Below are 72,089 nucleotides of genomic sequence, written 5' to 3'. Positions count from 1 at the left end.
ATCTAGAAATACAGAAATAAAAGAGACACAAATAATTAGAATGCACATTACTTTCAAAAATGATCATTTACAATAGTTTATAATACTTAAAAACTTCAAAACACAAATAAAAACTAGGTTATCAAAAAACTCTACTGAAATAGCACTCAAACGGACTTCAACCTTATCAACTTCTACTCAACTTGATCGAACATTTTCTTTTTCTTGAAATAACATGTCATTGATAGTGTGAGCAACTATTCGCTCGGCAGGCCTTCTACCCTTTATTAAAAAATTCAATAACCCTTACTAAGGTGACATTTAAGAGAATCAAATAAAGTAAGTTTTACATCTTACTTAAAATAACATGATAAGTGTGAAATGTTTCATCTATAACATGTTTTTAGTATCTACTTAATCTTTAATAGGGTTACCACATAACATGTTAGCATTATTCTTTCTTTAACTTGTAAAATTAATACATGAACTTGCACATGATGTTAAATTGATCAGTACTTGAACTTTAAGGTATCAACAACATCAACTTATACTCACTTGTACTTAGTTTTAGAGTTGAATTTAAAACTTACATTTAATTTAAGAGTAGAACACATAATTTAATGCGACTTATAAAAATATGATTTATGCATATATCTCGATGTCTACTTATAGCTCTACATTCACTTATGTTGTCATGACACTACAGGAAAATGCGTCATTACCGTCGGACTTATCGGCAGATATTTTTCCGTCAATACTACCGGCACAATTATGAGCGAATGTTTTGCCGGTAAATTAATAATGCAATAACAGGCAGAATAACCGCCATAATATTACTGGCGCATAATCCGCCGGTAAGTATCTGTGGACTTACGAGCGTATCATGCTCCGGCTTATTTAAACTCCACAAACTATTTTAAACCGTGGATAATAGGCAGAAAATTCCACTGGTTAAACCCTATTTCGGGAATAGGCCTCCGAACAATTTCTATCATTGGTTTACTCGGACGACTGTTGCGCGTCCGAGAGCTGTGCCGACGCCGTGATTTCTTCCCTCTCCTTGCTCAAGCCCCCAGCATCCTAAAATCGGCCTCCCTCCGCTCAAGTTCGCGAGTTGCCCCGACATCCAACCGGTGAGCCGAGCCTTCGTCGCGTCCGAGAGCTCCCCAGACCGAACCTCGCCGACTTTCGCCGAAAGCTGCCCCGAACGCCACCGCTAAGGGAAGGTATTATCTCATCACCTTGAGTTTGAATGTTCTTACTATACATTTGCAAGAGAAGATATATTGGAGTGTAATTTTTTGAAAAAAAAAAAATTTAGTAGAATTCAAGTTAGATGGTTGAAGTAGAGGAATGCATTGGCCTTGTTGTGTGATATAAAAGCTCCCTTAAACTTAAGGGGAAATTATATATGGTGGTGGTTAGACCTACAATGCTTTTTGATGCAAATTAATAGATAAAGTAAATTGCCTCATTTGGTAAATAATATTGTTATTGTACTCAATGTTTCCAAGGATGAGAAAACACTTGTCTAGCAATAAAAGCCTGTGAGCTCTGAAAATTCGGCCCCGGCCTCCGCCCGACTATTTGCCTTTTCTTTTTTTCGGGGGAGTTTTAACGGAACAAGTTCCGGGTAAATTTTGGGAAGGCATATGAGGTTGTAGATAAGACACTACCCAGAGATTTCACCCTCATTTTGCGAGGACTTTATGATCTGAGTTCTGGTTTCTTATAGGTGCAAGCCCCTATAGTTAATTACCCCTCCCACTAACAAGAGAGAACTTTCGATTAAGGCTAGTCATCAATCAGATACGTTGTATTCGTAGAGATACACGTTATGTGGCATATAGTAGCAGCATGGGCTTGAATTTGGGAATATGGAAAAAGTTTAATATTTAAAATAGAAATTTTCACCATCTTGCACTTAAAGCGAATGATGGGGGAATGGATGATGGACCCGATCAAGATCCCATGGTTCCGTCGTCCCGGGCCATCACGGTCCTTGGTTTTACTTAGTCAGATGAGGTAGTCGACCCAACCTGACAGAAGGATCTTTGTTGGCAGCGATGAGTTGTTTCGTCCAAGGAGACCTTGTAGACCTGGGGACCTGGGGTGAATGTTTGTCTAAGTGGACAAATTTGACTCCACCTTAGCTAACAGAGGGCTTTATACCCTATCGATCATATCCTATTGATTTATATCTCAAGGATTTGAAACCACTAAAAAGCGTATTGGCTTTAGCCATAATCGGTATTTTGTGGTGCCATTTGGCGGCAAAACCACTCGGTTCAGAGGGCTCCGGATCATAACCGTTATCCTGCGGTGCCATTTGGCGGTAAAATCGCCGATTAGAGGACACATACTACATCCTTACTGGCAGAAGATAATTTGAGAATGGAACTTAGTGATATTTTTGACTAGGCATTAGCTCTATGTGAGCTAAAATAAATTTTCAATTTATCCACCCCGACAAACTGTTGCGTAGGGTGAATGTATTTTGCGTAAAGTGGTTTGGATTTATTTCAATTTTAAATATAACTTGCATTGCATAAATCAAACAAAGATAGTATTAATTTTTGAAGTCATTAGTTGGGTAAACTGGTTTTCCGAATCTAGGAGGGTTATATGTACAAATAGTCAAGCGACTTAATTCATATTAGTTGAGTTATATAAAGCCCATCGCATGGCATATTCATTGATAGGTTGAAAAATAGCCAATATCCCCAAGTAAGCCACTGCATTAGACTAAGGACATCTCCTTCAAGGATGCTATAGGACCCTATTAAGGCAAATCTCTCAAAATGTTGTATAGTTGTATGCTCTCGCCCTAGTTTAGGATTAGAGCATTATCGACACTGTGATGATAATCCCACTTCAAGCATGTCTCTCATTTTCCCTTTCGGATTTTTGTAGAACTCTAAGACCCACATTCTAAAATGAACTATAACATTAACACTCAAACTAATCCAAATTGATCATCTAACATTTACTCTAGTGACGTTCAAGCATAATTGCTCTTCCACCTCATACGTGCTTCCCAAATCTCATCGAGACCTGTGGGCTTCATTTAACATACACTGCATCATATTGAACAATACCGATACACCTCTTTTTGCTATTTAGAAAATATACATAAATGAAATATTGGAAATATGCTTAATAGAGACTTTAATTGAGAGTATTATTTGTGATTTATTTTGAGATGTAATAAATATGGGGGATTTCATCTATGGTAAACCTTCAATCTTATAATCCAAATAAACCTTGGATGGAAACACCTAGGAAAATTGGATTATACTATCTATTTTCCATTGAGACTTACGGATATAAGATGTGTTAGCTCAACCAAATCCTAACAAAGCCTTTCTAACACAAGCCACACAATATCATTATCTTTGAAGGCAAAAAAAAAAAAAAAGAGTATTTGCGTGCATCCCTTCCTTGATCTAGCCTTTCAACGGAGAGTTTCACCAAATATTAAGCATTTGTGAGCTTAAAAGGTGGAAATCTGCTAGACTTGTCATCCATTAAACTACAACATTTATTCTTATAAATAGGAATTAACACACTCATTCTCCACTTATCTGGCATCTTCTTAGTCTTCAAAATAGTATTAAAAAGTTTAGTAAGCCATGAAATTCCTTCATCTCCTAAGCATTTCCACACCTCTACTTGTCATCCATTAAACTAACATAAATAAATATTCAATGTATCTCAATATATTTTACGAACTTTAACATTGGTTATGTGAATAAATTTTAGCAAAAAATTTATGATTGATGTCAAATAATGAATGCATTTACATCATTTTGCAGTTTCCTATTTAACAACATTCATGGCATCTTTTTTGAGATGGTTCAATAGCGTATTTGCATTTAACTCACCATTGCATCATTGTTTGAGATGTATTGTTAATTTACATTTTATCCAACATGATACTTGCCGCACTTAAAGATAAACAATAGAATTTGGTATTGTCTATTGAGCAACTGGTCCAAAGGGTGACAAATCTAGAAAATCATAAGACGACTTCCAACAAATGTGTACAGACCCTTGATAAAAACTATAATCAGATTATGGATCAACTCCTCGTGGCATTTTTTTTTATTAGCCTGATGAGATTAAACAGTCAATTTACCTACTGCCCATGTGATGCTCCCAGATATTCAAAAAGCATTATCATTGAAAGGTTAAGTCCATGCCTTCAGTCTTCATCCATTGGTCTGTAACAAGTTGGATTTTGCCTAGCTGCGTCTAGATCCATATGACCATAACCATATCAATTAATATGTTCAAGTAGTAAGTGCAAAGACAATTTTATTAGGTTTCATAGTTTACAAACATGACCTAATCAACAGAGTACAACAATCTATGAAAACAAAGCAAGATAAAAGGGAAGGGAGATTCTTCTGACGGTTTGTGGCAAACGTTCAATTGGAACTATATAATTACTAAAGACGTGAGCATTTGTCTTAAGACGCTAAGAGAATGCCTGCAATATGGATCGAATATGGTAAAATTAAACAAATATGATGGATATCGACAAACCATAGTTGGAATAAACATTTTCCGGGGAAATTTGATATTTTATGGGGATCCTAAGAGAATCCTATAACAGAAATGCAGCGCGAAAGTGAGAGAGACGAGACCACCGAAGCAGCACCTGGTAGACATAGAGCCTGGGACGGCGTAGCAATGATAAGGAAATTGAGCCGATCAAAACATCAAAGAAACTTGAAACAGGTCGCACCTCGAGCCGCCCCACACCACCCTCACCAGCCCTGTAACCCTATATAAATGACAGTTTGAATGATTTTTTTTTTGAGAAATTATTATGTGTGGAGTCCCTCCACACTCTAATCAAATAAAGACACTCGGAGTTTTAATATATATATCTTTTAGTTCTTACCTAACTTGATGACCCGGTTTGGCAACTTCAGTAATTAGGGTTGGTAGGGTTGTCACTCGTTTTTAAGAAAAAAATACTTCATCATCCCATTCAATTTTAAATAAGCAGACCAAAAGTTCCCGAATTTGCGGAGTCACTTTTCATAGTTGAACAAGTTGCTCTCATCTCTTTCAAGCACTCTTCATCTTCAAAAAATGATTGGTTTGTCATCAATTTTAAGGGTTGTTCATTTTCGAAGCAGGATTGTTCTCTTCATCCTCTTTAGGCGTCATCCAGCAGCTAGATTCGCAATGTCAGATTTAAGACGAGAGTGAGTTTGATCAAGGTGGTATTTTATTACTATATTTGATAAGAAAATAAATGAACGGTGAAGCTACATTTCCCCTCTGCTTAGGGATTCTCTATTTAGGGTTTATTATGAATGAGAAATTAAGTTTAGAGTTTTTTGTTTTAACTAATGTGTATATTATGTATATGCATAACGTATGTGCAATATGTATTTTTCCAATTTTTACATATCAATATTTTTGCACTTGTACGTATTATGTGTTCGGCATTTCTCTGTAAAAGGTGTATTATGAAGGAGAAATTAAGTTTACAGTTTTTTTTAAACAAATGTGTATATTATGTAAATATATAATTTATATTGTACATATCAATATCGTTTGCTCCTTATACACAACATGTATATTACATGTTAAACTTGTAGCCTGATACAGTGTGTGTATATATTTTCCATATACACATCCTATGTGCAAGTTATATATATGGTGTGTACAAGCATGTACACAGGGTATGTATAGAAAAAATTTATACATATTATGTACAAATTGTATAAATAAGCAAGACATTTGCACGTTTAGTTTTAGAGAACAATAATAAGCAATATCTCATGTTGGTTTGAACGATAAAATAAAATATTAAAGTGATAATTAGCGTTGATTAAATTACGTGCATAGAAGTTAAGAGCATAAAATCAATCAATTTAATCCACTTTTGCATTCGTGAATGGTCTCAACAATAAATCCCTTCGTTAACATTAAGACTAGCTACTACAAGGAAATCTTCAGTCAACTCTCCATATTACTAGGCTTTAGCGGAGGGACCAACAACATCTTTGTGAATCAAAATATAACCACGTTGGAGAAATAAACTAAGAGGCTAAAAGAGTCGGATGTCGAGTTTACTCAAAGATAAGAGAGATCACACTCTGACAAGATCGTTTGAATGCTGGGGAAGATGTGGGTAGCAACCAAGAGCTTTCCCGCAGCATGGAACAGCCGGGAAGTGGTTGCAGAAATTCCGATCCACGTAATCTTCAATGGTGGCGTTGATCTCTACGCTGACGTCACGAAAGACGATCTCAAAACGTCCACATGTCATTGGGTATCAAAGACTATTCTTTGATCCATATTCGGATCGGCCATGCATAGTTGTCCCAGAGAAAATGTAGAGAGGGGGAGGAGGGGATCGGCCAAGCTAAGTGGAGAAGGAGAAAAAAGAAAATATGAAATTAATTTTAGATTTAGCGAGTAATTAGAGATTAATCTCCTCTGAAATTTGAATTTGAAATTAGTGGAGATTAGGAGGGAAGTAGGGAGGGGATTGAATTAATTAGATCCTTAATTTATGGGATCTAATTAATTAAATGGGGAAGCTTAGGTGGCCGGCCAAAGAGGGAGAGAGCGAGGGGAGTTTAAATAAAAAAAAAAACTGAAATTAATTTCAGTTTTGAGTGAATTTGGAGGGAGACTCAATTTGAAATTGGATTTGAATTTCAAATGAGGTTATGAGGAGTTAATGGGCAATCAATGGGGGCCCACTAATAGTGGCCGGCGGCTTAAAGAGAGGGAGAGGGAGGTTATGAAATTTGCAATCCAAATCAATTGCAATTAATACATTGAATTAGCATTAATTAGCTTCCACCCTAGCATGGCCGGCGGCATCAAGGAGAGGGAGAGGATTGTGGAGAGAATTTAGGGAATTGCCAAAGAGGGATTGTGGATTAGGAAAATTATTATAACCTCCATTTTGTTTGAAATTTAAATTGAAGTCATGAATAAAACTTTCCTAAATAGGAATTTCCGGAATTGGAAAGTTTTGAAATTCAAAATTTGAATTTCAAATTGACTCCAATTTTCCCTCTCAAGCCCAACTAAATTTGGAAGATAGCATGATGATTGAGATCATCATCCCAATGGAAAAGGGGTCTTGGTGGGCGGCGGCAAGAGGAAGATGCGGGTTTGGCTTTGGGTGGAGGTGGCTAGGAGCTAGGCCGGCAGGTGGAATTGTGGAGGAGGAATTTGGTGGGGATCTAGGGGTATTTTGGTGGCGGAATGAAAGTGGAGGGAATTCGATGCAAGAAAAAATAAAAGAAAAAGAAGGATAAGAAAACCGCGAACCTTGGAATCCATCAAGATTGACGGATATTGCTTTTGCCCCACTTGGGCCTCTCCTCTCATGAACTCACTAAGAGATCATCAAAAGAGAGAAAACTTAGAACTCACAAAGAGATCCATAAGCACAAGCTGAAAATTTCATATTAATCATCATTAGCCCTTCTCCAAGAAGAGGAGGGATTTAAATTGACAAATACAAGAGGGGAAAAATAAAAGACAACAATGCCCTCGGGGCTTACAAAGAACTAATCCCTTAAGCAAGAGCATAAATGAAAAAAAGACAGTAAATAAATAAATACATCACATATAAATGAAATAAAAAAGGCGTTATCATAGCCGTCGATTATCGGTACGTCCCTGATGGAACATTAAGGGTCTGAAGTCTGCATCAGAAATTGTTAGGAATGATGAAAGAATTTTTGAGAGCCCAAGTGCTTGAACTTGCCTTTGAAAGATATTTGATTTTACTATAATGTGAAAAAATGGCTTAACTATTAAAGTCTGACCACTTCGTTTCAGGCAATTGTCATTGCAGAATGACGAAGGCCAGAAAATTAATGAATGTTGATCAATTTGATGGAAGTAATGGAAATGCAAAATCATCCAATAAAAAGATCATAGATCTTAAACCTGTTCCCGCTTGCGCGTCAGGAGTTGGCTTGCCTTATGCTCCCGAGGACTGGCCAAATCCCGGAGATAATTGGACTTGGAAGGTAGGAAACAGAAAAGCTGCTAGTGGACACTGGATTGACAGGTTTATTTCTCCACCAGGCTATTTCCCAAAAGTTTCAGGTTGCAAACCGAGGTTCCAAAGCAGAGTTTCTCTAGAGAAATACATTCGGAGTGAATTTCCTTATGCTGATGCTGATGCCTTTTTTGCTTCTTTTACATGGAGAGTTCCTGCTGAGTGGACTAGCTTGGCAGGTTTGCTTTTAATCCAGAATAAACTTTTTTTATCTTTCAAATTTGATATTTTTTATTCCTTTGGTCTACTTTGTATTGTCATGGGTTTCAACGTGAGTTGTCATTATTCTTAATCAATTCTCCTTTAATAACATGTGGTTGCGATACCTCAAAAAAAAGGAAGCCCAAAAGGCTATAAGCAAAGTTCAGGTAAGACTTTGCAAGGCACACACGTTTGATCCTAAAATGAAAACTAAAATTGAAAGGCTATTTTTGGCCGATCATGGTTATAAATTGCATAACCCATGTGTTGAAGTGTCATCAATGTCAAATATATTATAATATCTTGCACCGACATCCTAACTTGGTTCATTTGATTGGGACATCATGACCTTTCAAATGATGTGTAAAAGTATTATTGGTCCAATTGATCCGCCATACCCATACACGAAAGGACATATGTTCAACCTAGTGTCCGTCATTAATTTTGTGAAGCAGGTAGAAATAATACTAATAAAAGAAGTCAAATATGATAGTATGTTTCTTTTCTTTCAAGATCATATTATCTATTGCTTTGGTTTACCACGTTGAATCATCTCAAATAACACTTCCTTTAAAAGTATAACAAATTTCATATTTGCTCGTCGACATCAAATATATTGGTGATATTCACTAATCTATTATGCTACTAGGGCAAATGAACCAACATAAGCATTCAACAAAACGATGATCAAGTTTATCAAAAAGCTTTTTTCTGCCAACAAATGAGAATGACATTAAAGTTAATTGAAGCTCTAGGAGCATATTGGATAATTTGAGGAATTACTCTCCATAAGCTAGCATTTGGGATTAAAGTCGTATTTTCTCTAGAGATAGTGCTTTTTTCATCATATAACAATTCATCCTAAGCTGACCACTATGGATAATGCACTCTTAAAGATTGGAGGAAATTGAAATATTTGATGCAATTCGACTTCAAGCCTAACAAAATCTTAAACTTTCCTAGGCATGGATGGCTTAGGCTCATGACCAAGTGGTCGACCAATATCCTTCAAGGTTGGAGACATTGTGAGTCCTGAGATGGTTGATTGCATCTCGTTATGACATTGGTGGTAAATGCAAACTTAATTTGGAGGGCCCTTGTGTCATCAAGGCAGTATACTTAGGAGGACCTTATCATCTTCTTGGCCACAAAGGCATAAGATCAATGCCTCTTAAAAATGGTGGGTATTTGAAGAAATATTATTCCTAGATTTAAATAATAAAGCCACTAGTTCAACTAAGATGAGTTTGTGTTACAAAAACTTAAAATCGGTCACTATTGGGCAAAAGATTTGGCTTGAGTCAACAAAACTCAAATTCATAAAATATTAATTTAATTGCCCCTGCTTTGTCTCACTACACAGGAAATATCCCAATTTGGTCAATGAATCGGACTTTGGGTCACAAAAACTCAAAGTTTTCCCACTATTAGCTCAATATAAATTGTTAATCTTGGTCAACTTTAAACTTAAATCCAAAATTCAAATTATCCCAGAGAAGTTTAGGTTATAACAAGTTAACCTAAGCAAATTTCAAATCACACCTCTGGGTAATAAAGGCCATGTTCCAATAAAATTGGGAACCAAAATTTTGAATTATCAAAAAAGTTTTAGTTATAATGATCTAGTCCCAACAAAATGGGGTAATTAAATTTCAAATCATGCTGAAGTTAAAGTTATAAAGATCTAGTCCCAATAAAATTGTGCTACCAAATTTCAAATCATCCAAGAAAAAAATGAGTTTAAATATCAAGTCCTGAGCAAAATTTTGGTAATCAAATTTCAAATCATCCCAAAAAATCAAGGTCGCAAAGAGCTAGTCACACTAAATTTACAAATTATCAAATTAAATAATTCATTTAATTTAAAATTATTATTATTATTATTATGAAATTAATATTATTATTAAATATCAACTTATAAAGATCTAGCCCTAATAAAATTGAGGCTTTAAAGAAAATGAAGTGTGGAAATGCTGTTGGACCTGGTGATATTCCAACAGAGGTGCGGAAATGCTTAGGAGATGAAAGAATTTCTTGGCTTGCTAAACATTTTAATACTATTTTGAAGACTAAAAAGATGCGAGATGAGTGGATAATGAGTGTGTTGATTCCGATTTTTAAGAATAAATGTGATGCACAAGATTGTACGAATTATATAGGAATTAAGTTAATGTGTCATACTTTAAAACTATGGGAGCGAGTTATGGAGCGTAGGTTGCGGCGTGATTCTAATGTTTCTCAAAATCAATTTAGATTCATGTCGGGTAGGTCTACTATGGAAGCCATAAATTTATTGAAAGGTTTGATGGAGAAATATAGAGAGAATAAGGAGGATATACATATGATATTTATTGATTTAGAGAAAGAATATGATCATAAAGTTCCAAGAGAAGTGCTATGGAGAGTTCTTGAAAAGAAAGGAGTTAATAATGCTTATATTCAAATCATTAAAGATATGTATGCAAGAGCTATTACTTGTGTTCAAACACAAGATGGTTTGACCGAGTATTTTCCTATTTTGGTTGGATTACAACAAGGATCAGCCTTGCCCATATCTTTTTGCTTTAGTCATGGATGTTCCACTAGACATTTGCAAGAGGATGTACCTTGGTGTATGCTTTTTGCTTATGATATTCTTCTTGTTGATAAGAATAGAGAGGGAGTTAAAGTTAAATTTGAATTATGGAGGTCAACCTTAGAGTCTAAAGGTTTTCACTTGAGTAGATCTAAAACTGAATATATAGTGTAATTTTAGTAGTAATAGACATTGTGGGAGATCGTGACTTTGGAGGATCAAGTCATTAACAAGAGTACACGTTTTAGATATATTTGATCTATTGTTCAGAGTGATGGTGAAATAAATGAGGATATTATCAGTAGAATTCAAGTTGGATGGTTGAAGTGGAGGAATGCATCAGGCTTGTTGTGTGATAGAAAAGTCCCCCCTCAAACTTTAGGGAAAATTCTATAAGATGGTGGTGAGACCTGCAATGCTTTATGGTGCAGAATGTTGGCCATTAAAAGAGAAATATAATACTAAGTTAAGTGTTGCAGAGATGAGAATGCTCAAGTGGATGAGTTGATTTACTGATGCAGACAAACTAGAAAGAAAAGTCAGATAAGGAGAACGATGGGCAACACTATAACCAAACTCGATTCAAATAGTAACAATCATCCAAAACACAAAACCGATGGACAAAACGAGAATTGAAATCAAACGAAACAAAAGAAAAATAAAATTACGCTATCCTCAGAATAGCCGACAGAACGATTTCCTCACATGCATTGAAATGTAGGTAAAGTAAAGTATGTGCTTAGGATTAGCAAACAGATGGTCCACCACAGCAGGAAGGTCCAAACGTCCAACCAAACTCCTCCAGCAAATGCTCCCAAATCAGCCAACCAACAACACTAGGAAGCTCAAGAAGAAAGATACAGTTGGGGTGGAACTTGCGTAGAGAAGAAGAGGTAAGAAGCCCAGACGAAGTAGAGAAGAGAAAGAAGTGGAACAAGCTCTCAAGCTTTTCCAAGAAGAAGAAAACCCTCAGGTTTTAGAGACTTAGCTCAACAATATTCAACCACCACCTCCCAACATCAACACCAGCTCAAATCCGAGAACCATTAGCCCAACCCGATAATCAGCAGTAGCCCAAGGGACCCAAACAAGCTAGCAAACTAAGGTCTACCAAGCCCAAGCACAACCTACTATGATCATTGGATGCCTTCCATCATTGGATAGCTAAAAACAATATAAAACTAAATGAAAAACTAATGTTCAATGTTTGATAATAAAAATACAAAAATCATGAATGCATCATTTACCCTTAGAGACAGGATACGAAATGAGCATATACATGAAAAGGTTGGAGTAGCTCCAGTGGAAGATAAGATTAGAGGGAGTCGCCTTAGATGGTTTGATCGCATAAAATGATGGCCTTCCGATGATCCGATTAGGAAAGTAGAGGTATTAGATTTGACTTATATTAAGAAAGGTAGAGGTAGAACTTAGAAGACTTGGTTAGAAAATATTAGAAATGATCCTTCTTTATTAGATTTAAATGAGAAATTTACTTTTAACTTGACACAATGGAGAAAAAAGAATTAATTTAGCCGACCCCACGTAGTGGGTCAAAAAGAGTTGTTGTTGTTGTTATTATTATTATTATTATATCATCTTCTATTGGCATATCAGATTTCAACAAATTGGCCTTGCCTAATGGTTTACCACAACAAGCTGAGTTTTCTATTGGGACTTTTTTCATTCAGCAGGTATCTCTGATTATTTCAGTTAAGACCAGTTGATGTTTAGCCCATATCCTTTTTAGGAGCTGCCATCATTTTGCCCGAAGTTAGCTAACTTAGGAAATCATTTCAAATTCCTGGAACTTATCATTCCCAAGACAATGCCATCTTACCTTATTATAATCGTTGATTAAGTCTACTTCGTAGGATTTTGTAGGGTAACTCTACCAGACCTCCACTGTATGTGCCTCAATGTACTCAAATCATTTGGATTCTACATCCGAATATTGTATAGTGTGAAAAGCTAGACGAATATTTCATTTTGAACACCTATACTTACATAAGATTTGAAATGACAGGAATTATGATCACCAGGCTCCTGCAACAATCTTTAGCATACATGTGGCATATGCTAGTCAAGGTTTGAACCCCCAAAAGAAGCCATTAGGATCAACCACTTAAGATGGCCGAGCATTATAATATATTGTGGTTATCCTCAACAAGCTATCTCCTAGCTGTCCCTTGGGAAGCAGCTTCTTCGATAGTTGTATCCTAAAGTTGTTGTCTTATATCCTAAAGTCGACTATAATTAGCATATATACGAATGGTCAACGGTCAACCTGGGCGCATTGACTTCCTCAGGCTTATTCACTGAGAAGTCAACCTGGGCGCATTGACTTCCTCAGGCTTATTCACTGAGAACTCGGGGTTCTTATTCTGATAACTCGGGTTCCTTTGCTAACTTCTCTAACTGGCATCTACATCAGTGAGTTAATTAAATTGGATCCGATTATCCCAAGATGTTATATTTGAGATGTCCTAAGATGCCACATTGGATATTGGCATCACCCTTTTTTGACAGCTTGTTTTGTCATGCCAGAGTCAGCATATGTCAAAGGCTTGATGACTCATAATGCCCACAACATATCCCTACTATCCTGACACTCTTAAGAGCCCAATAGTCATTCGATTGTTTGGTAGCTAGCATGTGGTTTTCTCCCAGCATGACAAGGGTCTTATGACCTCTATAATGCTAGTGCCGATGAAATGCGTGAATTCAATTATGCCTACATATTATCCTAAGTTCTAAAAGCCAAGTAGGAGAACACTACGATAAATCAGAATATGACTCTTCCTTTAGTAAACAAAACCATTAACAAAGAAAGAAAACTAAATAGAAACAGATGAACAAGAACAAGGAAACTTTGCAAGAAAATAAAATTAAACATAAACTTCCCTCAGAATAACCTAGAAAGGTCACGTCACATGCAAAACTGAAAATTAAAGAATGGTGCTCAAATGGAAAATTCAAACCCGAGGTTCGCCACAACAAATCTTGATCTAACACCGGTCGGCACTCCTCTAGCAAATACCAATAAAACCGGTCAAACAACACACCTCACTCACTATATTGGGAGAAGAAGGGTACAAATGGGAGGGAAACCATGGAGAGAATAAATATATAGAGGATTAGAAGAAGAATTTGGAAGAGGAAGATGACAGCTCTCAAGCTAGGAAGAAAAACCTTCAGGTTTTAGAGAAATATTAGCCAAAAATCTCCTCCAACAGCAGCAAACATCCCTATATATAGGGAGAAATGAACCCATCAACCACTTAATATGCCACCCAAATAGCCAATGGAACCAACGTAGGAAAAAGCTAAGGGAGTGGAATGGACAACACAGGAAACCAACAGCCATCTATTCGAATTCTACATTGGAACCCAACAGAAGTCCAACATCCACCAAACCAAGCCAATAGGAGACAACATTACATAGGAAATGGTAGAGGGAGGGGACGGACAGCATGGGGGAACCAAACAACCAAAAGAATAAGAGGAATCTTTAGAATCCAACCAAAAATTCAACAGCCACCAATCCGAAACAAGCCAAAACACCAAACAACCGTGGGAAAAGGGAAATGGACCAAGCCCACTACAAAAATTCAGCCCATGAATAAATGCCCATTTAGTCAAAAGCAAGCAAACAAATTTACCAAGAGGAAAAAACCAAGGAGAGCATTATCCAAAGAGCACCGACCTAGCATGTTCATTGGTTGTCTTCCATCATAGGGAATAATAAAAAAAATCATAGTCCAAAATTACAAAACATTCAAAACATAAGAAATAAATTACGAAATAAAAATGATAGTTCTAAATTGCATTAGAGATGGGGTCCATGCGCCAAACTCGCATTTCATTTTCTTCGGTGATAGTTTCCCATGCCATTTTCTGCCATATCGATGCCATCCCAGGCTCTTTGGCGCCTATATAGACCTCTTCCTCCTTTAGGAAGGGGCTCTCTCACCATTTCCATGACTTTTACCCTATTTAGATATCAACTCTTTACATGCGCATCAAGTAATCCTCTTTCTTTCTCTCTCTACCCCTTCTCTATTGATGTTGGTCAACATGTAAGATGGATTTTCTCTACACCTCGTATATTTTCTATTTCTTATAGTGAACTTTTCCTCATCGCGCTATGGATATAGTCTACAAAGCCGAATTACTCATTGGTCTTCATATGCTATTCTCCTTTTCTCTCCTACTTCTTGTATTCACTTGGACTTCTTTACAATTAAGCTTTCATTTGGACCTCTTTGCAAAGAAGCTTTGCCCTATACTTGTTCCGAGGTTCTGTCGACACCACACTTTAACATTTAGTTTAACGTTGCGACTCTAATTAACTTTGCGTGAGTTTTTCCTCTACAATCCCATGGATACGAACCTTTTTCTTCATTTGAACTACCTTTAGTCCTCGTCTCTGCTAGGTGGATTGGTTCTCCATTCGTTGCCTCTTCATGTCTGTTCATCTTCCATTGTCAAATTGCGCTCCTTCATCCCCGTCGCCCAAACCTCATGAGTGCACCTGTTTGCTTGAGTTGGGATATTCTCCTACCAAATGCTTAATCCTTGCCACCCACTTCTCACATTCACTCTCTATGCGACACCACTTAGGGGCTAACTCATTCTCGCTATTCAAATATAGGGGGAGGTTGACTTAAACAATAATGTGATAGGACGTGGATGCAATTTTCAAAAAAATCAGCGGACGAAACACAAAAAATGTGAAAAAGAACACCCCAAAACAATTTTTATTGAAAGAACTATAAAGAGAAATACGAGATACAATTAGATCTTCAATTGGAGAGGAAGATCCGGCTCTTTCAAATTCTTAGCCGTCGGCTAGAGCCCAAATAATCTAAGAATAAACTAAATTCAGCAGACTCCCAAAAAACTTTTTGTTTATTTCAATTGACTGAATGCAAGAGTCCATATATAGAAAAGTAGAGAGAACTTAAAGGAAGAGAATAAAGAGGAGAGTTCTCGACTATGAGGATGCATTGCTGACATAAATCATCTTTTCTTAATTCAGCATTTCTTTCTTATTTAGCACTTTTCTACCATAGCACAAATAATTTAAATTTCATTTGAATTTAAACTATACTAGAATTTCAGGTGTTGAGAAGTCATCTAATGCGTATAAATATAATGGAAGTTTAGAGGTGAGTGGACTTCCTGGCTCAGAGTCAGCAATTAATTCCAGTGGATGTAAAGCTGGTAATGAAATGTGCTCAAGCATGAAAGAAAATAATGACCGGTTGAAAGTCAAGGCTTGTGATATATGCTGCAATGAATCTGAATTTTGCCGTGATTGTTGTTGCATCCTGTGCTGTGGGAGTGTTGATTATGCTAACGGAGGATTTAGCTTCGTTAGATGTCAGGCAATACTGGAGAAAGATCTTATCTGTGGGCACCTTGCACATATCGACTGTGCCCTTCGTGCTTATATGGCTGGAACTGTAGGAGGAAGCATTGGTTTGGATGCAGAGTATTATTGTAGAAGATGTGATAATAAAACAGACCTTATACAACATGTCATGAAGATGATACAAATTTGCGAATCTTTTGATTCCCGAGATGATATTGAAAAAGTTCTGAATTTGGGCTCTTGCATTCTTTTTGGCTCGGAAAAAGTTAGAGCAAAGAAATTGCGCCATTCCATTGGAACGATTGTGTCAAAGGTACTAGCTTGAAAGATATTTTTCCCTACTACATAATAAATTGAACTATGATGTTTATCCATATGCCTTATTATCTTATATTAGTGTATTTCCTTATTCAACTAGCCATTGTCTGATATTTAATCCAGCTTAACCGTGGAATCAATCTAGCTGAAATCTGGAAAGCAGAGAATGACATCTCAACAATTTCTTCAGGTCAGTTTAATCAGCCTTCACTTTTAGATTTAGCTCAGATTCTTTATTATGCTGTATTTTTGTAATGCGGAAATTCCTGTAAATTTGACTAAAATGCTTGCATTCTATGCTAGCAAGCATCCTTTCTGAGCTGTTAAGGACATGCTATTTGCATCAGCTATGAAGTAATTTTGCACAAAAACGACATTTTTTTTCAACTAATCTCTTGATTTTCACATGATCTATAGGTTTACGATATATTATATATAGTCCATTCAAGTATTAAAAAAAAAAGAGATTTACATAGATACCACATTATACTACTCTATTTACATATTTAACATCTAAAACTTTAATATTACATACATACCACCCATACTTCATTTTTCATATCAAATATGAGTGATAGAAATGAAATATATGAGTGGTAGGAAGGAAATATGAATGGTATATTTGATATTAAAATAATATAGAGTGGTATGTATGTAATATTAAAATTTTGAGTGTTAGATATGTAAATAGGATGGTATAAAGTGGTATGTATGTAAATTTCTCTAAAAAAATAGTCCATTCAAGTATTGAAGGTGAATGTTTGCACCCGCTTGGCAACCGAAGCTTTACTTTTTTCTGCCATGGGAGCAAACTCAAGATTCAATCCATGATTTTATCACCAAAAAGTTAGTTTGCTTGCAGCCATGTCTGTTAGATTGATTTTATCACCAAAATGTTAATTTTCTCGCATCCATGCCTGTTTTTGAAGCATGGCTGAAAACATCAGAACCATTATCATTTGTCTTATCCGAATCCTTTGGTATTGGTGGATGGAGACAGGCATTTTCATAGAATGTGATTGGGCATGGTAAACCTTTAAAAGTAGGATTGATATCGCAAAGGCATGTAATTACACACAAGCACAAATATTGTTTTTGATATGTGAGTTTTGAGACAAATGCACCCTGTAGTCTTCAAACTTAAGATCACATAATTGAATGTGATCTGGGGCTCGGTATGGTTGATATTGACCCTATCGCCCTTGATATGGCATCAGCTGCTTGCTGCCACTTTATTCTTATAATGATTGAGTAATTCTCCAAATGGGCCGAAGCCACCCCTTAGAGATGATAACCTTATTAAAAAGCCCTATTGTTTACTGGTTCGATATACTTGCTGGATTATATCAGACAGTGAACCAACATAAAAAAATGGCAAACTCAGTAAGTTCATGGACCTCCACATGATCATTTGGCGCTATTGTGCTATTAATAACTTAAGGGCAAAATGTCTTGGTTCAAGCTTTAGACAAAACCCAAGTGAAACTAATGAGCAAAACTGATGCGAAAAATAAATGAGAATAACAGAACAAGCTGGTGGAGGCGTTATGAGCTTATAGACTATATACAAAATCCTTTCCAAAGCAAACTTTATGCATCTGTGTAGGTAGGAGAGATTGCGTTTCCAGTCAAAGTTGAGCATTTTTGTCTTGCAAAATGTAATTGAAGAAGAAAATATTTACCTATGGCTATAAGAACTTGACATGCTAGATGGAGTTCGTCTACAAGCACAACAAAATATGGAAAGTAATCTGGTAAGGATAGATCATGCACATAACCGTATGGTCTGTCCAAGAGCATTATAGGATGTTGACCTCCATATGTGTTTTACAATCAAGTGCGATGAGAATGGAGAACGACCAACATAACACCACACAAAATGAGTTTGAAACGTCTTGACAACGACCAAAACCACTCAAGCATTGCCCGCTCATGAAATAGATTTTGTTAACTGATCAGAGCGCTAAAATACCAAGGAATTATCCATACAATCGATTAGATCGAACGCAATGAAAATGATGGACTACAAATGCGATGTTATATGAAAGTTATCCACAATATTGAATTTACCCAAAAGGGGCATAGTGCGTTCACCTCGATCAATCGCGATGAAAGTGATGAATTATGAATGCGATGCCATGCAAAAGTCATTCGAATTTCACCCGTTCTTGAAACAGATGCATCCGAATCGTCGACATTACCCTAAAATTACACCTATATTACTAGGCTTGCTGTAAGAATGTGAAACATAAAATTTACTTACATGTGAGGTGACGACATGTATTTTGAGACACACGAGGAATGAGAAATTTGTGTGAAAATACAAGCACGCCTTTTTAATTAATTAATAATTTTTATTTCTATTATTCTAGTTATTTAATTCTATTAAAAAATAAAAATTTCAAATCAAAACCTCACTTCTCTGTAATTCCTGGCTTTCTCATATGCATCAAATACCAACTAGCCAAAAGTGTCTCATCCATCCCTTCTTTGTGTCCCTCCTATCCTATCGAATAGTGAGAGAGAGAGAGAAAGAACTTAATACTACCCAAACACCCCTACATGCACCTTAACTTGTTCCTCCTAATCTCTCTCTCTCTCTCACTCTCTCTCTCTCTCTCTCTCTCTCTCTCTCTTCTCTTTCACAAGCTGAACAAGCTAGCCATCTTCCTCCTCCCATTTTCATGTGTCTCCCTTCCCCTATCTCACGTAAAACTACTCACGATCCCATCCTCTATTGCCGTTCTTCTCGTTCAGCCTCTGCCTTCTTGTGGCAACATCTAATCCCTCACCGACCTTCACCTATTCCCACCTCCCTAGTCACCTCTCTTCCTCTATGATTCCCCAGCTTGAACACGCCTCCGACCAATTATCGTCGTTGATTACTCATCATGCCTCTGACAAACCCAACTCCAGTCCTCTTCTCCTTCATGCCCTATTTCTTCCACACGTTAGCACTTCATCTCTTCCCTCAGCATGCTGCTACTGATTTCCACTTTTTCGCCATTTGCAACCTCTAGCCCCACCGGGAGCCCATTTAGACTCTTTAGAAAAACTCAGTATGCCAGCTCCTCATTCCCTTAATCTTTCTCCATGCCATTCCTCCTCTCTCTGTCCATCTCGGCAAATTATTGGGTAAGGTGACCGGAGGCGGAAAATAAGTTCGGACATTCAATAAAAATTTGCCGCGTCACCTTGCGCTTTAGTTGCGCTTTTTGACTTGCGCTTTAGTTGCACTTTGGTTGCGCTTTAGTTGCGCTTTGGTTGCGCTTTAGTTGCGCTTTTTGACTTGCGCTTTAGTTGCGCTTTACCTGCGCTTTAGTTGCGCCTTACTTGCGCTAATTTTAAAATAATATTTTATTAATATCCAGACCTATCTCTGCGTTCGGTCACCTGACCCAATAATAGGCATCTCACACTCTCTCTGCAACCCCTCTTTCTCTCTCAATATTTCTTTCTACCTCCTCTATTTTTTCTCTTTAAGCAGAGAGGTCAGCATCACTTTCTTTCTCAAAACAAAAAGTTAATGTCTCTCAGCTCTCACTCTATAAATATAGTGAAGTTCATCTCTCTCTTTCCCTCACTTTCTCTTTCCACATCTTTTTCTCTGACAACTCACCTTCATTTTCTATCTCTAAACAGAGAGAGAAGTCCATCTCCCTCACTCTTTCTCTCTACCACTCCCTTTCCTGTAGTTTACCTTCACATAGGTTGTAGATGCAAAAAGAAAATTGGAAGAAAATAATATTGTCCTCTCCTCTCAAGAGAAGAAAAGCATTCTCCTTCCACAAGAGGGAGAGAGAGAGATAACTATACTTTTAGTACGTTAGTAGCACGTGTCCTCACCACATTTTATATCATTCGTCCATCTGTTTGAGTGGATGAGATTTAAAGTAGAACATCCTTTTTTTTTCAATTCCTAATGCGATATTTTAGAAGTTGAAACCCACTTTCAACCTCAGTAGCACCCAGTGAAAACCAACAAGAAAACTAAGCTAGAAATCATAGATGATGGTAGTGTATGCCACTGTATGGTATCTGTTTCTCTGTTTAATATAGCCATGTGAGCTGTGCTTTTTACCATTTTGCAAACTCTTAAAGGTGTGCACTATCTTACTCTATTTGAACCGAATTCTTCTTTTGGTGTTACTCTGTTGATGCAGCTCTTTCTGGTAGGGAAATAATATTACTTGATTCCCCAGAAAATTCAAGAGATGACACCCCCATGGAATCAATATTTGATGTCGGGAATTCATTTCTTTATGGTAAAAATGAAGGGGAACTGCAGGGGCCATTATACATTACATCAGATCATACCGATGTATCTGCTAAGCTTGAAGATGAAATTGATCACACCCTTCGTAGTTTAAAAGACTCACAAGAATCTGAATACAAGATTGCTGAAGAAAAGCTTTATGCCCAGAAAGACTTTCTTCTTGGTCTATACCAGCAGCTTGAAGTAGAAAGAGGCGAACTTGCCAGGCAAACACCGTTCACTAATGGCAGCGATAGTGATGCTTTGCTCACTAGTGTTCTAAGCAGAGTGGATCAGATAAAACGCGAAGAGATAAAACTTAAGCAAATGATGAGAATTTCTGAAGGATGTGCACGCTTGCCTGGAACAATCCTTAGGGACTACTTTGATATATTAGTTGATGACTGAATCAAATTAACCCTTCTTTCATAGCAGTCACATGCTAGAAGTATTATGTTGTTGTGCTGCAATTGTCTGAATGAAGATGGAAATGATGAAGTAAATTCTTCTTCTCTTAGGTTTTGTTTGGGACGACTTTCTTACTGTTTTTTAAAGCAACTTTTTAGTGCATAAATTAAAATTTTTGTGCTACAAAGCTGCTTTAATAAACAGTAATAAAGCTGTCCCAAATGAAGCCTTAGTTATTCTTTTCATTTTCTTTATTCCTTGCTGCAGTTTTTTCTAATTTTACACCTTCCTTGCAGGTTCAAGATGTTCAGAAAACAGCTATCATCAATCTATCTGGAGCCTGTAATGAGACTGGCTCAGGAGTCAGGACCAACTGTGAGTTTCATATTAGTTGAGAAAACAAATAATTTCTCTGCCATTTGGTATATTTTTCTCATTTACTTTGATATGATATGGGGTTGCATTTTAACTTTATGTGCAATATATTAGCAAATGGTTGTTAACTTTGGCATAGTATGCCTCAATTTTCTTTAAAAATATGATTAGTGAAAGCATGTCTTTAGCTCCAGTTTGCACCTTACATAACTAAAATATGAAATTAAACCTTGCTTGGAGTGCTTACTTTATAGAGGTGCCTTTTTAAGTTAAGGCTTCGTTTGAAACAACTTTCTTGCTATTTTATGAATCGGTTTTTTAATACAAAATTTTTTGAACTTTAAATTCTTTGAATGTGGAGTGATTTATTATAACTAGCGCCCGCCCGCGCTCACCCGCACCTGCACTTGCCCACACACGCGCTCTCGCCCCCTTCACATGTAAGTGCTCGCGCCTACACTCACACGTGCACCACTACTTTGCTGGTCAACGTGTAGGGACGACCCGTATTAGGTCCAGGTCAAGTTCAAGTCCAGGAATGTGATACATTTTGCAAATTAGGTCAAGGGGTTGAATGTGGGTCAATTTCGAGTTGGACTCGAATCCGAATAGAAAATCCATTTTGACACCCCTAATAAGCATGCAAGATTTGAAGATCTTTTCGTATAACAATTAATATTTAAATTTTTTTTAATTAATGATCTAGGCTTGTTATAACTCAAATGATATCACTTTTATTACTGATGAGTTAGTCTTGATTAGCTTGACTCTAAATTTATTGAGATGTGATTAAATTAACAGTAAGTTTAGCACATTATTAACTAATGATTTGACTTGATTAAAACTAATAATTAAGTCCAATTGTGTTTATTGACATTGATGTTCAACGGCATGAAGAAAATTACTTCAAAAGCCTGCATTGATAAAGAATGAGCAACTACAACTCTATGGTCATGTGAATTTCAATTTCATTTGATGGATTGTGACCACCTAATACTAATTATTTTAAAAAGATATGATGATTGAAAAGGTATAACCAATTTTTTATAATTTAAATGTGTGATTATGGTTTCATTTGGGATAGCTTAATTACTACTTTTTAAAGTAGTTTTTTAGCATATTTTTTAAAAATAACAAAAAAAAATTGTGGTTAAAAGCTGTTCCAAACGAAGCCTAATGTGTATTGTTTGGTGCAAAATTGTGGAGTTGGTAAAGAATTTTCTCTCTAATTTAGAACACCATGTTTGAAGCACTAATCACTAACATATTAATATTTATGATTAAATTACTCGTCACTAAAAAAAGTTTATTATTCATAACTCAGATTTCATTTGTGATAGTTTTCTTCCTATTTTTTTAAAGCGGTTTTTTACTATACATTTTTTTTGAACTATAATTCTTAATAGTAAAAAGCTGTTTTAGAAAACAGAAAGAAAGTTATCCCAAACAAAGCCTCAATCATCAATGATAATTGAATCTTTGTTCAAACCTTCTTCAATATGAGTTCAAGAGCTGTGATAATGATTACTGTTCTCTTGACCGTTAAGTCACATAAACAAACTTGCTGAATCAAACAATCTTTAAATATAATTAGATGAGTCATTGTAGGTAAATGGACATGTTGGTAAAGAGGTAGTTGATTTTAAAAGAAGGCTTGATGTTGTTGTTGTTGTTGTTGTTGAGTCATTGTAGGTAAACTTGTTCATATCAATCACATAGTTCATGAAATAGCATGCTATGTAGGGCTGCAAATGAATCGAGTCGAGTTGAGCATGTGTTTGTTCATGTTTGGGCTTGTTTATTATCTGGCTGTTCATATTCGTCGGAGCTCGATTCAAGCTTTCTTGTTCGTGTTCAAAGTTGGTCCGTTTAAGTTGATAGATGTTCATATATATTTTTTTTGTGTTTAGTTCTAGTTCGATTCTTTTCATGCTTATTGACCTTTAAACAAACGAGTTTTTATCAAGTTTTGTCAAGCCAACTAACAAACATATTTGCAAATATTTCTAATGACTATTTTAAACTATCAAACGAGCCTGTTCATGAACATATATAGTGAGTGTTTTTGATATATCAATCGAAATTATTCGCGAACATATCTAGTAAAAGTTTGGGGATATTATCAGCAGAATTCAAATTGGATGGTTTAAGTGGATGAATGCATCGTGCTTGTTATGTGATAGAAATGTACCCTTCAAACTTAAGGGAAAATTCTATAAAATGGTGGTGAGGCTTGCAATGCTTTATGGTGCCGAATGTTGGCCATTAAAAGATAAGCATAATACTAAGTTAAGTGTGGCAGAGATGAGAATGCTCAGGTGGATGAGTGGCTTTACCCTTAGAGATAGGATACAAAATAAGCATATACGTGAAAAGGTTGGAGTAGCTCCAGTAGAAAGATAAGATTAGAGAGAGTCGCCTTAGATGGTTTGGTCACATAAAAAGACGGCCTTTCGATGATCCGGTTAGGAGAGCAACATATCATGAATAAGTAATTCCACAAATATAGTTGTGCAAAAATATTAAACCAAATAAATTTAAAATTCATAACCCCTCAAAAAGTAATTCAACAAATATAATTAAACAAAATCAAACACAACATATTTTTTTATCAGCTCATTTATCACTGACAAAAGAAAATTACAAGAAATCCATAAGCAAGATCATGTAATCGTGGATAAAAATAGTTCAATTCTTTAACATAAAATATTTGGCATCCAATATTATGTATGATTTAAACAAGATTTAGCATAAATCCAATAAAATATAAATCTTTTTGTTTTTAAAAAAATTAAAGCATAAAATAAATTACCAAATGATTAATGAAACTTAGCAAGATTTTATAGTTGTCATGCTCAATAATTTTCAAGATTTAATCCTCTCAGAAATTCAGTAAATCTAGATTTATAAAATTTATTAAATCTTACTTTATAGTCAGCAAAAATGATGCATTCTTTATCCATATAAAATAATTTTTCACCCACTTAAAAGAATAAAAAGCCAATAGACATCAAAGGAGATAATTAAGGAAAAGAATTGTAACTATGTTTCTCAATCTAAAAGGCAAGGAATTAAAGTTAAAGGCATAAAATATAAATATATAATTAGATAATATCATAAAATAAAAATAAATTTAATGAAATTAAACATACTAATATAATATCAAATAATAAATACTTATGATGTATTTTTATTAATATATATTATGATATTTTATTAATTTTATAATTTATTAAACACTAATTATTATAATTTAAAATTATAATAAACATAAAATATTTATATTAGATATATTATACTTTCGTATCAAATAAAAATTGAGCTTTTTAATGAGCTCCTAACAAGCTTCTTATCGAGCATGTTCATGAGCTTAAGACGATATTGTTCATAAATATAAAACGAACCAAATAAATGGTTCAACTTATTATTAAAGTGTCAAGTATTTAAAAAAAAATGTTTAGGATTGTTTGATTACTTAATTAAACGATCAGAATGAGTTATTATAGAGTCGAACTCAGTAGCTGTGCGAACACTCAGTTCATTTACAACCTTATTGCTACGGTGACAATTTTAGTAAATTCATCATGCTAAAAGTTTAAATAAGTGGAATATCTATGCTTCTTTTATTAAAAAAAAAAAATATTGATTTTATGCTTATCCTCTAATAAAATATGTGAAATAATAATTTTAAAATAAAAAAAATATTAGCTTGAATTTTAAACTTCTGATTGTGAAATTTGGACCTTTAGAATTAGAATATTATATTAATCTATGATTTGCTTTATCCTTATTATCTTTATTTGTTTCTACTGATTTCTATTTTAGATGTTAAATATATTCTTATCAAATTATTTTGAATAATTTTTATTCGTGTGAGCTTTGATATATCCTTTTTTCATTTATAATCATCTAACATTAATTTAGACTTCATTTGGGACGACTTTTTTTACTGTTTTTAAAATAGAGTTTTAATATAAAAATTTTAATTTTTTATTAAAACTCTGCTTTAAGAAACAATAAAAAAGTTGTTCCAAACTTAGCCTTAATCTATAAATAATGGGTGTTTTTCTTTACTCAAAAGTTATATATGTCCAATAGGCTTCATTTGGGACAACTTTCTTAGGCTTATTTTGAGATAGTTTTTTTGTTGCTTTCTAAAACAATTTTTTAGTATAAAAATTTTAGTTTTGAAAATTTTGTGCTAAAAACTTGCTTTAAAAAATAGTAAAAAAGTTTTAGCAAATGAAGCCTTAGGCTTCGTTTGGAACGGCTTTTTTATTGCTTTCTAAAACGGAGTTTTAATACAAATTTTTTTATTTTTGTACTAAAACTTCGTTTTAGAAAGCAATGAAAAAGCCATCCCAAACGAAGCCTTAATGCTATGTAAAACAACTTTTTATCATACATCTATCTCAATGTTCTCATTTTTATTATATTAATTATACATGGATTTCAAGGAATTTATTAGTGCTCAAGAGATGGATCCCTTCATGTAACATTAATGATCTAATTTTTGTTTCATAAAATTTTCTTTTAAATCTTCGTTTGTGATAGCTTTCTTTCTGTTTTCTAAAGTGATTTTTTAATACAAAATTTTTAGTTCAACATATTTTTTACTAAATAGCCGTTTTATAGAGCAGTAAGAAAGTTGTCCCAAACGAAACCTAAGTCTCCAAAACATCATCATATTGCATAATGCTTCAAAGTTTTTGTTTTTTTTGTTTTAATTTTTTTTCAACAAATTGTATTTAATTCACGAAGCTAAAATGACACCCAAATTTACTAAAAAAAAGAGCTAGGGTGCTCACATAAGTCACCTAGGTGGATCATCATAGCAACTCCCCCAATTATTATCTCCATGAGGATAGTAATGCCTAGTGCTCCTTTTTGCACAAATTGAATCATAAGGTTTGAATTTAAAGATTTGGTATAGCATCCACATTTAATGCTAAGTTAAGTGTGGCAGAGATGAGGATGCTCAGGTGGATGAGTGGCTTCACCCTTAGAAATAGGATACGAAATGAGCATATACGTGAAAAGGTTGGAGTATCTCCAGTAGAAGATAAGATTAGAGAAAGTCGCCTTAGATGGTTTGGTCACATAAAACGACGGCCTTCCGATGACCCGGTTAGGAGAGTAGAGGTATTAGATTTGACTTATGTTAAGAAAGGTAGGGGTAGACCTAAAAAGACTTGGTTAGAAAATATTAGGAATGACCTTTCTTTATTAGATTTAAAAGAGAATTTGACTTTTAATAGGACACAATGGAGAAAAAGGATTCATTCAGTCAACCCCACGTAGTGGGATAAAGGCTTGATGTTGTTGTTATTGTTATTGTGGTATAGCATCCACATGCCTCTATTTATAGAAAATGATAAGTCTCATTGTGAAGAATATGTAATGTTGATCACCTCTGAACCTTTACTGGCAATTACCCAAGCCAGCCCTAATCTTAATGGGTTGATCGTGTATCTTTTCATAATATTTGTATGATATAAGAGTATAATCTGCATCATAATAATAATGATAAATAATCTTTATTATTTTGAATAATAATTATAGTAACCTTATCAAAATATATAAATAAGCCTCAATTTAACTCAAGGCATTATAATATTTCATGGTATCATTATTTAAGGGTTAATGATGTGACCTAATTGATGTAATGAAATATATACTTTATTGGCTTCTATATTTATATATACTTATTAGGCATAGCCCTTAGGAGTGTAGGATGTAGGACTCAATCCCTGATTTTTCAAGGTCAAGTCTGACTCAGATTTCGGGTCATGTCAAAATTTGACGCCCTAAAATAAAAAATAACTAACTATGAGCTCCTTGACTATAAAATATATTATTTCAATGGATGTATCTCTTGTACTATATCATTGAATGATATTCCATCATTTTTAAATTATTAGCATTTTTTAATATAATATTAATTTTCTTTTATTATGATCATCTAGAAAATATAAAAGCCAAGAAAATCCTCATGATTTTTAGATTTTTTTCCAAATTCATTATTTCCTCCAAAAACCAATCGTTATCTTAAGAGAAAATCTTTCTCATTCAAACAATTACTATGATGCATGATACAAAATAAAAAAAATAAATGAGAAATAATAAAAACACTTAAAATAAAGAGGATAAATATAACTTTTTAATATTTTTAACAATTTTATACTAAATTTATTGAATTTTATATGTTTAAAATATATTTGATATTAATATTTTTAAATGAATCGGCTCACTTGTTGATGAGCCGAGTCTGAATTGACTCAAATTTGACTTATTAAAAATTTATTAGCACAAAATTACGATTAAAAAGATTATAAGGAGCGATCACTTACTCGACAACAACTTTGATGTCTTCTCAATGCTATGAACAAAATAACATTTTCTAATTATAAATTAAACCTTTTATAAAATTAGAGAAAAATTATTAAAAATATTTTCTTTAAAACCATCGAGTTCCACTAATGCAGAAGTTATTACATGCGGAATTCGAACTTAGATCGCATTCAGACTCTAATGTATATAAATCACGTGACTTATATAAGTGATTATTACGTGCGGAGTCCAGACTCAGAAAACCATTTGGTTTTGTGGCTTTGAACAATGTTACTGTTCACAATCACAAAATTGAACAGTTCGCTGTATCTGAACTCCGCACATAATTTTCTTCATAATAGCTTCTAACAACTGATCTTCTTCTAAATTACGAACGCTAGCAGGGTTTCTTCAGTAATTATCTAATAAATAAAGGTTTATTGCGTAATTAAACCACCTTACTCGTTTTCAGTCTTCAGACTCGGCTTCTATCCTCTGCGAGCTGTGTGGAAGAGATCGAGACGATCGAAACCACAAAAAAAAATCTCCGAGGCGAAATCGAAGTTCGATGAAGAGTATCTTTCGTAAGCTTCACATCGGAGGCGGCCATGAGCCTAATCGATCAGGAGAGATTTCCTCGTCTCCGGCTGCCACCGCTGCTGCAGTGGCGGTTTCGGTCGCTTCCGATCAACGGACGCCGGCGTTGCCTTCTTCGCCGACACTACCGTCCCCGGTCGAAGGGGAGAGAGTGTTGTCGGCGGCAACAGAGAGGGTGGATTACTTTTCTTCAGAGGAGGAGTTCCAGGTACAACTAGCGTTGGCGATTAGCGCGTCTAAGTCGGAGTTCAGAGAGGATCCTGATGGTGATCAGATCCGTGCCGCCAAGCTGTTGAGCTTGGGAACGCGTAATCAGGGCCGAAAGGAAGAGGGGGCGGCGGAGTTGCTTTCCCAGCGGTATTGGGTGAGTGTTCGTTTTCATGAGTTCTGATATCGGAATCTAGGGTTTCAGATAAGTTGTTGTGTGGGTTGATTGGTTAGAGGAGCTTCTTTTTGGGTATTTGGTTTTGTCATCATTAGAGGATCATGATAGTATGGAGTACTTGAGTAATTTACATATGGAAATGCTTTGTCTGTTGTGCTCATGTTTGATCGTCTATTAAAAGTGCATATGTTTTGTGGTTGGATTCAGCAACATGTCATAGAATTTGAGCAGTGGAACATGTTAAGAGTCTGCAGGTTCACAGTGATAAATGGTGACTTTGAGTTCGTTGGCAACAATAGAAGTTGAGGTTTAAGAAGAGGAAGAAGAGGAATTCAGATGAAGAAGAAGAATTCAGCAAGGAAGAGTGTTTTTCATTTCATAATTTAGCATGCCCTAAAGTTCCATGTCTAGACTATTTATAAGCGATATGAGACCCATAGATTATGTAGTAGCTCTTAATATCTATTACTTATCTAGTGACTCACAAATACTCATTGATATATTCTTAATATAACCATTACATTATTGTTCATATCATTATCGATCCCTTTATAATTGATTTTGCCCATAAGTTCAAAGCACATAATAAAATAGGAGGTGGGTGGCTGTTGAGCCATACTTCATTTTGATGATTTGCTCATGAAAATAGATGTGGTGTCCATTCATTCCCTTGTTCCCATGTGTCCTGTAAATGCTATAATATGTTTGGAGTGGTCTTGATAGGCATGGAGTAGTTTCTACAAAAATGGTAGAAAATATGAAATCTAGTGGCTGAGTAGTAAAAGATGCTTGGATTTTTAGTTGAATCAAGCTGGAAACTAGAGCAAGTGCCTACCATTTGTCATGTAGATAAATTGCAAGTGAGACAAATTGTAGAAGTTAATCAGGTGTTGATTTGTGATGGTTGATAGGACCATTGGAGCAGGTGGGAATGCATTGATGTCTTGGTGAAACACACATGGGACTTGAGTAGGTGCTTTGAATACTGATTGGATTGTTGAAGCAAGAGGTGTGTGTTGATATCAGAAGCTCTAGTCGGTGCATTTTGTTAAGGATCCAATGCATCGCAGGGCACTCACCACTAGAGCACACATTTTAGATATCTTGGGTTGAAATGGATGAGAATATTATTAGTAGAATTTAAGTTGGTTGCTTGAAATGGAGGAATGCATCTAGCTTATTGTGCGATAGAAAAGTACCCCTCAAACTTAAGGGAAAATTTTATATGATGGTGGTGAAACACAGTAATTTATGGTGCAAAATGTTGGTCTAGAAGAAATGCTTAAAAGGTGTTGTGGAGATGAGGATGCTAAGGTGGATGAGTGGCTTAGAGACAAAATGCAAAACAATTATATATGTGGAACGGTTGGAGTAGCTCTAGTGGCAGATAAGATTAGATAGAGTTGCCTTAGATAGTTTGGTCACATAAAACATCGACCATCGATGACCCAGTCAGGAGAGTAAATGTAATAGATCTGGCCTATGTTAATAAATTTAGAGGTAGACCTAAAAAGAATTGGTTAGAAAATATCAAAATATTAGAAATGACAGTTATTTGTTAGATTTAAATAAAAATTTGATTCTTAATAGGACACAATAAAGAAAAAATGATTCATGTTGTTGACCCCATTTAGTGGTATAAAAGCTTGATTATCTTGTTGTTGTTAATTTTTTGTTTCATTTTGTCGATGTGGTTCGAGTCCTCAATTGTTATATTTTAGCGGTTCATGTGCTTGAGTATTTCATTGAATACTTGTAAGGTAGTTGTTGGACAGACTTTTGGATGGAACAAGATGATGGATTTTGGGTGGATGGGGTGTTGTGGAAGATAAACTTTGTCGAAGTGGAGGGAAATTTGCGATTGTAGTGGATTTGAGCAATGGAGGTGGGAAAATTTGGGTGAATTTCCTTGAGTTTACATTTATTTGTTTATTTATTTTTTATTGGGAGATGCTCAATTTGAAGATGAGTGGGGGAGCGGATAATACTTAGGTGGAAAACATGTAATCACTAGCGACTGGGCAAGATGAATGGTGACGAATGGCAATGTTGTGGGGTGGATATGGATTGGGGTTGTGCTATAAAATTGGAAATTGTTAGAGGCTCTGGCGACAAGCAGTGATGTCAGTGTTCGATTGCTAGAAATTGAGTTGATTGCACCATTTTGTCTTTTTTTTTTTACAATGTTTTTTATCATGGGTTGGGTAGGTTGAATCTTTGATGTTGGTTGATGGGGAAAGTTTGAGCGATAGAGATGAGAGGTGCTAGTTGACAAGCACCAGATTGTGGCGATGCTCAAAGAGAGCCAATTGTTAAAATTTTAGACGTTTCTAATGATAAACGCCCACTTCTTGCTCATAAACAACTTTGGAAATTGAGGATTGCGAAGAAGAAGAATAATTTAGAGGAAGAAGAAGAATTCATCTAAGATGAGGGTTTTTCATTTCATCATTGAATAAGCCCTAAAATCTCTTAATGAAGACAATTTATAAACAATACAAGACATGTAGACGACCTATTAGCTCTTAATGCCTATAACTTATCTATTGTCTTGTAGATACTCATTGATATATTCCTAATATACCCTTTACAGTATTCCTAGTATATAACTTATCTAATATACCCTTTACATTGATCATATAATTACTGACCACTTTAAAGTCAACCTTGCTGTCAAGGTCGAAGCACGTAATAAAATAGGATAAAGCCATATAAGAATCACGTAAGAATATTGAGGTCATGCATATAAGCATCCATGTTGGTGAATCTGCAGGAGGTCGACGATCGTCGAGGCATACTTCTTTTTGATAATATTCGTGAAAATAGATATGGTGGCCATTCATCCCTTAGCTTCTGTGTGTCTTGCAATTGCTGCAATATGATTGGAATCATCTTAGTTAGGCTGGGAGTAGCTTCTGCAAAAATGGAAGGCTATATGAAATCTAGCGGGAGAGCAGAAGAGGCTGCTTGGATTTTCAGTTGAACCAAGCAGAGAGCTGGTGTGAGGGCCTTCTAGTCGTCATGTACATAAATTGCAAGCAAGATAGGTTGTAGTGGCTGATCAGGTATTGTTTTGTGGATGGTTGATTGAACTGCTGGAATAGGTGGGTATGCATCAATGTCCTGATGAATCATGCAAGGTCCTTGAGCGTGTGCTTGGATTACTGACTGTACCATTGGAGTGGGAAGGTGCATTGATGTCAAGATCATGAGTCAGTGCATGCCATTTGCTGAAGTTTTGAGTGCATCATAAGACACTTATCATTCATTTATGAACTAGAAATTCATGAGTAGCAGCTTCAAGTTAGACAATGTACTGGAGTTGGGGGGTACTTTGGCTGTGAACAAGTGTGACGAGGTCAAGTTTGGTACATGTGTATCTCAAGCCTAGCCAGCCTTCAATTAATGCAATTTAAAATCTCTCGAATCTTACCTATTTTTTTCCCATGATGTCAATGTGGTTGGAGTCCTTATTTGCTTCATCAATTTCAATGGTTGTGTTCTTGGATTTTCATAAAACATTTGTAAGGTACCTACTGAGAAGACATTTGGAAGGAAAAAAATGATGGCTGTTGGGTTAATGTGTGTTTTGGAAGGTAGATTTGGTTTGTGTTGAGGGAAATTGCCGATTGTAGTGGATCTAGGTGGTGTAGGTGGGACATTGTGGGAAAATAGGCATGAGTTTAGTTTTACTTTTTTTGAATAGGGATATGCTTTTTTTTTTAAGAGAAGCGAAGTTAGCGCACCTTTGATGAGGGAAACTATGCGATTGCTGGGCATTGGGCAGGACGAACAATGACGAATGACGATGTTGTTGGGTGGATGCGGATTGTGGTTGTATCAAAATGAGGCAATTGTAGGAGGCCCTGACGGCGAACAATGACGCTAGCTTTGGATTGCTAGAGATTGGAGGTTTTGTTTTGTTTTTTTACTTTTTAAATTTGTAACAAAGAAGGGTTTGGAAGGCTTGGCGACAAAGTCATTATTAGACCGGGGTTGTTTGGAATGTAGGCTTGGATTGGCTGGTAAAAATTGAGCGATGGAGTTTTGAGGTGTGGATAAATGAGCGCCAGGTAGCAGTGAGACTCAACAAGAGTACCAATTGTTAAAACCCGGAGGTTCACAATGATAAACGACTACTTGAGCTCACCAACAAGTCCATAAATTGAGGATTGAGAAGAGGCAGAAGAAGAATTCAACAGGAGGGTTTTTCATTTCATCATTTGGCATGCCCTAAAAGCTTCCAATGGAGACTATTTATGAACAATATAAGATCCATAGACTACCTTTTAGCTCATAATACCTATTATTCATCTAATGATTCACAAATACTCATTAACATATTCTTATTATGCCTATTGTATTATTGATCATTTCGATAGTTGAAGGTAGCAATATCTGGTATAGAAGTGTTTATAATCTCTCACAGCCAATGCTATGTGAACATTTTGAGGAGCTTAATATCAGTTGTTTTATTTTCTTATTGATTATGATCTTTTTCAGATCATCATGTTTAGACTTTAGGCTTTAATCGTGAGAGGATGGTCAGATAGATAAGGGCTTATTTCTTCTGTTTGATTGTTCTTTAGTTTGTAATGTCAGATGTCAACTATTTCTCATTGCTAGCAAAAGCACTTTTCTCTTTCCCAAAGTAAATGAGCATTTTTGAACTCACTTTTTTTTGTATAACAGTATACAACTTCTAGTTCTCACATTTTTACTTTCTAAAACACTGATTCTGCTGCCCTCCTTTTGTATGAGTAGGACTACAATGTGCTTGATTATGATGAGAAAGTTGTGGATGGGTTTTATGACATATTTGGGCTTTCCAATAAGTTGGCAAACCATGGAAAAATGCCATCTCTTCATGATCTCCAAACAAGTATAGGGGATCTTGGGTTCGAAGTTATTATTGTAAATCGTACCATTGATAATGCCCTAGTGGAGTTGGAGCAATTAGCTCATTGCATTTCTTTGGACTTCCCTGCTGCTGAGGACATGTTTTTGGTGCAAAGAGTTTCTGAGCTTGTTTCCCAGCACATGGGTGGTCCCGTAAAGGATGCAAATGACATGTTAGTTCGTTGGATTGAAAAAAGTACAGAATTAAGGAGCTCACTACAAACAAGCTTATTGCCCATTGGCTGCATAAATATTGGCCTCTCTCGTCATCGCGCTCTTCTCTTCAAGGTTTGTTTTTCTAGCTGCATGTCATTACATTTCGTTTAAACTTTTGCAGACTTTTGAGAAGGGTTACTGTCAACATCGCAAAAACTCATAACAGATTAATTTAGCATTTGTCATATATACAAATTCTCTTTTGTATTTACTTCTCGTGCAACATTAACTGTTATAAGTAGGAACTTGACACTAATGCTCTTAAAATATCCTTTTATTTATTAGTTTAGTGAGATGACTATCTGAAATCAGTTTTACACCCTACAAAATATTATTTACATGGGCAGATTATTGTGTGCATAGAGCCATATACAGCAAGCTTTTTAATACTATAAGTGTCAGTAAAATCCTTTCGCTTCCTTTTTATGTAATAGTAAGCAATACAACATGGACTAGGTGCGATAAATTAAACTTTTAATAGAACACAATGGAGAAAAAGGATTCATGTAGCCGACCCCACGTAGTGGGATAAAGGCTTGATGTTGTTGTTGTTGTTGTTGTTGGAGAATTGTATACCGGACATAATTGCATTGCTGAATCCTGTTTAGTCAGCAACATGGATGCCTTTGATGTTTTGTAGCATATGGCTTTCTAAAATTTTGCATTTGGAGGAGGAAAGACTTGTTTTTTTTTTCTTTCCTGGATAGGATTCTTATGATCCCATGATGTTATATACCTTGACAAATTGGTGCTCACTACGTGCAGTTATTCAGTTCCCTCTTAATAACTGCAGGTCCTTGCTGATAATGTTGGCATTCCTTGCAAGCTAGTCAAAGGAAGTCATTATACAGGTGTTGATGGTGATGCTGTTAACATAATAAAGTATGGTGATCATAGGTATATGCTCATGTGAATTATATTTTTATTTTCATTCTGTTATGATATCTTTCTTCTTTTGCCTAAGTTACAACATCTGACCTGAATTTTTTTAGTTTTATGCCAGACTATGTTGTGGCTTGATGTTCTCAACTTTTCCTGCAACATTACAAAAGAGAATCTTTCCATTTGAAAATAAGTTTTTTTTTCCTTACAATTGTTTCTTATTCAACAATTCTGATATATTTCTAAAGAACAAGATGATGATATATATAAAGGTTCATTGTGTTATGAGCCATAGAATTCAAGACATTGGAGTTTTTTGAATTGCTGCATCATATGAACGTTCAGAAGCCGATGAACATTATCCCTGGCAAGTAAACCGTGTAGGCTGTAAGGAGTTTGTCATGCTTCCTGGCATTATACATCCGAGATGTTTGGATGACAAAATCTTTTCAATAATGCAATTTAAATGTCCGAGCTGCTAATTATTTTTCCCAAAGTGTGATACTGAGCTCTTGCATAGCATCAACGAGTATAATAGCCACGTATCATACTCTTTAGCTGTTAAGCAGTTGCTAATATTAATATGCAAACTAAACCATATTATTTCTTGTTTAAGGGATAAACTTACCATTTCTATAATATTTCTTGCTCTTCCCTTAAGCTCCTTTGTTTCCCTTGACGTAATGTTATTTAGTACTCTTTTTATTTATTTATTTATGTTATTTAGTACTCATCATCATAACTATTATTATAATTAGGGTCGTCTTTATGATACCTCCTCCCTTCACATATTATCAGTTGCCTTGCAATGGGTTCTTGTTAACTGTGAAATTGAGTATCATGATTGAGATGATCTCCTTGCTTCATATTCAAGCAGTTGAAGCCCTGTCAGTCAAATTGGGGTAGTCGTTATTAATTCTCCTCTCCCATTTGAAGAGCTCAAGAGATTGCTGATTATCAGTTGCCTTGCAATGGCTTATTGTGAACTGGAAATTGGTAATGATTATTAACATGGCATCCTTATTTCACATTCATGCTATTGAATAGCTATGACTATTCTCACAGCTTATGACCTTAAAGTTTGTGGAATTAGAATCCTTTTCATATCCCTGTTTTTCCATGGAAATAAAAAAATCTAAATACATAATATAAGATTAACTTACCCGCTTTGCAATTTAGGTGAAAGACTTGTTTACGATGGACAATGTAATCATTTTGCCATTCCAATTCAAATGACTTGGGCATTTTATGTTAAAATTTGACATTGCCTCCCAACCTCTCTATTCTGGAAGCCTATTTTAATTATATCCCATCTCTATGGCTCCAAAGTCCACATTGCTGTAGATGGGTTGGCAGCTCATATTGCCCATATTAGCATCTATAGCTTGACAACCAATATTTCCATCAGTAGTACTACAGGAAGGAGTTCTCCATTAGTTGGCATTTATTGGTTGGCGTTGCATAAATAACTTTACAGGTAGTAGTTACTAGTTAGCAATCAATTGACATTCAGTGGTTGGCTTTACATATGCAATAGCCTTCAAAATTATCACAATGCGGCAAGTTTTCACTAAAACTACCTGAATTCGAACAGTTGTTCGTAAAAAAGCATATCAATCTGCATGTCAATTAAAGTTGTTTTAAATCAAAGCTAAGGCTTTTTTTATTCACTTTTGGCATGCATTGCATCCGAAATAAGGGACTGCGCGTTAGCTTTCATTTGGATAGTGCGTTTAGCATTTGCATCAGAATTATTTTGCATGCGGTAGCAGGCCTATGGATGTCTTAAAAAGATGTAAAAATCTTACGTGATTTATTATAATTACACTGACACTTAATAACTCATTCCACTGAAAACAGTTGATTCCTTGCTAGTAGCGGAATGAGGTTGATAATATCAAGAATAGGAGAAAGAAAAAGGTAGCATGCCTTTTATTATGTGTGCGTGCAATGTAGGTGGCTTGTCGAGTGGTTTAAAAAACTGTAGAGTTGCATAAAAAAAAATGTCTCAAGGCTTAAAGCCTCATTGTCACCAAGCTTGCCTCTTTTTTATGAGGCTTGCGCCTTTTTTATGAGGCTTATGCCTTGAGGCTGTATGCCTCGAGGCATGTGAGGCGGTGCCTCAATGTGGTATTGCAAATTTTTTTAATATTATATTATAATATCATTTAATATGCATTGTGGTATATTATATTTATATCTAACTAATCCAAGTCTCGTCCAATATACTCGTTCGACATTGGTGTTGCGATTTAGAGGTCTTCATTTGAGCTTTTTTTGTCTTCTTTAAGAGTCTAGCAAGAGTGGGAGGAGTGCAATCGAGAGTCGATGGGAGGAGGTGTAGTCAGGAGTCTTTTTTTATTAAGAATGAAGATATCAATGCTAACATTGAAAGACTAATGAATTTTGAGTCATTTCTACTTTACAAGCATTTAAAAGAAAGTAGCAAAATGGGTTTGGAGGTTCAAAAAGTCAATAGATAATTTAAGCATAATTGATTACTTGGTTGTGTTATTAATTTGTTATTTTATTTTAAATTATATTGAATCCAATGCTAACTGATATATGGGGTATGAAGAAAAATGTAATGATTGAAGAAGATTTCGAAGATGTCGATGAGGTAGAGTAAAATGATGATAGAATTATTACATTGGAGTCTTTTTTTGAAGATAATGAAAAAATAAGAATGAGGATGCTGTGGATCTTGATCTTCGTGGCATGTTGAAATTTTATGTGAGTGCTTATCTTAAATATTGTCTCAAAATTTTATTTTATATTAACATTTAATATAGAGATTTGTGATTTATATATTTATGATGATGGGCTAAGAAATTATATCAATGGTTTATTTCATATTTATGAATTATTTTTAATTTTAAAAGCTTTTTAACTTTTTATAGGCTTTTTTTTATTTTTGTTTCTTTTTTTAATTTTTTTTTTAGTTTTTTTTTTTTACTTTTTATAGGCTTACTCTTTGATTCGTCTTGAATCTTATGCCTCAATCTTTTCAAGCAAAATGCCTCAATTTCTTATTTTGCCTTTAAAACCTCAGCTTGCAGTATAAAATTGTTACTGCTTGTAGAGTGTAAGCTTGTCATTGCTATTGCATAATATTGAAGGATGAATAGGAACAAATTTGCTAGTTTATACATGGTTTTAGGATATTTCATATTTGATATAAATTTTTTACATGGTTTGCTTTTTCATATTTGCTTTTGTGGTCATTTGGCTAGAAGTAGTTAGAATTCTATGCATTCTATGTGTAATTATATCTTTTATGTGTAATTATGAGCATATATGTTATATTTGATATACTTTAGAGTTGTTTGACTAAATGTAAAAGAAATGTAGTGGATCAACTCTTTATGTTTGGTTTGAAGTAAAATGATTTCATTGTAAAGTAGCAGCTATGATGGCCATTAATGAAAGTGATGGTAGTATCGGGTGCACACGGTTTGGGGGGGGTCTTCACATTCTCGGTGTATTTGAAATTATTGGACCAAATTAGTCGAATACCAAATACATTGAAAATGATCGAAATGGTGAATTCCAAATTCATTAATATATTACTTTGCATTCCTTTTTCATCAAATCACAAATCTTCATGCGCTCAATGTATTTGAAATTAGGCCAAATCAACCGAATCCCAAAAACATTGAAAATAATCTAAATGGTGAATTTCAAATTCATCAATATATTACTTTGAATTTCTTTTTCATCCAATCATGTAAGAAAATTTAGGGTACCATGCATTCTTTCTTTGAAATTATTGGACCAAATTAGTCAAATCACAAATACATTGAAAATGATTGAAATAGTGAATTCCAAATTCATCAATATATTACTTTGCATTCCTTTTTCATCCAATTACAAATCTTCACGCGCTCGACTTATTTGAAATTAGGCCAAATCATCCAATAATAAAATAAAATTTAGGGCACCCTTGCATTCTTTCTACATCAAACCAAACAACCCCTTTATGATTTTAAATCAATCTATGTGCTTTTACCTACCTACTTTCATTCTCCTATGGTTTCTCCATGATGGAGCCTTTTCTAATATCGAGTTAATTTCTTCCACTGAAGTTTCGTTGAGTTATTTTCAGTCATTGGAAATACTAGGGATAATTGATGTATCCTTATGCAATAATAGATTATGATTCGCTAATTGTTCATAATAAATATGTTGTGCTCGTGGACTTTTTGATCTTTTGGCCTTTTAGTAGCATGTATAAAACTCTATTTTCGAAAAGTTAAAATTAGATTTTAAATTAAAAAAAATAGCTCAAACCTAGGTCCACCAAGCATAAATTAGCAGCTTCTCAACAACTTTTCACTAGTTTATCCAACAACTGTTTTTCACCTAATTTCTCAAGCAATTGTTGTGCCAAAATAAGCCTAACATTGTATGAAGAGTTGGATACAGTTTAATATCTTGAGAATGCATCTCATGGGTTTTTATTTTTTATTTTTTGTGTTATTTTATGTGGTAGAGGGCATTTCAAGATGCACATTTTTCTTGTTGTGGTTTTACTTGTAGTATTGCATAGGCACCGTAAAAAGAAACATTTTACTCTCTTACCCATCTCTGGTAGGACACTTTCCGGCATGTCAAAGAATCACAGCAATTCATGGCATGTCAGAGCTCTCAGGTGCTCATGGCATGTCATGAACATACAGTATTTGATTTGAGCCATTGCTTGTCATGCATTATATTGCAGGTTGTTAGTGCATGATGTCTACTAGCATGTTTAAATATGTGACTTTGTGTTTTTGTGCTGAAGAGCATGGTCTAAAGACAGTACAAAAATGCTCACTCTACCAGTTGCCGGCCATGATAGTATGTTGTTTGATTTGTTGTACTAATATTCAGGTGAAATACTTTAAGTGGTAACATTATGCTGGTTATTTTCTTACCATATTTTATTTAAATTTGAACCGAACATCTTTAAATTTTGCTTATTGCAGTTTGAAGTAAATATTTTTTACTTTATATTGTTCTTTGGTCGCAGGGAATTTTTGGTTGACCTTATGGCTGCCCCAGGAACCCTTATTCCAGCTGATGTACCGATTACAAAGGATGTTCCATTGAATTCCTATAATGCACTGGAAAATCAAAACCTGATTCCTTGGAATATAGATAATTCAGGTGACATTTTTCTGAGAGGGGAAGATGGAAATTACAACTTGGGTGTTGATAAGATGCTTGTTAGAAGTTTATGTCATGAAAATGCGGCCTTGCTACCATCTGCACTTGGGGAAGCATCAGCAACTACTGCAAGCAGTTCAAGTGGAAATGCAGAAAGTCTTTATCTACATGGACTGTCAAACCAAAATTTATCTTCTACTAGTGGAGTTCCAAGTTGTGGAGATTCTTTGGACTCGAGAACCCTTTTTGCTGAACTTAATCCATTCCAAGCTGTTGGAGTTGGAAAACCTCATTCAGCTTTTAAAGCTTCTGATCATAGAACTAATGAATATCAGAGGTCCAGAGAGCCAGGTGCTTCAGGACATGGAAGACCACATAATCAGTCACCGCTGGTTCGGAAAAGTCATCATCCATGCATTGATGTTTCAAACATGAAACATTATAACTTTGTGGAGGGGCTCATTCCAAGGAAAAATGTAGGGGATAGAGATCTTAATACATCACCCTATACATTCAACTCAACTGGAAACTCTATGGTCAATCCTACATCCATTTCTGGTGCGTCATTTCCAGCCAGTGTTGATGATACTTCTAGAACTATTGATTGTTCTTCTGGAGCTATTAATTCATCCATAACATCAGGATCTGCCCAAAATGATAAACTAGGGAATGGAAGTGTTGATCTTCCACTAAATAAAGCTCTATTCCCAATTCAATCCGAAAAACATGGGTTGGTGTTGCGCAACACCGTGTCTCATGAGACGATGGAGAGAGAAAAAAATATCATTGCTAAGCATGACAGGAGAAGGCGCACACATGATAGATTTATGGGTAGGAATATGGTTTCAGAAGATTCAGATCCATCAGGTCCTTGCATACAGAATAGATTTATTGGAGGGGATATGGTGATGGAGAATACCGATCAACTAGTTCCTTTTCCACCATCCAAACCTAGCAGGATTGATCCAATGCTTGATGATGTAGCTGAATGGGAAATTCCATGGGAAGATCTTGTAATTGGTGAAAGGATTGGATTAGGTATTACTAGTAATCTGCTGTATAATTTAATTATATTGAAATGTAGCCATAACTGATTGGAATTTGATGTCAATTTTTTTTTTAACCTTTTATCATTATCTTAAAATATGAGTTTAGAATCAAAATTTTATACTGTCATGCAAACTGCTTTTTACCTGGAATTGTTTGTTGATACACTATTTTTTGAAAACCTACTTGTCTTCTCTCTTTCCCTCTTTCACATGCACATGCACAGAGAGGGAGAGAGAGAATAAAGGAAGTAAAAAGAAAAAAAATTATAGCAGTTGGTGTGGATAAAGGAACTTCAACCAATGTGACACCTAAAAATTTCCTAAGAAATTTTATATATGTAATAATAAACCTTATTAACCTCTTTTTCCTTATGAATAGGTTCATATGGAGAAGTGTACCGTGCTGAATGGAACGACATTGTGAGTATTATTCACCATGCTATTTGTATCTTTACAACATTTCATGCTTTTATTTTTAATTTTAAATTTATATCAACTGTCTATTTGCTAAACAAACTTTTTTAAACATGGTGACATGACTTTATGTTAGACCGGTCCAGCCGGTCCGTGCGGGACCGGCCCAGCGCAAACTGGGCGGAGAAATCTCCGCCCGCGGAGATGCCGAGCAAGCCGCACACCGTGCGGGAGCTTTTTAGGAAGCTTTTTTGAGGGTTTTGAGAGGGAAATTTGAATGTAGGGACTGTTTAGGGATTTCCTTTTGATTTGTATGCATTAAATAGTTTGTTTTCCTAGGGTTTGGGCATCTTGAATTTGGCTGAAATTGTATGCATTAAATAGTAGATTTTCCTAGGGTTTGAGCATCTTGAATTTGGCTGAAATTTGAGATCTCTTAGATTTAGGTTTCTTTGGGCTCTAGCGGCGTCTAGAGATTTGGGAGAGATCGATCCTCCTCTCGAATTGAGGATCAATTGTATCTTTGCTAATTTCCTTGCATCTACTAGTAAAATACAAGTTTTTCCTACGATTTTCTCTCAGTTTTCTACAGTTTTTCCACTGTTTTCACTGTTCTCCTGCTCCGGACAGCAGTATTTCGTGGAGATTTGCTGTAAAGGTGAATAAGAAATACTTGATTTCAAGTATTTCCTATCACTTTATCAATTGATTCATTGAAGATTTATCACCCTAGAGTTTGGTGTTAGACATGTGAATTATTGTTTACTGAAAATTGTCATTGATTGTTGGTTGATTTTGGGTTAGTGGGTCATCTACTTGGTGGCATGACTATTCCGACTACTTCATGTCTCAAAGGTCTCTTTGTGAATACTATGCAATGAAATGAAGTTTAGCCAAATCTTAAAGCATTGTACCTGTTGATTGAAGATGTATTGCACTAGAGTTGGGTGTTAGACATTGGAATTTTGGTTTTTGGTTGATTTTGAATTAGTGGGTCATTTAAAGATTGATATTATCTTGCATACAATCAACAAATTAAAGGTTATTAGGCCCATGTGTTTTGTCCCTAGGAAGATCATCTGTCACTTAATTCAATGATTGAGCTTGAAAGTGAATAATAACTGAAATTAGTTTGGTAGAACTTTTCATTTGGATTAAAGATCGAGGGCTTAGGGGAGAGACCTCCTTCATTAAGGTTAGTCATTTTCTTATTCTCTTATTGGGTGTTTATAGAGTGAGTGTGAACGGCTTGTTTAGTACTTTTATTGAGATGAATGGTGGGTGGAAGCGACGCCACGCCTTGTCTTTGAGGAAATATTGTATGAAAATACCATTGATTGAAGATTTTGATCGTATAGTTATTGGAGAGTTGAGAAGTGAAATTGTTTCTTCAAAATCTATGTCAGAACATCTTTCTCTTGGGGGTGATGGACTAATGGATGAGGACTTTATGCCTTAAGAAATGTGTGGACAATGATTGGAATCTAGCTATAAGGTGATTCTCATATTGTTGAAAGGTGTGATATGAGTTGGACTATCAGATCTTTATTGGCACATCAAGATCTATGCTTGATTTTTATGGATGAAAAGAACTTCATCCAGCTTGAAGTGTTTTGATGGTTGAGATTTGGTATTATTTTCTCTATGCCCTACCCTTGTTGCATGAAGATTGTAGTTGTGCGAATTTGGTGCCATTGCATGGATGACCATGACTAATTGATTCTTATATATTCATAGGGTCATATCAGGAACAAAAAAGTTATTCTTCCTTCTATTTGAACTTTTTTTTTCATGTGTTTGATGTTAATAAAGAACACTGCATTCCTCCCTCACTCCTACAGTAGAGGGAAACCGCCCATAGCGCCATTAGTTCTACTTGTGGACCTTAATATCAACACTAGTTATAATGTCGGACCTTAATACCCTTAAACATCCTAATATGGTGACATCATAGAAGATAGGAAATGAAATGATCCTTCTTGTTATTGCTTTTTTGGTAGTTCTAGGTAGGCTAACATTTGAAAGGTTGTCTGTATGCATTTGTAGTGCATTGTTGTCCCAAGGGTAGTAGTTGAGCTCATGTTATTTTCATTATTAAACAGGGGCATTCATGTTAAAACATTATTGTTCTCATGTTAATATAAACTTTATGGTCTCATGTGGTTGCATTTCTTTATATTTGGCTTACCAAGTTTATGTAATATGTTTTTTTGTTATTTGTTTGGTTCATTGGTTTAGCACTAGGATCTAGATTTAGTGTGATAAGATAACATATTATAAAAAAGGGGATTATTTGATTGGATTTTATTTCAATTAAAGAATATATTAGTTAACTACAATGTTCAAAAGTGATGTAGCCTTATTTATCATCATTTCCTTAAGTCATCGAAGTTAGGTAATATAGTTGGCATCTAATTAGGCACCAACTAGATTATTTTAACTTGAACTAATAGTGTCATCAACTTAATCTAAGAGAAAATGGCAAGCCAAATAGCTTTTGTTGTTATCTAAATAACAATACTATTCACATACCTCTGCCTGCCATTGTATGATTGAACCTCTTACAATGTTGATTTATTGAAACTTATACTTAAAGTTTTTGATCATTTTTCTTATGTTTAATTTTCATTATATTGTTTTTTGTTAGCATAAGCATCGTGGGATGCTGTTTGATTATGTTAATATGTATATCTTTTATGAACAATAGGAAGTTGCTGTGAAAAAGTTTTTAGATCAAGATTTTTATGGAGATGCTTTGGACGAATTTCGAAGCGAAGTAGGTGAAATATTAACTTTTAGCAACATTTTCGTGCTACTTTTCTCATACTTCTTCCTAATTTTGTTTGGACTATTACATTTTAAAGTTGTTTATTTTATTGTTTAGGTTCGTATAATGCGTCGGTTGCGTCATCCTAATATTGTTCTTTTTCTCGGTGCTGTGGCCCGACCTCCTAATCTCTCTATCGTGTCTGAGTTTCTTCCAAGGTAATATTATTTCTCCTACCAATCTCATTAATTTTAGATAGTTATAGTTTTGACATTTAATTATCATCATAAAAATCTTATTTCAACTATTTTGCTTGGCCTTATAATCCTCATCCAATTTCCTAGGTGGCGTACTACATGAGATGTTAACTTTATTTTGTGCAAGTATTTGCAAACAACTTTTAACCATGTTAAATTTTTTCTTACTTTTTTTTTCATTATCTTTACTTACCGTATGGCGGATTTAGATTTCTAAACCCCTTATCGTGTATTTTCTAGGTTCTTATCTTTTGTAGGTGCTTTCACAATCATCTAATATAATCATTTTTATGATATTTTTCCTAGTAGATCTAATGTGGGATGGCTCAAAATTGGAGTTTCCTAATGCAACTAATATGATGTTTAGTATAAATACATGCAAAGGAAGTTGATGGCTCATAGTTCACAAGCCAAAAAATGATTTACCCATTCCTTTGTTTAAATATAAATTAATAATGCTAGACTTAGAGCAAAAATGATGACAAAATGATTGAAATAATCTGAGAAATTCAACAAGAATTTAGAATAATATAATATCAACTAGTGGTTTTAATAAAATTTTTACAAATTGAATTTTTGATGTGCTAAATTTAAAAAAAGTCCATGAGCATTACTCAATCCAATTCCAAATTATGTAGATGAAGTAAGAACAAGGAATGAAAGCAGCATAAGAAAAGTAGGTCTGATGTCGGTACAAGAAGATATCTTTAATTGGAATTATATAATCACTACCACTCTGGAAGAAATTACATTTTCAATTTGCACTCATAAGATTGTCAGTTGAAAATAAATTTTATTCCACCAAATGTTCTTGCATTAAATGCATCAAATTATTCTATTTATAAGCGTAATAATAAATGTTAAAGTCTAAAGTTGGCTGCATCTTTCGTTCACATAAATAGCTGTGCAATAGCTGTAGGATATCCGTTGGATTAGCCAAGTTCATAAATATAGTTTTCTGTGATAAGCACCATTGACTCTTAACAGAATTAGCAATAAATGGTCTCAAGGATAACCATATAATTAGTAGCATGAGGTGATTATTTCAGCTACAGGAACTAAAATCTTTACAATTTGCAAATAGCTTGGAACCAAAGCCATCACTTGACATGGCTGCTACCAAAGTCATATGGTCGAGCTTAATACAGTAGTAAACGGATAACTCTGCATTGATGAAGTTAATTACAAGTAATACATATCCAAGCTAAGGAACCATATTGAATAGCTGTCAATTCAGATAAATCCAAATAAAAATGAGTAATGACTTAAAAAATCAACACAAGAGCTCATGGCTCATCAAAACCATAATCCAACAACCAACCATACCATTTAGAATACAAATGATGCCGAATCACTGCTTGAAGCAGTACAAAACAGTCCAAATATCATTGCCTGTAGTCTAGGGTCAATACCGCACAACCATCCTGACTTTTTATTTTAATATTTCTGTCAAAATTATTCTATCTACTAATGAATTTTTGTTGAGGTCACTTTGATTTATAAGAATTGTTAGCCTATTTGTAGTTTTATAAAATCTATTTTTAGCTCTCCATGATATTCCCTTATAGCATAGGCACTCTTAGTACATTGCTCTTTATGCCCGCATATGTATCTCATTTCTCTTATGGAGTAAACCTGTAGGTGCTTAAACCTATCGGTTCTAGTTATATTTTAATTTTTGAGCAATGTATTACAACTATTTGGTAGTAGTCCATTACAATTATTTGGTAGCAGTTCAGCTACACTTGTATTTTTTTGGCATCGCAAGACACAATTTGGGTCCTATTTGAAGAAAATATCTCCATGCATGATGGGTCATAGAAGCATTTTCTTCAGATGGTTTCTGCAAATGAATTTGTAAACATCCTTTACCAAGTGATAACGCCTTAAGAATTGTTTCCCATTTTTGGTGAGTTTTACGAAGTTGTTTGCACCTCAAGTTTTTTATCTTTTGAGATAGCAAAGTTTCTATTAGAGTTCTTCAATTGCAATGCATTATAAATAATTCAACTCATTATTTTTTGTAATTTGAGGTTCTGGAAAATTATTTTTGGCTGATTATTTAAAAGGATTGAGTAGCTCCAGTGGCAGATAAGATTAGAGAGAGTTGTCTTAAATGGTTTGGTCACATAAAAGTTTTATCAATAATGGTCTACCTTTATTTGGTCCTTTCCTACTTTAATCATTAGTGCTTCTCTTTAAAATATTTATTTTTTTGCATCAAAATTTATGTCGTAGAAAAAAAGTAATGTAAGCATGTTTTTTCATTTAGAGGAAGTTTATACAAAATTCTTCATCGTCCTAATTGCCAAATTGATGAGCAGAGACGGATCAAAATGGCACTTGATGTGGTATGTGATTACTTAATATTTTGGTCTTTCACCGTACTCGCTGTCAGGCTATTCTTTAATAAATTTACATCTGTAATACTTCCATTTTCTTTTTGCAGGCCAAAGGAATGAATTGCTTGCATACTAGTGCTCCAATAATTGTTCATCGTGATCTTAAATCACCAAATTTGTTGGTTGACAAAAATTGGACCGTTAAGGTAAGGTTGCTCATGCTAATCTTGAAAACTATTTATGTTGCTTTTATTCATGAAATTTATTTAGCTTGTTGCTAGCTATAAATTTAAGATTTTCTTTATATTTCAGGGCTTGGCTATTAGCTCCTAAGAAGATGCCTGATTGTAAGTCCTTAGGTATAGATAAGATCTCTGTTGAGATTTTGATAATTGTAAGAGATATTAGAATAATTTAATTAACAAAACTTTTGAATGAAATCTTAAAAGATTGGAGGATATTGAATTATTGGAGAAAAAACTATTTTGTTCTAGTTAAGAAAAAATATATTTATGATTGTGAGAATTAAATGAGAATTAAACTCATGAGTCGGATGATGAAGTTAAGATTATTGTAGTAGAACATAGTCTAAAAAAATCATGTGATAATCGAAGAATTGATTTAGTTTTATGCTAGGTAGATCCACTAGGGAGGTGATTTTTGTGCAAAGGAAATTAATGCAAAAATTATGAAGAGCAAAGATAAGTAAAAAAATTTTATTGATCTTGAGAAACTACTTGAGTAGCAGTAGAATGTTCTTTTCAAGGAGAAAAGTTTGAAGTATATTGAAGTTGTTAAAGATATATATGATAGCACTTTTGCTACCATTTGAAGTTGTTATGGAGTGATCAAATTGTTCCTGATACACTAAAATTATATCAATGATCAACTTTTGCTTCCCAACCCTCTATAGTAGTTATGAAGATGATGATAATAGATATTTAGAGAGATATATTAGTATATGCTATTCGCATTTGACATCGTTCTAATATGTTAGGTTTAATGGAATAAGTGAAAGGTTGAAACATTGTAGGAAATTATTAGATAACTTGGGATCAATAGAAAAAATTCAAATATATTCTATGCAATTTTAATTGATGTGAAATTTATAGCTTCTAGCATTATTGCTAGAAGATCTTTTTACCCATGTATGATGTGTAAATATTTTGTATCTATTGTAAAAAAATGAGGATACAAATGCAGATATAATTTTTATTTTTAAGATTAGTTGGTTAAAATGAGCACGTGTGGGGATGACTACTTTAAGAAGAAATTTGTAAAATTGCAATTAAGCTAGTTGTTATAATATATCGATGCTATCATGAATCCAACAATAACCAAGTTGAATGTGTTTTAAATGAGAATTTTAAGATGTTTGTGTAGCTTGTTGAAGTGTTTATTAAAAAATGAATATACCAAAGAGATTTTGACATGAGAATCTACTAAATTAATTTTTCAAAAAATAGACTTTGAGCTTATTTGGTTGTTTGTATATACAAGATGTTTTAGGAAGATGAGTATGTATTACGTATGTGAAAGAATTAGGTAAAAGTAGCTGGATCAAAGGTAATTTTTTTTTAAAAAAATGTACACTAATCATATTGTTTAATGCAGCTCTCAATAAGAGTTAATAGAGGACGATGATTCATAAAAGCAACTCCCAAGTATTTGGGTAAGATTCATGGGGATGATTAGGTACAGTATATTCAAATTACTAATGACATATTCTCCCTGAGTTTGTGGAGATGCTTTCAGAACTAGATTTGCAGGTTATAAGCTTCAGCATTGGTTTAATGGTGCTTGTAAATTAAAGAAAAACAATCCAATTTTAGCATCAATAGTGAGAAAACTGGTAAATATGTACTTTTACATTGCTTAGGTGTTATTGGGTATTCAGGGGTTCTTCAAATTGCTCATCACCAAATCCTTGCTGATCGAATACTTAAGATATTCACCTCTAAAGCTTCTATTGGTGAGTTCCTCATTAGGAGAGATTATTACACGCGGAGTCCGAACATAGAGAATTGTTCGGTTTTGTGGTTGTGAACAAGTAAAAGTGTAGTTACTGTTCATTACTGCATTTTTTGCTATTCACCCATGCGCTTTTATTGTTCACCGTCATAAAATTGAACGGTTTTCTGTCTCCGGACTCCATACGTAATAATCTCTCCCTCGTTAGTTAGCATGGTTGATGCTTTTTTATGTCAGTTTTGACCATTTTTGCGTAGTGTACCATATGGATTATTATATGCACGTTCAACGAACATTTACAGGGAATGAGGGAATGGTAGCGTTCGGTTTTTGGTTCATAAAGCGTACACCTTTCAAATGATGTCCCATTTCTCAATACAAATGACTGATTGTAAACTTGTGTTTTTTCTTTAAAATAATTTGAACAGCTGCGGTTTTTTTTTTTTCTTCCCATTGTTCTGCTCTCGGTGTTTGTAGTCCTTATGTTGATCCAAGTCTCTGCAGGTTTGTGATTTTGGTCTTTCACGCTTGAAGCACAGCACTTTTCTGTCATCTAAATCTACTGCTGGAACTGTGAGTACCCTTATCAATATCAAGTTACTTCATCACATTTCTGTGAATGCTTTCTAGTACTGGCAACCTAATACAAATTATTTTTCCTATCAGCCGGAGTGGATGGCACCAGAGGTCCTCCGTAATGAACCATCCAATGAAAAGTAAGTTACTGGCTCATTCTATTTCATCGACTTGTCTTATTTTAGCATCTCCAACCGAAAAACTCATTTTTCACTCCAAAATGCATTAATTCATTAAAATGCAGTAATGATTTGTCTCCAACCGAGCTTTATTTTCTAACACTAAAAAAAGAATATTCCTAGTATATCCTATCTCATACTTCATTTTATATATTTTTCTCAAATTAAAAAAAGAATGGCCGGGCGTCGCACTGTTCACCCGCAATGAAATAGCGGCAAAATTACCACTAGGATGGAGGACTGAAGAAACGCCATACATTTGTTTGGTGTTCCATTGGAGATGCCCTAAGTAGCATTATTCTGCATAAATTTAGTCGTTCTTTATATACTTGTCTCTCTAAAAAGAATTTGGTTGGCTTTTATACAGATGCGATGTTTATAGCTTTGGAGTCATCTTATGGGAGCTTGCAACGCTCAGGAAGCCCTGGAGTGGGATGAACCCAATGCAGGTTGTAGGTGCAGTAGGCTTCCAGAATCGTCGCCTCGAAATTCCCAATGAAGTTGACCCTCTCGTATCAAGGATTATTTGGGAATGCTGGCAAATGTATGCCGATTATACAAATATTCTCGCTTAAAAGCATACATAACACTTAAAACTATTGAAAATACATATTTAACATCAAAACTTCTATATTTACTAATATACCACCTAAAATCCCCTTTTTCTTCTATTTTGCCACTCCATTGAAGCGAAGGATGCCATTGACGGGGAAGACAGACGTTGATAGTGATTTTTGACGAAAGGTTTAAATGGAATGTTAGAATTGATTAAAACAGGGGTTTCAAGTGGTATATTAGTAAATATAAAAGTTTAGGTGTTAAATATATATTTTCAATAGTTTTAAGTGTTATGTATTTAAAAATCCCTAATTTGTATCCTATTTCTCACCCATATCCTTCATTTTTCTATTTATTTGAAGGGAACCAAGCCTGCGTCCGTCCTTCGCGCAGCTCGCGACGGCTTTGAAGTCCTTGCAGAGGCTTGTGGTCTCCGCTTACCAGGACTCCCAGAACCCTCTGGTCTCTCAAGAGATTCCAGTGAACTCAACACCTTAATATCCTTCTCCAACTGTGAATAAACATACCAATATTACTTCTTTCATGTATAGTTCAAGAACTAATGGAAAAATATTACTTATTTCTGTATAGAGAGTCTGCCAGGGCTTGTAGACTAAGAATCCTGTGGTTAATTTACCAGTTGCAGCTTAAGAGAAGGTGGTTTTTGATTGTACAGAGAGATTAGGCTGTCAAATAGCCCATTTATTGGGTTAAATGTATTATATGACTGGCATTCCTTATTGATTGTTGCCATGGATGAAATTGCTTCCTGGATATGGTTACTATGTGAAATTTTATTTTCTGCTAATTAAATGAATCAATGTTACTGTTTTGAGTGATCTTCTTAGACTTCTTTTGAAACAATTTTTTTTTATGTTTTTTAAAATAGCTTTCTATAATATTTTTTTTTTCAAAAAAATTTTGTAGTAAAATCTGCTTTATAAAGCAGTAGTAAAGTATTTCCTAACGTACCATTATGCTTTGTTTGGGACAGTTTTCTTACTGTTTAAAAAGTAGATTTTTAGTACAAGAATTTTAATTTTTTATTAAAAAGTTGTTTTATTAAGTAAAGAGTAGTCTCAAACGAAGTCTTAGATTTTGTTTGAGATGACTTTCTTACTTCTTAAGTAGCTTTTTAGTAAAAAAATATAATTTTTTAATTAAAAAGTTGCTTAAAGAAGCAGTAAATAAACTGTATCAAATGAAGTTATGAAGTTTTAATCGATATGATTAAAAAAATACATTTTAATTTTTAAACAATGTTTTAGAACTTTTTAAGACATTTTGATTTTTAAACAATGTTTACTTATTCTTTCTATTATTATATGAAAAAAATACTTTAAATAAGGGCTATAATTTAAAAAAAAAAGATTGTAAATAACAAAATAATACTAATAGATTTACTAAAATTAATTAAAATAAAAAAGTATTTAATTGGAAAAAAATATTATAGTAATGTCTATCGAGAAAGATGAGTATATTAAATGAAAATTATTTTCATACATATGAACTATTAAGGATGAATAAAATAATAAAAAAATTAAAAATAAAAAAAAGGATGAATAAAGTAACAAACACTTTAAAAAATAAAGGTGATTCTATGGTTATAATATGGTTATTTATTCTTGCACATTTTAATTCATTAAATCCTATAAATTACATTACACGTGTCAACAAAATAGAGCAACATGTCAATTTACCTCTTTTCACATAATTTTCTGTTTGACAAACATTTTAAAAGAAAAACTATCACTTTTTAACGGTTAATATAAAAATATTTTAATATGATTTGACAATTCATCATTGAATTAAAATTATAATATGATATTTTGATTATTTATATAATATACAAATTTCAAATAATAACAATATTCAATTTAAAGGTTTAAAAAATATAAATGGAAAATGTGTTGATAGAATATCCAAATATTTTATTATAGCAATTTGATTAAAATCAAAATTCCATAAATTGATATATTTTGGAGCTAATTGGTTCATAAAAAATTGGATTAATTCATCAGCTTGTTGGTTCAACCACCGATTCCAATTAGTTCTGATCGATTCCAGTGGATCGATTCATTGTTGAGCCAATTGGATCGACTTAAGGATACAAGCTAACTCGTGAGCTAGCTCAAAATTGTCTCGATAAATGACTAGTGAATTAAGGTTTGAGTCAACTCTAACTCGACTCGTTAGCTCATGAGTTGACTTGTATAAAAAATATTAATATTAAATACACTTAAAATATAAGAAAATCGATAAGTTTAGTATAAAGTTGTTAAAAATATGTGGAACTTACATTTATCTTTTTTATTTCAAGCGGTTTCTCATTATTTTCATTTACTTTTTTATTTTTATGATATTTTATAATAATTACTCTAAGAAGAATGAACTATTTTATAGATAATAAGCAGGCTCATAAGTTAACTCAAACTCGTAAAATTATACTCGAGCTTGATTACATAATCAAGCTCAAGTTCAAATTGAGGATGACTCGATCTCAACTAGACTCATTTACACCTTTAGATTATTGGCCAACCGGTCATTCTTTTAAAATCATATAAAAATGAACAACAAAATAAACATAAAAAGGAAATATTTATAATTCTGAAAACTAAATTTAAAAAATGACTAATTATTCTCAACCCTAGAGGTGTCAATATTTGACATGACACGAAAACCCGACTCGAACCCGACAAGAAAATTTCGGGTTTGACCCGACCCGATTTCAAAACGGGTCGGGTTTGGGTTCTAGAAATCGACCTGTTTGAAAAACGGGTCAGGTTCGGGTTGACCTGACGGGTTACCGGATGAACACGCGAACCAGTTTAAAATCAACTGCCCGCGATGCTGCCCCGCCTGCCCGTGAAGCACCAACGCTCGTTCGCGTGCCCACTGGAGCTGGCCTGCGCGCCCACTCGCGCTCGCCAGCATGGCCACTCGCGCACCCGTTTCGGGTCAACCCGTGTCGGGTCGGGTCAACCCTTCTATCCGACATGTTTACCTACCCGGGTCGGGTTAGGGTCGACCCGTTTGAACCCGGATCATTTCCGGATTCAACCCGAACCCGACCCGTGACCCGAAATTGACACCCCTACTCAACCCCTTCTCCCAGCATTAGATGCTTTTCAACAAATTTATTATATTGTGATATGTAGCTGTCATATATAACAATAATACAAAATAATAATAATTATTATAATAAAAAAGAGATATTGATATTCACTTCAAATCTGAATGATATCTAACAAGCCCATAAATTCAACAGTAAAATGGATTCTCACTGTCTCACTGAATCAGATTCTAAAGCATAATCACGTGGAAGTGCTTATGGCCTTTCATATTTCACGTATGGTTCTGCATGCATCATTCTAATGAAACAAATGACCGACAATTAGCGAGGAAAAGGCATATAATGTCTATTCATTTGATTTGTCCTTATTTGCATTTCAATAGTAAGTACTGTGAATTAAATGATTAACTATTTTGTGCGGATACTGTTGCGGACTAGAATATACGCGGCGGTAGAATGAAAAATATAACGTCTTAGCAATTTACATATATCCAGCACAACAATAGAAAATTAAGGAAGAGAAACACCAGAAACTTTTTTACATGGAAAACCCGAAAGGAAAAAACCACGGGGCCTGGCCCAGATGAGAAATTCCACTATGTCTGGGTTGGTTACAAAATTTGATTCAATCTTTTACTTGGATACGCTGGAATTACAACAGGTTATAATCAGACAGAAATTTGACGATGATTGATGAATCGACCAAAATAAGGCAGTGGTTGGGAAGAGCTTTAGCGACAATCCAGAAGAAAATTAAGGCGATGGTTGGCAAGAAAATTCTGGCGGAGTTCGAGAGGAACTCCGGCGGTGGTCGACAAACTTTGGTGGTAGTAGGCAGGAACTCCGGCGGTGTTTGGCGGGAACTCCGGCGGTGGTCGGCGGGAACTCCGGCGTTGGTCGGCAGGGACTTCGGTAGTGGTCGGCGGGAACTCCGGCGGTGGTCGGCTGGAACTCCGGCGGTGGTCGGCGGGAACTCCAGCGTTGGTCGGCAGAGACTCCGGTGGTGGTCGGCAAGAACTCCGGCGTTGGTCGACAGGAACTTCGGTAGTGGTCGGAAGGAACTCCGGCGGTGGTTGGCAGGGATTTTGGCGGTGGTCGGCAGGGACTCCGGCGGTGGTCGGTAGGGACTCCGGCGGTGGTCGGCAGGAACTCCGACGGTGGTCGGCAGGAAACTCTGGCGGTGGTCGATGGAAAGAGAGCTCCCAAATTCCTCCCTTCTTTTATCCCTCTCATGAGAAGAGTGAGGGTTATTTATAGTTTTTTGAGAGTGGCATAGCTTGTAAATATGTGGAGGATCAAGGTCAAAATTGGAGTGGTTTGAATAGACGGTCGATATCGATCCCCTTGATCATTGACCGTTTATTGGTCAATCAGACGCCTTAATGTTTTCAGAATTCAGTGACTTTGGGCTCGTTGGATTTGTCTCGTTGAGCCGCTCGATTTGACTATAAGCATGTCACAGTTGAAAACTGTTTGGTAATCCAAATTGTGCTTTGAACCCTTCAACAGTGCTTCAGACCCTTGTTTTGGACCATTCGGGCTCGGATTGAGTTTAATTTGGTGTCGTTGGGCTCGTCTTCTTGAGACATTCAATTCGATTATAAGTTTGTTGAAATTGGAGTTCGGATGGTCCCATATCTAATTTTGGAAACTTTCAACTCAATTTTTCATCAAAATTCGTACCCGATCAAGATAATTTTTGGTGACATATCAGATACCAAACGTCATTCGGAGATAAATCAGAATGTGTCATATCACACCTTCACTCGGTACCGCGGCTCGGTACTGCAGTTTGGTACCGCTGATTTGACGCATTCTAGTTAGTCGCCAAACAACATTCTGCATCCGGTCTTCGCACAAAATAATTTATCGAATTAAAGGTGATAGAAGTTAGTCACCTAATATTTCAATATTACATTATTTTTTAAAGTATTTGGTGTGCAATAGGCGGCTCATCTTGATGTGTTGGTTGTGAGCTTAGATTGTCAACTAAGGCTTTGTTTGGGATATCTTTTGTATAAGCAAGAAGAAAGCTGTCCCAAATGAAGCGTAAGAGGTCTAGAGTTTGAATCTTTCATATTTGATGTGTGTAGGTTAGTGATTTCGATTGTGTTTGTGATGACTTTTTTATTGCTTTTAAAGTAGCTTTTGAGTACAAAAAATTTTAGTTCAAAAAATTTTTGTACAGAAAAGTTATTTTAAAAAACATTAAAAAAGCCATCTAGCCAAATGAAGCCTTAATTTGTTCTTAGTACTAAAAATGTGTTTGATGTGCAAGTAATTCATTAATGATTATGGAGAGGTGAGTGCTATATTTTGGAGTTTACAACAAAGATTAACATCAATTAATGCATGATGAGTTAGTGTGGATAGGCATAAGCCAAGCATGCATGATTGTGGGTTATACAAAATGTAATCATTGATTTTTTTGGATCTAAGTGAAAATTTATATTTTTAATTCATTAAGTAAAATATTTTTGATATTATCTCTCCATATTGTATCATAAAAAGTGATATAATCCTTGTAATTTTTTTTTTTAAAGTTGCTTTCCTATTTTCAAGTTATTTTACAATATGTGTTGAATATATAATAATTTTATGGATATTGGAATTATTGTACTATTTCTTTTTTATTAAGTTTAATGGAGAGATTAGAATTGCTATTTGATGAAATATTTATGAGAGTCATCAAATTAGTGTTATTTGAAAATTTTAGTGATAAATAGCCTGTAACATATATAGTATACATATTATTTAGGTAGAAATTTTGAAAGGAGAAAAAACATAGAGCGAATACTCTTGTTGAAATATGTCCACTGTATCAATTGAAGATTATAACGGTTATCCATTCTTACAGTATCTTGTGTACTATTTCTTCTCTATATATGTACACATTTCTAAATCAAAAACAACAAAAATATCTCTTCTCAGTTGAGATCAAAATTCCTTGGTTCACACTCAATTTCTTTCTTATCATGAAAACAATTAAACTAATTGCCCACCTTCATTTGACTTATGATGTTTGCCACTATTAGTCATTTAAAGCCTGCCAATGACTTATATTTGATGCCCATCAACCACCAAAACCAACACTTGTCCTTTAGTTGCTCAATAAAAAGATCTTCCCTTCTAATAAGAGAATGGTCAAGTTGACCATTACGTGTCATAAAATTTGACTTTTCTTATCAATTATTGTATAACAATTACCGATGACTAATATCTGGCATTTATCAGCCATTGACTTCTAGGGTCTCTCTTATTGATATTTCACTCTTATTAGGATAAATGACTAAGTTGATTGTCCTCTATCCTATGACTTTTGATATTTCCTATTTACTATCATTTGTTATTTGCTAAAGACCAAAATGCAACATTCATCATCTACCGACATTGGATGTCACCTTCCCCTTCGTTCTATCTCTTTTCTTATGCAGAAAGACCAAGCTAATCACACATTGTCACCTACATTTCGATGTTTATTTTAAATCATCATTTGAATCAAACATCCGTCAACCATTTTTTGATGTCCATCGTTCTGATTGTTTGATCTCTCTACCTGTTAGGAGAACCAACTAAGTTGTTGGACTTCCATCCTCGAACTTCTCATGCCTACCATAAGTTATTTTTCAATATTCATTGCTTGATGATAACTCTAACCCCTCAAAAGTTCCCCTAATATCATTATAAGAGTCATCTTTCATAGTTTATATGTATTACATTCTATTAACACCTTCATTAATTAGGTGGAAGGGTGTCCTTTATATTCTTTGGACTCACATTAGTTTAACTGCTAAAAGAACTTTTAAAAACCATCCCATATGTTTCCAAAAAACAAACTCTTAATCATATAATTAAAGATAACCAAAAAAAAAAAAAGAGTTTGTAGGAAAGAGTAGAAAGCTTCTACCAGAAGCAACATTGAATAGTTCCAGATTTATTTCATTATTAATACTGAAATATGAGTATTACTCCCAAATCACTTCATAATTAACAGAAAAACCCTTCCAAAATATATTTTTGTAATATTTGAAAAAAAAAAAACATTGAATTGAAACAATAAAACAGGACATTACAAGCTCAAAGGTGGAAGAAGAAAACTGATTCATCCATGCATCTCTGTGCTCAGACAGAACAAACAAACCCAAGCTTTTGTTCAGCCAATAAACCAACTTAGACTTTGGCTTTGTTTGGGATGGCTTTCTTTCTGCTTTTTAAATTGATTTTTTTGTTAAAAAAATTTAATTTTTTTTACTAAAAAGCCGCTTTAAGAAGTTGAAAGAAAGCAGCCTTAGATCACTGTTTTTTTCGTGTTTTCAAGAGATTTTTGTACTAAAAAATAGTTTTATAAAGTAGTAAGAAAACTGTCTCAAAGTCTTAGCGTCCTAAAACATCATTATATTGATGATATGCTTTTTTCATATATGATAAAATTGTTTAGTCTCTCAAATAAAAATATGAATTATATCAGAATTTACTTCATAAGTGCATAAAATCATAGATAATAAAATTTCTGGCATATTTTTACCAAAATCAAAGTTATTTTTCAAATAATTATGCAACAGAAAAATGTAAGGAAGCTTAGTAAATTCAAAACTAAGAAGTAAGTAACTAATAAAACCTAAATCTTAATTGATCCCAATTCTCCTTTGTACATGCCACCAGCTAAATGAGAAAGGAAGAGAAAGAAAAATGGAAGGCTCGAGCTATTCTAATCAAATTTTTGATCATGAGGTTCTCAAAATCATTATATTTATTTTGAAATGAATACAATACAAAATTGATTAAATTTTTATGTATTGCACTTATCTCAAATTAAATTCAATGATTTTGCGATCCATTTCAATCAAAATTTGATAATAATATCCTAAGACAAAAAAAGGAATGACAAAGCAGGAAAGTTTTAGCCATTGAAAGACTAACATCATTATTCCAAGCCTAAGCAACCTTTCCTAAGACTTCAAAAGAGTTTCAGATCTCTCCTACTTCTTCTTCTTCTTCAGTGACGACGAAACCGAAGCCGCCGTCGAAGTAGATAGATTACCTGACCTTCTCCTTAACATCTGCCTCATCCCTTCTGCAACAAGAACTGCTGGGTTGGATCTATACTTGCTACAAAATGATATATGGGCCTTCAAAGCATCCTCAGGTTTTCCATTTCCTTTCTTCCAACCTCTCTTCATTTCTTCTCTCACTGCTTCAGAACAGAGCCCACAAAGCCATTTCCCCTCAAAATTGGCCTTCACCTGGCTTATGTACTCCTGAGTACATTCTTCTCTCAATCCACAGCATTCACAGTTTGCTGAATCTGTCTCCATGATCATATGAGCTTCTGAAAAGAGCTTTGAAAGTGGAAGAAGGGAAGCTGAGGAAGAGAAGAAGCTTTTTAAAGATGGTTGCCTCAATTAGCTCCTTGGTTTAAGGGAGAGTGGTGGTTAGTAGAGTGGATGAATGAGCACTGATTAAATAAATGACAATTTATCTAAATATTATAATGATTTGTTATATGGTAAAATAGAATAAAATTATTGTCATGAACAAGGCGTTTTATGAAGGAGAATATAGTACTTAAATTTTTTACTTTATCATTCAAACTATATTTTTAAGGATAGTATTTTTAGGCATTTTAGGAGGCATTGCTTCTCAATTTTGCAAGCTTAATTTTGTGTTAAATAGTGGGATGTGAAAGCTTGTGATTGAGTGAAGAGTCTTTTATCATTAAATGTTTCTTTTTTATTATCTTTTCTAGAGAAGATTTTTACTTGAAAGTCATATATCTCTAAAATTTGTATCTAGTTATATCACGCAAGGCATTTTAAAAGAGTACAACAGACTTAAGACATCAATTTATCTAAGCTTCTCTTACAAAGATAATGACAACTTATTCGATTACTTGCATCGATATCAAAATAACTTGTTTAATGTTGATGGGGGCGGTAGAGTAATCTAAAGAATTGTGAAAATGATTTATGGCTCTATCAATTCCTAAACAATACTTAGGTTTTTTTATATAAAAATTACAAAAACCACACTTAATATACGCAAGTATATGTGCCGAATCAAATAATATAGTGATAGAGTAGAGTATCAACCCCACAAGGATGAATGCTTAGTTGCAAATACTAGTAATGACAATTATAATAATTATCTTACTCGATAAAAATAAGTTTTGTTTGAGATTCAATCACTTAGTTTAAAATCAATAAAAATTTTAAATGAAATACTATTTGAATAAAATATTTTGAATTGATGGAATGTAATATGTTTCCTAATTATTCTCTTTCATATTGATGTTATTTAGAGCATATGCATCACCGACCGCTCAGTCAAGTGTGTCGTGACAAATGACAGGTTAAACTCTTCCAATCTCAATACTACTGTAAACTCCCATAGTCTATCATCCTATGAAAATCTTAGAAGAGTAAGTAAAACATGTACGCTTAAAACCCCTTGATCATTGCAATTCATATCTATGTATATGCTTGCATCATATCAATCCAATATATCTGGTTGTGCCCGCTCTTCTATTCTTAGGCTCCACATTACGCCTAATATTAACTACACATATGACCACTATGTGCATTAAATGAAGATCTAGTATATTGAAAATATCATTAAATGATGGATGAAGAGAATTTATTAGTACTCCACATTTTATTTACAACATCAATCCAAAACTAGTGAATTTAGCTAGACATGAAGAACAAGTGAAGCAAACTCATTTTCATTAATTGCACAAAAGAAAGAAAGTACACATATTATTGCATATTATCATTCACATGTTTTTTATACTAAATGTTTTATACAGTATTACACAGATCAAACTTAAGTACCTGTACATTTGTTTGATCACCCAAACAATGTGAGTATTTCTTAGGAGAAGGGAATACCTTCAGATATGAGTGTGACAGTATTGCTGAGCACCATAAAACTGTTAGGTGTGGTGATCAAACTTACTGAAAGCGATGCTTGTTGAATTATCTCATTGTGCTGATTAACATCTACTGACGTTTTGAAGCCTAGTGGTCCTTCCTATATCTTTATTTGGATGGAGAACAGTAGCAGATGGCCAAGTTGTAAATATTAAAAATGTAATAAAATATAGTTATAGTACTGTGTGCATCGCTCTCATCTCTTCTTTTAAGTTTGACGATTAAAGACTAGTTCACATTGCACTTGCTGGATCAGGCTTGTTCCTTGAAAGAGCTAGCACTGATCAATCGAGGTCATGTCTGCAAGCCACTGGAAAATGGCTTATGAATGACTTTTAATCTTGATTTTAGCAGAGCTGATTGTGAAATTTTTCTTCTAGTTATAGAAAGCAAAAAAAAAATCTACCGCTGAGATTTTTTTTGTATTGTTGCAGATCATCTCATTTTTCTCTTTTTTATAAAGTCTTGTAGTTATGGGTCAAGTAAAGGATTAATTATTCTGTGCGGACGACGAACGCCGTCTGGAGATCAATTAGAATGCGCCATGAGGTCACCCATGTGCTCGGTGCTGCTCGGTACCGTGGCTCAATACGTTGACGTGGCGTATTCTGGTTGGTCTCCGGACGACGTTCTGCATTCGGTCTCCGCACAGAATAATTTCTCCAAGCAAATAGGAAGTTTGAAGAAATATGATTATGATGATTTCTGGTTACATTTTTCTATATTGTTCTTAGCTACGTTTGAACAAACATACTGCAAAACACTTATGTTATAGATTTTATGATGTTAATGTTCATGTCTTGTTAGGAACTAAAGATTATCTTTACTTGTACAAAAGGCTTAGATTCAGTTGAACATACTAAGAATTTAGTTGATAAGTTCATGATGTATAACATCTGCATAAATGTGCAGTACACTTCATAAAATTTATTCAGAAAAAAAAAAAAACATTATAGTTTTATATGTTTGAAAACAGATAGAAAACTATGTTAATTTAACCTCCAAAACTATAATTATACTATGCTAATTTACAGTGATAATCTTGTATTTGTGCTAAAAGTAACATATACATTGAATGTGCGTTGAAAGATACAAAATGAATTATTATAGAAGATTGATCGTCATCAATACCGATACATATTCTATAGACACAGAAGATTAATGAATGATAGATTGATAGATCATTTAGTTTATTTAGCTTTCTCTTGAATTATAAGAGAAATTACTAAGGGTTTATTTTATTCTGGGTCAACATTGTCTGGTAGGAGCAAGCCTTCAGAATATATATATATATATATATATGATACGACATCTGGTGTCTCTTATGAATGTTTCACCCCTCTCTCTTATCTGTTTGTGTGCTGGATCTTCGTACAATGCTAAGACGTTAAACCATATATTTCTCTACCGTCGCGAATATTCCAGGACGCAACAATATATATGAAAAAACTCGTAATTAAGTTCAATATCTTCTACTTTGTCATGCAAGCACACAAAATACAACACATGCAATAGTAAGGGGATTGATGCTTTTTAAGAAAACAATGACATGCAATATAATGGCGAGTAAATATGGTTTGAAGGTCTTTTATCCCTTGGAGGTTAGGATTGTAACGTGCTTGAAAATTTGAGTTGGTAGAGTAGTGTATATTTTATATCTCAGCATTGTACAATAATTCAGTACGCGCAGATAAAAGTAGTTAGACAAGAAATTTTTTACATGGAAGTTTTCAATCATACTTTAAGTGTTTGATTTGAACTAATTTGGGCTCGAATTGGATCATTTTTTATACCGTTGGATTCGTCTCATTAATACGTTCATATCACCATAATTTTGTTGAAATTGGAGTTCATATGATATTTAGTTTAATTCTTGCTAGAAGTGACAATCATGCAAATTATATGGATTTTCTTGAATCATATCAAGGATGCCTATGCATAATGAAACTTCAGGTTTTGAGTGGACTCATGCTATGAAAATAAAAAAATATGATAACAATAACTAAGGGGTAAACGATAGAAACGGCCAAAGCTGATATTTCCTAATATAATATTGTCAAAAGAACCTAAACCTTTTTTTGGAAGTTACTACACCATAAAGTCATAAAGGAGTAGCTCAAGGTGGATCTTACAATAACTATATATTCAATGCTTCCCTACCTAAATTAATGTGATTTTTATATGATTATGTAGGACTGTTTTTGCCACCTATTAGGAAGATGCTGACTATGGGACTTAAAACTCTTAACCATGAGAGGTCAAAAAGCTTGACTATTCACTCTTATTGTTATATTGGAAGGGGAATGCTAACCAATGCTCATTAGTGCTTTTCAAACCATAACATTATGGATTGAATTGTATGCAAGATAAGCAGTATGTTCTTATTTTTATTTTATTTATTTTATTTTTTTAAAAAAATGGGTGTTTTGATGTTTATGTTGGGTTTAGATGCTCGGGTCTTGGCATTTTTTTTTGTCATGTAGACTCTTATCTTGTGACACGAGTGATATATGTTGTTATAGGCTTGTAAATATCATGCATTTGATTGGCTTTGCTAACAAGCCTCACAACAAGATGATTATCCTTTTCCTAATTCACTAAAATATAGATTTTAGCCTTCAACAACATCTAGCTATTCTATTGGAATATAAATGACAATATTCATTTTGATATTTGAAATCCATAACCAATGGAGTAGTTGAGCAAATTTTTCTTTGAAAATGATTTTTATCTTAGCCTTTCACAATTCTCATAAGACTATGGTTCTCCGACCTCTCTTGCCTGATTACGATCTTCTAACCTTCATCAAATGATCATGGTCCTCTAATCATCATTTCTTGGCTACGGTCTTCTCAAGCACCATCACTTGACTAGAGTCCTCCGACTATCATTGACCGACTATAGTCCTTACACTTCCATTGCTCGACTGCGGTCTCCAAATCACTTTTCCCTCTTGATCCTTCGACCACCATCACCGAATTATGATCTTTTGATCATCGTTGCTCGACTACGATCATTTGACCACCACCCCCGGACTATGATCCTTCAAGCATTGTCGCCCCATGCACTATGGCTTGCTTAGAATTATTATCAGACTACGATTCTTTGACTATCATCATACAACTACAGTACTCCAAACACTATCAAATTACTATGATCCTCCAAATTAATTTTTCATAGTTAGCTGTACTTTAAAACCATCCCAAAATTAATCTTAAGCACAAAGTTTCCTCTCAAATTGTGGACAAGTAAGAATCATCAAGAAGAATACCACCCCTTTGTCAAAATTATTTTCTATATAACTCATATCTGTTTGCCATTAATATGTCTGCTTATACTACTAATTAAAATCATGGCTTGAAATTTTGATGATGTGAATCATTTCAATAGAAACATATTTAATAATAAAAAAGAATCAAAATTAAATCCCCAAATTAATTAAACTTTTAAAATTATTAAAACTAAAAATTTAATATTGATTTTCAAATCAAAATCATATTTTAAAATTCTCATTCTCTTAAAGATGTTATGAATTATTTTGTAATTAATTTCATATTATTCTTTTCCAAAATTTTCACTTATAATTCAATGAATATCAACTTTAAAACAATAGCTAAGTTTTGAATTAAAATTTATTTTTATTTCTTTCAAAATTTATAGTATTTTATAATAAAATAATCAAAATCATAGTGGAAATTGAATCTCATAATTAACAAAACTATCAAAACTAAGATTTTCAACTCAGTTTTAGTTTTATTTTATTTTAATTATAAAAAATTAGTTTTTATATTTAAGGTTGATAATTTTATTAATGTTAAGTTTCAATATTTTGGTTTTAAATATTTATTATTAAATATTTAAAAAGTTAAGATATGAAATAAATAAAAACTTTCCAACATGGCTTAACTTAAATTAAACATAAAATTTAGTGTGAATATATATATATATATCATAATAGAACAGTTTTGTCGTCAATGACCACCATTGATTGTTACCACAGGCGATCATTATCATCATATTCACCTTGTTAATCGCCACAGAGGATTGCTGCTACCACAACTTCATATAAAAACAAAAATGATTATGTTTTGAAGGTACTGTTAGATTCAAATTTGTCTGTGGACGACACCCAACTCTATTAGTAAGTTGTTAATTAGTAGCTTAGAGCTTGGAGAGCCAATGAAAAGTTATATTATTTCAAAGAATAACCTAAAAACATTCATATATTAGTGGCTCCAAACAATACCTCTTCTCCCCTAGCTATTTATAGTGTAAAAAGAGCCATAGAAAGGTTACAACTAGAATAAAATAAGAAAGTATTAAATGAGGTCTATGTTATAGATTGACACAGACACATGGTATGCACATGGATCCCTGCTTTTGACGTTGCTATTTCATGTTAGGTGAGTGCCATGGGTGAATCTTCGAGGGCAAGTGTCTTCGACAAGTCTTTAGGATCCAACTCATAGGGCTAGTTTGTTAAAGTGAGTTATTAGGAACAAGAAGCAATTCCTTATGAGCGATCGTTGAGTCCCTTGGGAGTGTGGGGCCAGTTCCCTTAATGGTGTTGGTCGTTAGCAATGGAACCATGACTTTAGTCGTAGTTATAAGATTTAGAGGCGTGTAATTTTTGTAGCTTGATTGGGGATATCTCTTGTAGGCAGTTGGTCAAGATCTTAGATAACTGATTCAAGTGAACAGGTTTGATTGAGCCGAGTGATCCTTAGGGCATGAGCTGGTTTGAGCCAGTCCTTTGGAGAAGATAATTGAGAATGACTACACTTTTTCTTTGTTATCACAAAATAAGTCTGCATGCTATGCTTTTCGCATGGGAGAGTGGCTATTTGGTCACGAGCTAGTGTCAGCTACTGTTATGAAGGATCATGCTACTTCAGGCAAGTGTTGTTTTAACCATGTGATCCCTCTGATTGAGTTCTTTTCTACGAACCCATTAGATATTTGCAAGTTGCCTACAAATGCATGTATGAGTGTACAAATTCAAAAACATATTTTATTTCACATCAAACTATAAATAAAATAAAAGAAATAAACCAAAAGACAAAAAAAAAAATCTCAAATGTTTTCTTAACTAATCATAATCAAAATTCGATTGGCTCAAAATCACATAATTAATAATGCTAATGCTTGGCATGGTGTTAGAGGTCTACCTTTGATTATGTCTTGTTGTGCCACAAAGTCATGGAAGTTAGGACATGAGACAAGATAAGTTTTTTGACAATTTTTTTTAAGAGGTCATATGCAAAAGTTTTTATTCCCTTTCACGTGAGAAAACAGCTCTAAAATATAACTATTTAACTTAATCAAAATCAACAAAAAAAGAGCTTGAATCTTTGTTACATTGTTCAATACCAACTCTTGGACATATTATAAAGCCATCATCTTCTTTTTGTTTTAATCTACCTAACTTCATAACTATTATTTCTAAGGAAATGGCCCTATGGAGATAGATTTATGACTTTTTAGCTCTCTTTGGTGGTATATATGTTGGTATTAATGGTAGCTTAATTGGTTCTAGTTTCTTATTTTGCTCATGTGAAATTAACAATAATTCAAGTCTCTCATGAATGACTTCTATAGTTGTTTTGGTCATTTGGCTTTGTCTAATATTGTTGAATTCACTTACTAACTTATTTCCTTATATTCTAATCCTCTACAAGTGATGTTTTATTGCATTTTTTTTGTGCTTATTGATGAATTTGTTGGTTGATGCTTCAATATGCTTATGGAGTTTGCGGGCGGGCCTGGTTCATGGGCTTGCAGAGTGCAAGCGGGTTCATGGGTTTACAATGATAGCATGCGGGTTCATGGGCCCGCTGAGGCTGAATAATATATTTTTTCTAAGCAATTTCCGACAGAAAATTCGGTATTTTTTTCAACGGTGTTTGTTTTCCAACGCGTGACTTACCCTCGAAAAATTTTCCTTCGGAAATCCGCCGAAATATAAATTATCTGAAGGATTTTATTCATTTTCCGACATAAATGGTCGCTGAAAAAATGAAGTTTTTTTTTCGATAGAGTACTTATTTTTTAAAATATAATTGCTTTGATCATTATAAAAAACTTGTATTTTTATTGGGGGAATAGCGAGTATGTGATTCGAACTACCGACATGACGAAATAATCTTTCATGGGAAAAAAAAATTAAAAATGTGTTTGATGAAGATTACATGGAATGGGCTTATGAATCTTAAAAAATATCAACTTAAACTTTAGCAATTGAGTAAGATGGTAAGAGAGGAGGGACATGCTCTTTGTTCTATAGAATGCTTGCCCCTAACTGAGCACCAGCCAAGAATTTATCTGTTGGACCAAATTTGAAGCATTTCATTGCGTGCCTGAACCAACCAATTACTCTCGAGAAATTACTACGTGAGGTCACCGGATCTTCCGAAGGCTAATCAGGATGTGCCACATCACCGATATACATTGATACACGGATGATACATAATAAATTGGTGATGTTGGCGCGTCCTGATTGACCACCGGACGGCGTCCGGTGACCGCACATAATAATTTCACATTAATCCCAAGGTTATGACATTATTACCAATTCATTGCCAAATTTAGTACATATCCTATTTCATATATACCTTTTTGATTTGTCCCATGCCAATCCTTTAAGGGGGGTCAAATTAATTAAAAATATCTAACAAAAAATTTTATTTAGAGAAATATAATTTTTATTGAAAATGTGAGATTCATAAATCATAAGTCATAATTATGCTAAATATAATTACAATATAATTTTTTTTCCAAACTTTCTGAGCAATTTTAAGAATTATATTGCATTCATTTTAGTATTTTTTATTTTATTTTAAATTTTTTTACACAATATATTATTTGTCGACAAAACAAGATTTTAGAAAAGAATATTTTTTATTTATTTATCTAACTTATTAAATTTAAAAAAAAAACAAGACATGATCATTTTTTATAGAATTTATTTAAAAATAGACATTCATTACATCCCTACCCTTTGATGAATCTAAACTATTTTTAATGAAATAATGGAAAGATCATTTAATGTAAAATGACACTCACATGCAGCCCACATGGTCTTGCTCTTCTTGCATGGAGCTTCCTACTCCATTTGCTTCTTTCAATCATTTTGCCTCAGGAATTAAGATATTTGTCTCATAACATTAGGGAAAAAAATTAGGTTAAGAGAATTCTCCTAATGATTCGAAAGTTATAAGCACATGTTCAATAATTTTTGTATATATTTTTCTATAATTTATAATATTTAATAAAGAAAAAAGTCACCTTAAATGATTTGGCCATATAAAACGTCGGCCTTCCGACGGATTAATTATTTTGTGCAGATACCAAACACCATCCACAGACCAACCAGAATGTGCCACGTCACTACTGTGCTCAGTACCGCAGCTCGGTATAGCGGCTCAGTACCGCTGACGTGACACATTCTGGTTGGTGTTCGGATGACGTTCAGCGTCCAGTCTTCGCACAAAATAAATTCTCCTTACGATGATGCTATTATAAGATTAAATGTATTAGATTTTACCAATGTTAAGAAAGATAGAGATAGACTTAAAAAGATATGGTTAGAAAGTATTAGAAATAATATTTTTTATTAGATTTAAATTAGAATTTGACTCTATACACATTGGGAAAAAAATTATTCATGTAGCTCAGTAGCTGATCCCATGTAGTGGGATTAAGGCTTGATGTTGTTCTTATCATTGATAACTTTTTTTTTTTTGACATTTTTCTAAATTTGAGAAACAAATATTTAACTTATTATTTCATAATAAAGCTATTATTCATATTTAATAATGCATTTATTAAATATGAAAGTGATAGAGAGAGAGAGAGAGAGAGAGAGAGAGAGAGAGAGAGAGAGAGAGAGAGAGGTATCATAAATAGTTCTATGTGTATATTAAATGTACTCTACTTGCTACCAGCATAACTTCATGTGCTCAAGGGGTATTTGCTATATTTATATATGTAAAGTTCATATGGAGGACCACCTATGGAACATGCAAGACAAGAGGGAAGTGGGACAAATAAACCAATTGGCTCTTAGTTAGAATAGTTTAATAAAATTTTATTATGGTAGTTAGCACAAATAGTGATATTTTTCATTTCATGCTTGCAATTTTTTTTGTTTAACTTCCTTGGCAAAGATGCCAACCACCACAATATAAGAATGGCCTTAACACAAGCTATATGACAAAGGAAGAAACCTACCGTTCAAATATTTGAACAATGTGTGCAATACAAATAACGAGATTTTCTTGCATGTTGAGTTTTCCAAGATTATGTAAAGAAATATCTTTGTATATGAGTATTAACTACTTTATACAAAAGCATATCAAACCCTGAAGTTTATGTTTCGTTTAGGGTTGATAGCTAACTAGTCACCTGTCGTGATTGAGTTTAGCTCAACTTAGCATCATAAATTTTAATCAGATGTTGACTTTACTAGATATGAAATAAGCTACGGAATACTTACATTATGAAAAATTGAGTATCGTATAGAAAATTGTGATATCTACTTTAAAACTTATAGAGGAACTTAAAGCTCTACAATTGATTCCATTATTACGATTATTTGGATAAGTTTTATGAAAATTTAGGTAATTTGTGATCATCCAAATAGTTACAAAATTGTTAATTCCAAGATCAATAAGGCTGATTTTAACTAGTAGAGTGGTCGCAAGGAGTTCAATCATTTGCATCAGGTTGCAAGGAGTTCAAAACGATATAACATTCAATATATTAGCTACTGGTATGAGACTACCAATAGGCAGTAGCAAACAATCACTAAACATACAATTTATAACTCCATTTCATATGTAAATTAAGGCTTTATTTGGGACAGTTTTTAAATGATTTTTAGTAAAAAATTAATATTTTTATACTAAAAAATTGCTTTAAGAAGTAGTAAAAAATGCGTCTCATACAAAACCTAAGACAATAAAAAGTTGTAATTTTTTAAAAAACAAAGGAATGCTTGAAAATTTAAATGAATATGTGATCATTTGCCAAAAAAATAAAGCAATATAGAGGATTCCTATGGAGACAAAAGCACACAATGGGCAAATGACTACATAGACCTAGAGGAGAAAATAAAATTTGAATTGTGGACCCCTCATTCCTCTTCTATAAGTTGAAGAATGCTAAAATAAGCATGTCAATAAGAAGTAATGGATGTCTTTAAGGCTATCACATCAAGTTATAGAGTTTGCATGTGCCCACCATGTGAAAGGTTCAAGAAGCAATAATTATCTTACCTGAATATAACATTCCAACTAGTTGACTTCAATATGATTTGAAAATAAATATTTAAAGAAATATATAGATTACTCTATGCAATAATTTGAAGAGAGCTATGAAGCATGGGGAGTAATTTCTTAGCTTCATAATTAAGATGTATTTATTGTATAATTAGGTGTCATTAAAAGGTAATGCAGATCCACAGAGGCTTAGAGTGGTTGGTGGGCAAGCACAATTGGGAACCCCTCATTCCGAGTTTGAATCCCCTCTACTACGGCCTCACCTCTTCTGTTGGGCAAAGCAAGTGTGGGTCTGATGCCGGTGGGTGGCCTCGCCAGGTTCCACCGATGGATTAGTTACGTCGCCAAGCGCTCTCGTTGGAGTGACAGCGGGTAGATACCCCCGTTCCAAAAAAAGGCAGATGCAAATGCACAAAATCATGAAGTAATTAAAATGTTTTAGAGATATCAAAAACTACAAGATAACATATAAATTTTGAAAAATACTTTACATATATCAAAATTATGTTCAACTCGTATGCTGGCGCTGGAGATGATACATATATCTTTTCAATATAATATTTGATTTGATCGAATTCAATAGAGTATTTGATTATTCGATCTATGGAGTAATTACTCCCATTTGATATTTAAATATCACTTGTTAGGATACTTTGTTAGGATTTGATGTTAATCTATCGAATATTTAATATCATATTTAATATTTTATAAATATATATGACTTATTTTGTATTATTTGAACACATTATATGTAAAATTTATGGAATTATCTTAAGTGCATAATATACATCAAATACCTTATTGCTAATAGAATATGAAATCAAATATAAACACTAATTGAGATGAATACCTTATCCATTGCCATCCCTAATTTTTAGTCAGCCTAACTCAGTTCTCTTAAGAAAACTGAAAGCCCAAAGTTATACATAGTAGCAAGTTCATTAGAATATAAAAAATGACAAGCCCAACCAAGGCCTTTTTAATTGGGCCAGAGATAAGCCACATCTATCAAGGTCTGATGATCAATTTGGGCCAAATAAAGATAAAAAAACCAGGAGAGTTAATGGGCCACAATGGAAGCAACACTTGCATAGACAAAAAAAAACCATCAGGAGCTCTCTAGTTTGTTCAGTAGTGTAAGACTTCTGTGCAAAATTGATGAATATTTTATCAAAATTTTTTAAGTGTTAGAATTTATGTTAAGACACATAACTATTTTTTTTGTGTTATTTTGTAGTATAGAACAATTTGAGAGATTATTTTTAATGATAGAGGTTAAACCTTTCTATTATTTCCTCTCTAAGTGTCAGTACAGTGAGTGGCGTTAGCATAAAAGCTATTTTCTCTCTAAGCTTTCATATGCATATACATAGGGGTGTCAATATTTGACACGACATGAAAATCCGACCCGGAAAATCCGGGTTGGACCCGACCCGATTTCAAAACGGGTCTGGGTTCCGTGTCGGGTCGGGTCAACCCGGCAACCCGCCGGGTCGGGTCCGGGTTCGGATTTTAGACCCGTTTCTCTACCCGGGTCGGGTTAGGGTCGACCCGTTTTACACCCGGATCAGCTCGGGTTCGACCCGAACCCGACCCGTGACCCGAAATTGACACCCCTACATATACATATGGTTGGTCTGTAATCAACTTTCATTAATGTGACAAAAATTATTTAATATTAATGATAAAGTATCCTAAAAATCATTGAAATTTATAGTTTAAAAAAAATCTTAATAGTTTAGGCTTTTTTTTCCTCTGTTAAAAAATAATTCGTGACTTTGATATCTTCCTCGAGGTTGAAGTCAAGTAATCTTTTATATTGTTGGACAGTCTTCATTTCATAATTCATAATTTTTATTTCACACGTTATTCATCGTGTCATAAATCTCTATACTTTTTCTTGTTGTGGGCATTATGATTTTATTTAGGATGACTTTTTTATAACTTATTATAGTTACTTTCTAATAAAAAAATAAAACTTTTATATTATAATTTTTTTTTTTTTAAGAAGCAATAAGAATGTCGAGGAATGAGAAGGCGGTAGAGCGACGATATATAGAATGGGAATATATGAAACGTATGAGAAAGCAATGAAATAACGAGACTTTCTTATGAATAAATTAGAAGGCTTGTTTTTTTTTGCTACTTCATTACAAGAAAATAAGATTTTGCTTCACTTAGGCTTCGTTGGGACAGTTTTCTTATTGCTTCTTAAAGGAGCTTGATAGCATATAAATTTTAATTAAGAAAGCTGTCCCAAATGAACCCTTAATACAGGCTACGCCAGAGATTTTAACAGCCACAAAAATGATTGTAGTAGTTTCAAAGCAGCTACACTACCGTTGTAATTGTTGTTCGTTGCAAATGTCTTCCACAGTAGTTCTGAAATCGCTGGGGAAGACAATTCGTTGTGCCCGTTTTAGTCACGGTTGAAAGTATTTGTTCGATGTGGTTGCATATGAACTCGAATCGATCGTTGAGCTCTATGATCTTCTAGGGTTCTATTGACTAGCAGAGCTATAATGAGGGCCCTATTCTTATCGAGAGTGGTTATTTATGTATTAATTAGACCATTTGATGAAGCTCTTATTTGATGGGATTAATAAAAAAGTAGTTTTATATTCTTTAATTAAATTTATACTTAAAAAAAAAATTATTCTGCTGTTTATAATTCTATATATGTGTCATGAAAATATTT

General features: G+C 34.1%; 3 protein-coding genes across 4 annotated transcripts; 2 read left to right on the top strand and 1 right to left on the bottom strand.

Moving 5' to 3' along the window:
- The first annotated feature begins 903 nt into the window (after positions 1-903).
- Positions 904-21,734, top strand: LOC110104825. The gene is made up of 6 exons (XM_020834092.2): positions 904-1,194; positions 7,806-8,211; positions 15,933-16,498; positions 16,627-16,693; positions 20,667-21,256; positions 21,463-21,734. The coding sequence occupies exons 2-5, from the start codon at positions 7,824-7,826 to the stop codon at positions 21,164-21,166; spliced, it is 1,521 nt and encodes a 506-aa protein (XP_020689751.1). The 5' UTR covers positions 904-1,194; positions 7,806-7,823; the 3' UTR covers positions 21,167-21,256; positions 21,463-21,734.
- A 6,577-nt stretch (positions 21,735-28,311) lies between these two features.
- LOC110104820 (serine/threonine-protein kinase EDR1) lies at positions 28,312-50,903 on the top strand. Of its 2 annotated transcripts, none has more exons than XM_028692741.1 (13): positions 28,312-28,832; positions 33,618-34,040; positions 34,762-34,850; positions 39,862-41,036; positions 41,427-41,467; positions 44,169-44,237; positions 44,346-44,446; positions 46,758-46,836; positions 46,935-47,033; positions 49,303-49,371; positions 49,465-49,514; positions 49,921-50,097; positions 50,474-50,903. In XM_028692741.1, exons 1-13 carry the CDS (start codon positions 28,440-28,442, stop codon positions 50,607-50,609), a joined length of 2,901 nt encoding a protein of 966 aa, XP_028548574.1. In that variant the 5' UTR covers positions 28,312-28,439; the 3' UTR covers positions 50,610-50,903. The 2 variants fall into 2 exon arrangements, with proteins under 2 accessions (XP_028548574.1, XP_020689744.1); XM_020834085.2 differs by having other exon boundaries at positions 34,762-34,865.
- Positions 50,904-57,789: 6,886 nt separating this feature from the next.
- LOC110104832 lies at positions 57,790-58,604 on the bottom strand. The gene has a single exon (XM_020834099.2). It carries the CDS (start codon positions 58,503-58,505, stop codon positions 58,164-58,166), a length of 342 nt encoding a protein of 113 aa, XP_020689758.1. The 5' UTR covers positions 58,506-58,604; the 3' UTR covers positions 57,790-58,163.
- Between the last annotated feature and the right edge of the window lie 13,485 nt (positions 58,605-72,089).

This window comes from Dendrobium catenatum, unplaced genomic scaffold (assembly GCF_001605985.2).
Source record: "Dendrobium catenatum unplaced genomic scaffold, ASM160598v2 original_scaffold_268049, whole genome shotgun sequence".
Lineage (NCBI taxonomy): Eukaryota > Viridiplantae > Streptophyta > Magnoliopsida > Asparagales > Orchidaceae > Dendrobium > Dendrobium catenatum.
This window is presented reverse-complemented; position numbering and strand designations above follow the sequence as displayed.

Excerpts from the sequence above, each read along its gene's own strand:
- LOC110104832 (XM_020834099.2), bottom strand. The coding sequence starts at position 58,505 with ATGATCATGGAGACAGATTCAGCAAACTGTGAATGCTGTGGATTGAGA.
- LOC110104825 (XM_020834092.2), top strand. The coding sequence starts at position 7,824 with ATGACGAAGGCCAGAAAATTAATGAATGTTGATCAATTTGATGGAAGT. Across the intron at positions 16,499-16,626 it reads TTGGAACGATTGTGTCAAAG|CTTAACCGTGGAATCAATCT; the intron begins GTACTAGCTTGA and ends TATTTAATCCAG. Across the intron at positions 16,694-20,666 it reads CATCTCAACAATTTCTTCAG|CTCTTTCTGGTAGGGAAATA; the intron begins GTCAGTTTAATC and ends CTGTTGATGCAG.
- LOC110104820 (XM_020834085.2), top strand. The coding sequence starts at position 28,440 with ATGAAGAGTATCTTTCGTAAGCTTCACATCGGAGGCGGCCATGAGCCT. Across the intron at positions 28,833-33,617 it reads TGCTTTCCCAGCGGTATTGG|GACTACAATGTGCTTGATTA; the intron begins GTGAGTGTTCGT and ends TTGTATGAGTAG. Across the intron at positions 50,098-50,473 it reads ATTTGGGAATGCTGGCAAAT|GGAACCAAGCCTGCGTCCGT; the intron begins GTATGCCGATTA and ends ATTTATTTGAAG.